The following is a 70,783-nucleotide window of genomic DNA, read 5'->3' as shown; positions in this document are numbered from 1 at the left end:
TATATCACTAGTAATACCCCACACACTCTGCCCCCTATATCGCTAGTAGTATCCACACTCTGCCTCTTATATCGATTAAGCCCATAAAATACAGTCAGTCCACTTTACAGTATATCCTGTGAAGCGCTTTGAGACGTCTCAACAACATAAAGACCTATATCCAATGCAAGGATTATTATTATTAATAAATAGTCTGAATTATAGTCAATTATATCAAATCTGAGCAAATATCATCAGTCGCCACATCGCGTAGAGACACTAATAAATGGAGATTAATGTTAACTGTTTATTTTCTGCAGGGTGAAACCTTGGGCAAGTTTCCTTACTCCACACACCTGATAATAATCCCTCAAGAAAAAAAAACAATAATAAATTGGTCACTTCAATCAACGACTGTTTGTGGGACACTGCTGTACACAATTGGCTGCCGCATTTCACCCACAAATATCCAGTCAATTCACTTTACACTATATTCTGTGAAGCGCTTTGAGACCACAATAAGATTGAGACGTCTGGAAGATGTGAAAAGCGCTATATCAAATGCAAGGATTATTATTATATCACTAATAATGCCCCATAAACTCTGCCCCTATGTTAATAAGTAATAACCAATCGAGCTAGCAATCTGTGGTGGTCTCTAGTCCATTGGATACTCTTAAGCACGGTGATGGGTTTCTGTGTGTGTCAGACACCCGGCTGACCCCAAAAAAATAACTGCCTGCACTCTGACCCCTTATTAGCAAATAATATCCCTGTGCACTCTGACCCCTTTGTTTTAATATAGATCATTCTTATTATTTAATATAGATTTCATAACCCAGCAAAGGAGCCAGCACTGACCCGGGACGTGCTTCTCCCTGTGGACGATGACACACAACTGTCCGTGGCCGAATATCGGAACAAGCTCTATGAGGTGTGAAATCACTTCCACTCTCAACTTCCTGTTGTAACAACTAGTTAGCAAAGAGAACTCAAATGTTATTCTGTTCAGCCCCTCCTCAGTTCCTCTCCCGCCACCGACCTTGGGATCCCAGGCAATAGTATGAAATACTTTCAGACATTCGAAGATATTGTGTAAATGTAAATGGTTTTGTATTGTAAGGTCTTGCATTCTCGACTCTGCGTTAGAAGCTGGATTGGAGCTCCAGGTTGATCTCCAGGGGCAGTGCTGAGGGCCGGGGGAGGTAGAGGGTAGGAGCAGTGCTGTATTATCAGAGGTGCTGTGATGTGGATGGGATATAAAACTGAAGTCCTGTCAGCCTGTTTGGGTGGACTATAAGGACCCCATGGCACTATTCAAAACTACATGGGAGTTTTTGTAGTGTATTGGTTAGAGCACTCGCCTCACAAGCGAGTTTGATTCCCAGGCAGGACAAACCTTAGGCAAGTTTATTATTATTATTTTGCTGGTTTTCTAGATGGCAATCCTGCAGATTATTTCTCTTCAAGGTTCTTTCTGGGACTTTTCTGTGGACTAAATGACTAAATCTGTTTTGCTTACAATAAAAAAGAATAATAAATTGGGCACTCAATCCACGACTGTTTGTAGGACATTGCTGTGTGCATTTTGCTGCTGCGTTTCACCCACAAAATACAGTCAATTCACTTTACAGTATATTTAGTGAAGCACTTTGAGACGTCTCAACAACATGATAAAGTGCTGTTTCAAATGCAAGGATTAATATTAATGTTACTGTCAAGTGGAGCGACTGTTTTGGAGATGACCTCTACTGTGTCTTTCTGTTGTCCTTCAGATGATCCTGCAGAGGAAAACATTTCTCCGTCGCCGGAGACATGTGATGTACAAACAGCCCAGCCTGGAGTTGGCTGGCAGAGACGTGGAGCACAAAGACTCAAAGCCTGTTCTTCCCAGGTCCACAACAGCACCAGCAGCAGTGTCAGCTGCCACAGAGCCTGTTCCAGAGCCGGAGAAACCTCCACAATCCAATGGAGCCTCATATAACCCCATCACACACAGTGTGTCCACGTACACAGGCTTCCAAAGTGAGTAACTGGCAATCCTGTGATTGAATGGTTCCAAGCTCATGGGGAGTCAGGCGGTGCTAGGCTAACCTTGTTTGGGCAAAGAAACTTCATAGAGAAACTTCATGTATGGGCAAAGAAACATCCTGGCTTGTGGGAAGTAATTAACCATAATTTGGTCACTTAATCCACCACTGTTTGTGGGACAATTGGCTGCCGCATTTCGCCCACAAATATACAGTCAATTCATTTTACAGTATATTCTGTGAAGCGCTTTGAGATGTCTTCCACCACCAGCCTCCCCTCCTCTCTATAAAAATAATAATCCTTGCATTTTAATATTATTATATTTTGATATTGATATTACATCTTCTAGATGTCTCAAAGCGCTTCACAGAATATACTGTAAAGTGAATTGACTATATATTTGTGGGCGAAACACAGCAGCCAATTGCGCACAGCAGTCTCCCACAAACAGTCGTGGATTTAAGTGACCAAGTTATTATTGTTTTTTTTCTTGAGGGATTATGAGACGCCGTCCGGCATGGAGGGCGCTATATAAATCCAAGTTGTTGTTGTTATTAACAGGTGTGTGGAGTAAGGAAACTTGCCCAAGGTTTCACCCTGCCGGGACTCAAACCCAGGTCTCTTGCTTGCAAGGCGAGGGCTCCAACCACTGAGCTACAGGACTCTGTCCTCTATTCCTCTCCCTCCTCTACTTCTCCAACCTACCCCTTAATCCCTTTCTCTTCCCCACCATCCTTTCCCTTCTTGTTGATAATATTGTTCCTCTCAATCTACACACTCTCTTGACACTAACCAGAACTACACAATTCCTTCTCCTAGACGATCCGGTTAGTGGAAAGCTAACACACAGCCTCTCAGGTCCCTATCAGCAGAGAAGTTCATCGGGAAACCGGAGAGCGACTCAGCGCCCCCTGCACCATGGGACCGCCGATTTGCCCAGTGCACTCAATGTGAGTACTAATGTTGCAACCATTTGGGAGACACTCCCTTCTCTTTTCGAATTCTGTAGTGGAATCCTTAGTGTCCGCCTGAACAGGCAGATGAGACCTTGGTTAAACATCTCATCCAAAGGACAGCACTTCCAACAATATAAGCACAATCTAAGTGTCAGCTTAGACTATGTTGCACACATGTGACATGTCCTGGTAGCAATCTCACTTCTGAGTCAAGAACAACAAATTGCATTTAAATAGAGCCTTTCACGTAGGGAAGACGTCCCAAGTTAGAAGCCCCACATCCGACTTGGAATTGCATAGTCTAAGCTGACACACCAATGCAGTGCTGGAGGGTGTGTTGCATTGTCGGGGATGCCCTGCTTCGAACGAGACGTTAAACCGAGGGCCTGTTCAGGTGGATGTTAACGATCCTATGGTGCTATTTGAAAAGAGAAGGGAATTTCTCTCGCCCGGACGACAATCCCCCATATAAAATTGGCCACTCACTCCATAGCTGTTTGTGGGACACTGGTGTGTGCAATTGGCTGCCATGTTTCTCCCCCAAAATTTACAGTCACAAATATAAATTTACAGCTATATCAAATGCAAGGATTATTATTATAAAATGAGTCAACATTTTGGGTCCACGACCCTTCGTCAGAAACATTGACTCACTTTCCTTTCTCCATAGATGCTGCCTGACCTGCTGCATGTTCCCAGCGAGCTCTGTTTTTGTTTCAGATTTCCGGCATTGGCAGTATTTTGCATTTTGTTTATATTATTCCTTGCATTTTACATAGCGCCTTAACACGTCATCGAGATGTCTCAAAGCGCTTCACAGAATATATTGTAAAGTGAATTTTACAGGTCCTCTCGCTTGCGAGGCGAGTGCTCTAACCACTAAGCTACAGGACTCCGTGTGTATTTCTGGGACACTGCTGTGCACAGTTGGCTGCCGCCGTTCGCTCACAAAAATACACAGGGAGTCCTGTAGCTTAGTGGTTAGAGCACTCGCCTCGCAAGCGAGAGGACCTGGGTTCAAATCCCAGCAGGGTGAAACATTGGGCAAGTTCCCTTACTCCACACGCCTCAGTTTACCAAGTAAGAACCTGGTTGTTAGTTGATTGGCGGATCATTTTTCCGCCAATCCCTTCAAAAATAAATAAAAATAATAGTAGTTTGCTCACTCAATCTGCAACTGCTGTGCACAGTTTGCTGCCGCGTTTCACCCACAAAACATGCAGTCAATTCACTTCATAGTCTATTCTGCAAAGCACTTTGAGACGTGATATGGACGTGATATCACGTATAGAAGATGTGATATGGCGTTATATCAAGTGCAAGGATTATTATTATACGAAAGGGATCTTTTTTAAAAAAAAAGTATGAGCGTAAAGATACGATCGTTTATATTACTTTCGGCCCAGCCAAATAGAACACAGTTCAATTTGCTGGTCTATACATTCCTGTGTGTCGCTCAGAGCTTTACTTTGTCTCCTGTCTGGGCAAACAGGGCAACACGGTGGCAGACCAGCGTGGCAGCCAGGTGGGTGCTGCTGGCAGAACCCACCAGTACAAATCAATGGTGAGCAACATACTAACGCGCAAAGCAAGCACAGAACAGGGAATGGGGATGAGAGCAGCAGTGACAAGTGCGCAGCTGGTGAGTACTGAATCACCACTCGTGTACATCACAGTTGTTGTATTAGCCTCGAACATTTGTCTCAGAAACTATGCAATTTTTAATTAAAAGTTGTACAGGGGAATTTTTTTTTGCAGTTTTCATCATTTTACGCCAATGTTAATCAATACTGCCATTCAATAACTGGCACAATTTGGGGCCGTTTAGTGTGAATCTGACACTATATGTAACATAGCACGAGGTGGCCGTGTTTTTTCCCTTCTCCAAATGGTAGCTCTAAGCGAGGCCTTGAGTTTAGCAGATTATCAGACACTACAAAATTTACCCAGTTGTGTTTTACGCAGGGTAATGGGAGCAAGAGACTTGAATGAAACCAGGCCAGGGATAAACATAGGAAAGTGTAAGAGAGTTTGTGAACAAGGACAAAAACTTGCATTTACACAGCACCCTTCAGGTGGGGTGGTGTCTAGGAGCACTTAACAGTGGCGGAGATTGACAACAGCTGGGGGAGAGAGCGGAGGTGACCGTAGGTCACAGTCAAAGAGGCAGGTCTCCAGGTACAATCTGAAGACAGCTTTCCCTGGTTTGGGACTGCAGAGAGGACAAGGCGGAGAAATTAAGGCAGCGAGTTCCAAAGTTTCAGGGCATGGTGGTTGAAGGCACAACCAAAGAGAGTGGAGCGGAGGGGCTGAGGGACGTACACAAAGCCGGAGCCAGCTGAGTGAAGGGGGTCGCTGGCGGAGTGGGGTGCAAGCAGGTCGGAGAGGTAGGGAGATGGTAGGGCATGAAATGATGCTAACTGGTAATGAGGGAATGTTCCTGAGAATGTGCTTGTCTAATACATTGCAGAACTCAAGGCCACAGCCCCAACACAGGGAAAGCCGTCCCATCAGGAAGATGTTTCAAACCACTTCGAACATGGCCGGAGCCGGAGATCCCAAAGCCACGTGGGGCAGCTACTCGCAGGCTTACGGGATCATCAGTAAAACAGGCCTGGAGAATCTGCGAAATCTTCACATACAAAGCAACCCATAGACCCTCCCTCCATTTGTGTGACTGCTGATCCAAGCAACAGCCAACAGACACACCGAAAACAAGCAACTTTTGGAACAAATGGAGAGACCTCCTTTGGTGAAACGGTTGGAAAGGGTTCAATCGCCACGTCCATCTCTTTGAATCCAAGTACATTCAGACCTTTAAAGTCAAACCTCAATCCTTCACATCAACGTGATGGTAAATGTCTCTTATTCCCACCAGATGAGCATCAACTCGGAACCCATGTGTGCAAAGATGGGTGTCTCTGACCACAACTTTACAGAGAAGAGAGTATGAAGGAGTTTTGTTTTAATTTGTACATAACACAGAGATGAATGAAATGATTTTTTTAAAAAACAGCTTATTCCTGCACAAGATTAAGTTACTGGAAAGGAATGGCAGACGTGATTTCCAGACTGAACTCGTACCTTCATCTCACAAATTGTCTCATTCAGCCCTTAAGACAAAGTTCTAAGTTATCTTCTCAGAGTGGGGAATAAAGAACCAAGATTCCCACTTAGCCTGACCACTAACTTGCAGACTAAGAGGAGCTCACAAGCTACAGACTTATGTACACATTGATTATGAATGGATCCTATATATTCTCAGCCCATTTGCACCTCCCACATTCAGCAGTGACATAACAGTGTCACTGTTCATTCAACAACTTCTTCATTTATGTAGCACCCCTCACGCAGGTTAGCCTCCCAGAGCATTTTATTATTCAGCGGGTGAGGATTGCTCGCTGTTTGACCTGTCGCCTTTAATCGCCCCAAATCACTTGCCAACACATCATTGAACTTTGAGGCAAAATGCAGGCATTCCTTTCATTTATTTCTGTAACCAATCCACTGCCATCACCAACAGGACTGTTGGTGTACTGAACGTTATGGGTAATTCTTAAAAGGTTCAGCTTTGTTTACCTCCTGATATTGTTGGTCTAATGTGGGATCAGTAAATGATGCAGGAATACTTTATCTGAATATTTTTTTCATTGATTGCAAAGTATCCTGTGAAATATTAATATGGAGCACTCATTATTCACAAGACCGCCATGGCAGATATGGGAACAGTGCAGATAATAGGTCGTCATCACACAAAAATGGGAATTGATTAGAATATTGATCAAAAACTTCCATTTGGCGCTATACAGTCAGTTAACTTTACAGTATATTCTGTGAAGTGCTTTGAGATATCTAGAAGACGTGAAAAGCGCTATATCAAATGCAAGGATAATAATAATAATACTGTGTGACACTGTACCAGTCCTCTTCTCTCGCTCCCTGCCTTTGTTTCTCTCCAACTTCTCATCTGCTTCTCACTGTCTCACTCTGCCTTGGTCTCTGTCTCATTATCTCACACAGCCACTGTACTTGTAACAAATTCTAATAAACCTCATGTTGCTCCTTCAATTGCACTAAATGGATAAATCCAGTTTCAAGTGACCTCACATGAAACTACATTATTTGGCAGGATTGCACATTTACACTTGAGCTGTGGATAGTAATAATAATAATAATAATCCTTGCATTTGATATAGCGCTTTTCACGTCGGAAGGACGTCCCAAAGCGCTTCACAGAACACACTGTAAAGTGAATTGACTGTATATTTGTGGGCGAACGCGGGAGCTAATTGCGCACAGCAATGTCCCACAAACAGTCGTAGATTGAAAATGACTAATTTTATTATTGTTTTTGTTTTTTGGAGGGATTATTATTAGGCTCTGTGTGGAGTAAGGAAACTTGCCCAAGGTTTCGCCCTCTGCCTGGGATTGAACTCATGTCTCTCGCTTGCAAAGCGAGTGCTCTAACCACTGAGCTACAGGACTCCACAAAGTCCTAGTAGACATGTGAATATGCAGCATTTCTTCTGTAGTGTTTCTGTGACGACTTTAATCACTCATTCCACAATATTTTTCAATGTCTCATAATCTGACCTCCCTCTCCAGCCCCAATCGAATCAGTTTTAGAGACTGATCCCCTAAACCCTTGTTACTCCTATTCTGATATCTCACACTCCACTTTAGTTTGCTGAATCTGATTCTCTGGATTAAATGGTGTATGTGATGTTTGCACAGAGCCTTTTATGGAAATTGATTGCAAATTTACTCATTTTCCCAATCGCTTGTCAGATGAGTAACCCTATACTTGGCTAATGGGAAATAGTTGATATTTTGGGACAGTTTTGGGCAGTGCTGCGATGATATTATGATGATCCTATTCATATCCTACATATTCAACACCTGAAACTAAACAACCATTTTGAAATACTTTCAAAGTCTTTCATCTATGTTGCACCTGGGCTTTACTCTCTTATTTAGTTAGTGTTTTCCTCATGTTTGTATTGTTGCTATTCAAAAAGTTTAATTTACATTTACATTGTGTGTAATGCCTTATGTATACATTCATACAATTTTCCCTGATAATAAAAGATGGCAAATTATATTATTGATTATAAATTTCAAGTATCTAGTGGAACATGTGGGATTTGGACTCCCTCAGGCTTTTCGCAAGATGAGACACACAACTCTTGGCTAACATCAGGACATGTGAACACCCTTCGTGTTTCTTTGTACGGTACAGAAGTTAGAAGCAGCAGAATAGAGTCAGCTATCAGCATATCCCTAGTATTAGGTAGAGGGAGTCAGGGTACATCTGAAATCCATCTAGAGCAAGGGGGTATCACCTTCTAACCCACTTGCTGGCTGCACAATACTGATCATGAGCAGAAATGCAATAGGGGCAGGGGAATGAAAGACTAAGTGGCAAGGGTTGGCATCTAGGACAATATAATCCATTCACATTTTCAAGACGGGGAAAGATTGGTTAGGTAAGGGATATGGGGCAAAGGCAGGTAAATGGAGTTGAGGTACAGATCAGCCATGATCTAATAGAATGGTGGAACTGGCTCAAGGGGCTGAATGGCCTACTCCTGTTCCTATAAATCCACTGGACAAAAGGGTCTTAAACTGGAGTGAGGTGGTTTGCAGTGAACACAGGCCAACTCCAGCAGTGAATGTTTTGAATGGAGCTGCAACTAACTAAACAGCGACATCCTACCTCAAAGGGGACGACATCAATAAGTTACTCCCTGACCTATGCAACAAGCAACAAAAAGCCAGCTTTTCATGGGGGAATTGTAGTTTATTAGACAGATCTACAGATCAGAGTAGCTGGATTCATATCGCGCCTCGCTCTTCACTCTGCACAGAGCGACTGTAGGTGTTATCAAGGCCAGGGAGAGCAGCGGAAATCCAGCAGCCACTGCAGCCAGCACCTGGGAAGCAGTAACAGCACCGACACCTGTGGGGAGAGAGAGAGAGAGAGATAAAGGGTCAGGTTGTATGAGACACAGCCCCAGTCTGGCCACAGGGGGGCACTCACTTACCTTCCTCCTCAGGGTTCATCACAGCTGACCTGACTCCATCCTGTACGAACACGATGGGTCCATCAGCTGACACCAGCACACGCTCCTCCTCATCAGCACTTCTGCGCTTCTCTACCAGGAGAAACAGCCATGTTAATGCCCATTAATCTGTAAACAGTTTATGGGGTGAAAGGCCTCCTTTTCATAGGCCCCCTTTTCCTTGCACAGGATTTTGGGCCATCCATCAAATTGGACAGAAAGAAAGAATTTTGATTTGGTCAGGCGGTTGTCTGACACTTGCGGAAACCCATCACCGTGTTTAAGAGCGTCCGAACAAAGCTGAGATTTCCATTCCTCCCACTTACACATGGAAATCCTAGAGATGATTGTTGGAAAGGAATGCACTCCCTTTACCTGGAGGGACACATCCTGCTTACCTAATTCTGGAAAGTGCTACAACAACAAGATTACATTTGCATAGTGCCTTTCACATCGGGAGGACATCCCAAGGCGCTGGACAAAGTACAGCATTTCAGACTCGAGCTGGGGTTGGGGAGGGAAGGGAGGGGAGGGGAAGGGAGGTGGCTGATGGCATGGTCGAAGAGGAGGGTCGTGAGGCGAGACTTGAAGGAGGCTAAGGAGGGGGTGAGGCAGAGTGACTGGGGGATGGAATTCCGAAGGTTGGGGGCAGAGTGGCTGTATGCTCTCCAGCCAATGGTGGGGCGGGTGGGTCAGGGCACGTGGAGCAGGTCATAGCCGGCTGAGCGGAGAGAACAGGCGGGTTGGTAGGGAGTTAGGAGGTCACAGAGGTAAGGTGGGACGCGGCCATGGAGAGCTTTGTTACGTGAGGACCAGGATCTTGAACTGGATCCTCTGAAGGATCGGGAGCCAATGGAGTCGGGCGAGAGTAGAGGAGATGGGGTCACGGAATTTGGTATGGGAGAAGACATGGGCTGCAGAGTTCTGGATTATCTGCAACCTGTGGAGTGAGGAGTTGGGAAGGCTGACAAGCAGGGCATTTGCATAGTCGAGCCTGGAGGTGATGAAGGCATGAACAAGAGTTTCAGTGGCCTGAGGGGTGGGGTGGTGGCGGAGTCGGGCGATGTTACGGAGGTGAGGGAAGGCAGAGTGGGTGATGGCTTGAATGTGGGGGAGAAAAGACAGTTGAATATGGGGGAGAAAAGACAGTCGAACAAGACACCCAGGTTCCTGACTGGCTTAGTAAGTTGTAGTATGCAACAATGGAGGTTGATGTTGCCAGAGACTGAGGTACTGAGGCGCTGACGCGAGCCAATCAGGAGGGCCTCAATCTTGTTCACATTCAACTGTAGAAAATTTGCCCGTAACTTCGTCCAACTCCGCCACTACCTCACCCCTCAGGTCGCTGAAACTCTTGTTCATACCTTCATCACCTCCAGGCTCGACTATGTTAGGCGCAGGTTGGCAAGAGCCTAGGCTTGGGGACCCCAGAGTTTGCAGTGGATCACTACAAGAATATCGATCACTTTGGGAAGTACTGGATCCCAGATTGGGTTGGCTGTTTCAGGAAGAGGAGTTGTTCTTGGCTCCACATTGAACAGAAAGTTCTGCATCAGGGTTGAGGAGGGGAGCAGCATGTCACAGGTGGTGGTGGGGGTGGTAGTGGGGAGGGGTGGAAGAGGAGGGGGAATCAATGTGAAGAGATGGAAACAGCACAGGGGAAAATAAAACAGAAATACTTACTTGGACTGCAAGATTTGGAGCAGGGATCTCCCCTAGAGGTTGAGAAGACCTCAGTATTGCAGTGCAGGGAGGCCTCAAGAGCAACAGAGATGGAGACAGTTCAGCTGCAATTATCAAAGATCTAAATACTTCAAGTGACTTTATCCAACTGTAGAGTCAGAGCCAAGCTGCTGACACTCACCTACCCAGACAGAGGCTTGTCCAAGTTCCAGGCCAGGAAAACAAAAGTCTTCATTACAAAACACTTGGATGAGCCGGGAACCACAGACCAGAAGTAGCATCCACTGAGATGGGAAGGGTTTTGCAGTTGTCACTGGCATAGGGACACTTGGAGTGAGAGACAGCGAGGGGATGAGAGACCACGAGGGGATGAGAGACAGCGACGGGATGAGAGACAGCGAGCGAACTCCCCTGCAATTTCCCAACTTGATCTCAGCTCCACGTTTGTCACTGGCCAGAACGCCAGCTCCCCACCACCCCCAGAGCAGCCCTCCTTACCCATGGACCAGCACATCCCATTGAATCTGGTGTCTGGGCTGCGAGGTGGGAGTGGCCCAGCAGTGATGCAGGAGCAATACAAGGGATGGATTGTTGTGGTTCAGGACACAAATTTCCACAAACACCGGGTCCCAGAGGCGCCTCAAGATGGGGTAGTCTCTCTCCACGTACCACGTCTGGTGTCAAGGGGCAGGTGAGGAGTGGGGAGAAGCCAGGACTTGGAATCATAGTCGAAGCTGACCCTCCAATGCAATGCTGGGGCTGTGTGTTGCATTGTAGGAGGTGCCATCCTTCGGATGAGATGTTAAACCAAGATCCCAACTGCCTATTCAGGTGGATGTTAAAGATCTCAAGGCACGATTTGAAAACGGTAGGGAGTTTTGTCTGGTCTTGGCCAACAATCCCCCCCAAATAAAATTGTTTACACTCAATAGCTGTTTGTGGGACAAAATACAATCGATCCACTTTACAGCATATAATGTGAAGCACTTTGAGATGTCTCAATGACATGATAAGAAGTTATATCAAACTCAAGGATTGTTATTATTATTAATAAGTCAGGGTGTTGCCATGCATTACCTTTGGCGATTCTCAGCTGGAGATACAGAGGACCTTCCTCAGTGGAAGGCAGTAGGGGAGGATGTGTGTAAACTATTGCGGTCACTTGCATGTCAGCCTCCTGACTGCCGTTGTACCTGCACTGGACGTGGAGCCTGGAAACAAAGTGACAGAGACAGTCTTTCAATGCGGGAATGAGCAGCTCCAAGTCCAAGTGTAATAAATCTCAGTCTAACATAGAGGATACATTAACCAACCATCTTGAGAAAGTGTAATTAAATAGCATGGCTTCATGAATGCTGGCCCACACTGACCCAATTATTTCAGAAAAGAGGTAAAGTAGACAAGGTAGAGGATGTGGTGTAAATGGACTTGAAGGCCTTTGATAAAGTGGGAGGAAGAGAATCCTGGCTAAACTCTGGAGTCAGGGAAGAGGTAGAATAGATTGGGAAATGGCTGATAAATAAAGACGAAGAACGGCAGCTTCTTAGACTGGCAAGAAATTTCAAGTGCCAACGCCTACATCAATGGGTTGGCTCAATTCATGACAGTTTGTGGGACATTGCTGTGCGCAATTGGCTGCCGTGTTTCTCTCTATGGATTATTATTATTGGCTAAATAGCCCATTTCCATGTCCTATCGCCATTAGCAATGTAGTTTCGTATAGAGGAGGGAGTCATTGTGCAAACAGGCTGCTCTCATCTGAAGGAGTTATTGATCCTAGGAGCCCATTCAGTATCTGCCTGGCCGCCAACACATCGGTTACATTCACCACATACCCACCTTCCATCTGAAAGACACATTGATCAGTAATGAGCTCGCTGGGCACACACACACCCCTGTGCCCACACCCTTCGGTACATACCCGCTGCTGGGTGCCACATGCGGTGACTGGGAACTGGATTATCACAATATCTGTAAAGGAGCTTTGGGCTCCACATTCCCCTCCTTGCCCGTCTCTCAGATACACTGAGCTCAGGTTCAGGGGAAGGACAGTCACGTCCGGGGTGATCACGATAGGGAATTCACCATTCTTGGTGCAGACTCCAAGAGCAATGAGGTATTAGTGACACAGCAAATGCTAAAAACTCAAGGGATGGACAAAAATACATTCAAACCACTTTACGTATATCCTGTGAAGCATTTTGAGACATGTTGACGACCCAAGGAGCTATATGAAATGCAAGGATTGTCATCAATCGTAATAATAATAATCCTTGCATTTGATAAAGCGCTTTTCACGTCTTCTCGACGTCTCAAAGCGCTTCACAGAATATGCTGTAAAGTGAATTGACCGTATATTTGTGGGTGAAACGCGGCAGCCAATTGCGCACAGCAGCGTCCCACAAACAGTCATGGATTGAAAATGACCCATTTACTATTGTTTTGGAGGGATTATTATCAGGCGTGTGGAGTAAGGAAACTTGCCCGAGGTTTCGCCCTCTGCCTGGAATTGAACCCAGGTGTCTCGCTTGCGAGGCGAGTGCTCTAACCACTGAGCTACAGGACTCCATTGTAATAGGTTCATCAGAGACCAATGCCAGGGTGATAGACTCCAGGACAAGCTCCTCTCCCAGGGAAGAGGCTGAAGACGATTTAATGCCAGGAAGGTATAACAAGTTACATTTGTATAGCGCCTTTCACATTGGGAGGACATCAGGTTTGAATAAAGCAGGGGTTTGGGATCAAGAGGGGTGGAGGGCAGGGATAGAAGGGTAGCTGAAGGTTCGGTTGAAGAGGAGGGTCTTGAGACGTGCCTTGAAAGAAGCAAGGGAGGGAGCAAGGTGAAGGGACTGTGGAATGGAGTTCCAAAGGGTGGGGACAGAGAGGCTGAAACCCCAACCCCAACCAGTCTGGGTGCTATTAAGGGCAGCAAGTCACTCCACATAATGTTTCACAGGTGAAACCAGAACCCACAGCTCTGCTTCTGCAGGGGCTCAAGGAGCCTCGCACACACGACTGTACAGACTGGCTGCTCCAATTGTAAACCCCCTCCCCAAGAGATTCTCAGAGTCCAGTTTGGCCATCGCCTGGCGCCTGTACTCTCCTCACTGGACCTCACACTGGGGCTTTGGGACAGCTGTGAGGAGAGGTGGTTGCTGCTCATTTCAAAGTCACAACAACAACTTGCACTTATACAGCGCCCTTCATGCTGGGTAGGGTTCTGGAGCGCTTGACGGTGATGGAGTCTGACCCCAAGCCAGGGGGGAGAGGGAGTGGGGGGGGAAAGGTTACTGTAAGCACAAGCAAAAGGAAAGTCTTTAGGCAGGATTTGAAAGTGGGGAAGGAGGGGGCAAGGCGAAGGGAGTGACGGAGAGTGTTCCAGAGGTTCGGAGCATAGTGGCTGAAGGCACCGCCACCGATGATGGAGCAGAAGGGGACAAGGGATAAACAGGAGATCGGAGCCAGCCGAGCAGAGGCAGCAGGTGGTGGATTAAGCAGATCAGATAGGTAGGGTGGCGCGAGGGAATGAAGGGATTTCAACAAGCCAGTCACTCAGCCAAGCCGTAGGAATTGCTGGGAGCTGCTATCCTGGTTCTTAAGAGGCCTCACAAGTTGGAGCCAACTATGACAAGACCATGTGGTGGGCTGGGGAGTCTGGTGCCTGAGTATTCCACAATGCCACAGTATTCCCGAGGGAGGGCTCGGCTGATGGCATCAAAGAAACATAGAAGGCTATTTATTATTGGTTTAAATTTATTCCTCGACCCAACCTGAAGCCATGTCTCACCCCAGCCTGTAGCTGCTGATACAAACCATAGGTAATAATTCTTGTCTTTGAAACCAGCTCAAAAAAAAACACACCCCCCACCACCCCCTCCCCTCTCAACAAGGCTCATAACAAGGCAACAGGCTGCCAGGGCGAGGAGATGCTGACTCCACGTGGGAATGAATGAATGGATGAATTGAACTGCACTGCACTGCAGTGGATGTCAATTGGCTTGTGGTTGAGCTCCAGGCTGATTGGGAGCAGCAGATGAGTGCGGTTAAGCGGCTCCACTAGAAAGAGGCGGTTGAGGGGGCTCAGGCTGCGTTGGCTGAGATGTTCTGGGCTGTTACGATGGGGATGCCAATGCCAACTGTTGGGGGCTGGTACTGGAGCTGCTGCTGTTGCTCTCTCCTGTTGCTGGCTGCAGTCTCTTGGGCTCAGGCGCCTGACTTGTGCTCCCTGGAGTTGGGGGAGAGGAAGCCATGTGGGTTCCCAGGCATCAAAGCCACTCAGTGCATCCAGCAGGGCTGCTGTTTCCACAACTCAAAGCGAACGTGCACCTCCCAGGAGTTTGCAGGTAAGCTGCACCTTACCAGAGGAAGCTTCTCTCTTCCCTTCTGCTCCAGGGACTTTTGGAAGCAATTGTCGCAGGTGGGGACTGAACTCCAAGGGACACTCTTATCCCACACCCCGAAGCCTTAAAAACACAGATTTCTACAGATGCAGCAATGCTTCGTGTGTTTGTTTCAAACCTTTAAGGTGATTTGTAATGCCTTTAATTAGTTGTCGATTCAAATGCTGTGAATGTGCCTAAAATTCTGTAACAACTGCCCAAACGATGACTACCAATGACGTTATATATTGCAGAAGGACAATTACTGCTGTAGAATTCCTAGCAGTTCCCACCACTTTATTTGTTTTATAACTATCTGTAAACCCATGAGTTCCACATAAATGCAACTTATGCATTTCCCTGCGATTTGGAGTGTCCATTCTCTTTCCCCCTGGAAGGGAAACTATCTACCCACTATCAATCCAGTCAGGACCACCTTATTGGATAAATGCCTTGGCTTGCAGAGCTAATTGAAGCCACATGGGAAGCAATTCTAACCCCCCCCCCCACCCAGTCACCTATCTGCTCCTCCCAATCCTCCAGATAAGCCAGGCATCTGGTGGGTCAAGAATAGTACAGTTGGGTATACTGTGGACCACATGCCCTTGCCAGACTTGGATCTGATGTGTGAGAGTGCCAGCAGCGAGTGGGTGGGGATGGCCACACTGAGCTCTCTTGAGATGTTCTTGGGGGTTACAAATGGGACCAGTGTGTGTGTGTGGGGGGGCGGTGGGTATGTGTGTGAGGTTCCTTCCTAGAGAAGAGGAGCTGCTGGTGCTGGTCTCACCGTTGAAATGTTATGTGAAGTGACTTGCTGCTGCTCTTAGAAGTGCCCAGACTTTGCAATCTGGTACTTTCATGGCATTAATAATCATTACATTTGATATAGCACCTTATTGTGTCTTCCAGATGTCTCAAAGTGCTTCACTGAATAAACTGTGGGAGGGATTTTAAATGTGATTTTTCTGAAAGCTTCTAATTTTTTTAATATATGAAATATGTTTTCAATCAATAATCATATTTTTAATTGATATAGCATCTTTTATGTTGGGAAGAAGTTCTAAGACGCTAGACAGTAGAGGGTTTGCACCAAAGTGAGGCGTCCGGCGCCTCCGTGGTTAGAGCAATCGCCACGGAGGCGAAAGACCTGGGTTTGATTCTCAGCAGTGCAAAGCGTTGGGCAAGTTTCCTTACTCCACATGTCTGTTTAGCTCGCAGCAAGTAGGAACCCATTTGTTAATTGATTGGCGGATTGCTTTTCTGGGGGTAATAATCCCTTAAAAGAAAATTGAGGCTCAATCCACAACTGTTTGTTAGCCACTGCTGTGCACAATTGGCTGCCACATTTTGCCCACGAAGTATACAGTCAATTCACTTTACAGTATATTCTGAAGTACTTTGAGACTCCTCAAAGAAGTGATAAGGTGCTATATCAAATACAAGCATTATTATTATTGTAAAGTGAATTGACTGTATATTTGGTGGCTGAAATGCCTTGCATTTGATGTGATCAATTGCACACAGCAGTGTCCCACAAATAGTTGTGGATTGAATGAACAAATTATTTTTCTAAGAGATGCTTATCTCCAGGAAAGCAATCTGTCAATCGATTAACAACCAGGTTCCTAGTTACTACTAGGTTGTGTGAAGTAACAACAACAACAACAAGATTCCATTTATAGAGCGCCTTTCACGTCAGGAGGACGTCCCAAGGCGCTGCACAGTTGGGTCATGACCCGAGCAGGGGGGAAATGGTCAGGGTGAGGGAGGGAGGGAGAGAGGAGGGGAAATGGCCAGGGTGAGGGGAGGGGAGGGAGGGAGAGAGGGGGGAAATGGTCAGGGTGAGGGGAGGGAAGGGAGGGAGCGAGGAGGAGGAAGAGAGTCGAGAGGGGAGACGAAGGCACGGTCAAAGAGAAGTAAGGAAACTTGCCCAACATTTTGCCCTGCCTGGAAATTGAATCCCGGTCATTTTGCTTGCGAGGCAAGTGCTTTAATGATAAGCTACAGGACTCCACAAACCTCCACGTTAAATCTCCTGCAGTCTCCAGCTTCTTCCTTGGGAGATGAACCTTGTCTATGGGTCTGCCACCCTTGTATTTGATCTTTACTGTTGATGATGATAGTTGGTCATTGAGAGTCTCAAAGTGCTTTACGTGATGCACTGTAAAGTGGCTTGACTGTAACTTCTGTTCTCTTAGCAATGCAGGTTTAGAGTTTGCTGTGTAACTAAAGCCTCATTGCTCTTACATTCTGCACCAAGAATGGTGAAATCGAGATCACCCCAAATGTGACTGTCGCTCTCCTGAACCTGGGCTCACTGTATCTCATTGAGCTAGACACGGTCTAACAGTGAGCTGGTGATTTCAGTAAGAATGTGTCTGAACTAGGTTTTCACACCTGTTCAAACTCAGTCATTAAGGTTAAAGTGGAGCTGTCACTGCCAGAACCATAAGTAGGATAAGTGGTGCCAAGAGGTGTTTATCTTGAGCTGTTGAGAATGATCAGGGTGTCTTGTCATTGATTAATGAATGATTAATTAATTGGGTTCTGTCTGACACTATTTATTTTCTTTGCATTGCAGAGGGTAATAATCCCTCCCCCCTCAAAAAAATATGGTCACTCAATCCATGACTGTTTGTGGGACACTGCTGGGTGCAATTGGCTGCTGTGTTTTGCCCACAAATATACAGTCAATTCACTTAACAGTATATCCTGTGACGTTCATTGAGATATCTCAACTATGTGATAAGGTGCTATATCAAATGCAAGGATTATTTTTTGGTCTGGAATGGAATATCTGCTCTCTCCCTGGAGGAATGTACCATGCTTACTGAATTCTGGATAGTATTAGGCTTGGGACACCATTAAAGTTTAACCAGCAATAATGCTTTTTGCATTTGATCAAGTGCTTATCACATTGTTGAGATCTCAGAATGTTTCACAGAATATTGTAAATTGGATTGACTGTATATTTTGTGGGTGAAATGTGGCAGACCATTGTGTTCCGCAAACAGTCATGGATTTTTTTGTAAGGGATTATTACCCCCATAAAGCAATCTGCCAATTGACTAATAACCGAGTTCCTACTTACTGGTAGGTAAACAGAGGTGTGGAGTAAGGAAACTTGCCTAAGGTTTTACCCTGTCTGGGAATTGACCCGGGTTCTCTCGCTTGCAAGACAAATTCTCTAATCAATAACATCAGAGCTTGCTGTTGAAAAACCTGCCTGTCAAGCTCTTTGTACTTGTCCTGTAAAGATAGAACAACCTGTATATAATAATAATAATAATAATCCTTGCATTTGATATAGCGCTTTTCACGTCGGGAGGACGTCCCAAAGCGCTTCACAGAACACACTGTAAAGTGAATTGACTGTATATTTGTGGGCGAACGCGGCAGCCAATTGCGCACAGCAATGTCCCACAAACAGTCGTAGATAGAAAATGACCAATTTATTATTGTTTTTGGTTTTGGAGGGATTATTATTAGGCTCTGTGTGGAGTAAGGAAACTTGCCCAAGGTTTCGCCCTGCCTGGAATTGAACTCAGGTCTCTCGCTTGTAAAGCGAGTGCTCTAACCACTGAGCTACAGGACTCCACACCCGTATATCTCCTACCCGTTGGGGCTTTGGTTTACAGGGTTGAGTGACTTCAGTTATGCAAAACGGTTGGGATTGTTCTCCTTGGAACAGAGGTTAAGGAGAGATTTAATAGAGGTGTTCAGAATTATGAGGGGTTGATTGAGTAAATAAGAAGAAACTGTTTCCATTGGCTGATGTGTCTGTAACCAGAGAGCACAGATTTAAGGTAATTAGCAAAAGAACAAGAAGGGAGTTTTTTTTTAATGCAGTGAGTTGATGCGATCTGGAATGCACTGCCTGAAAAGGTGATGGAAGCAGATTCGATAATAACTATGCCATTCCCTTTTGAGATATACTTAAAGAAAAAGTGACAAGGCTATAGGGAAAGAGTGGGCATGAGGCAAATGGCCTCCTTCTGTGCTGTAGTATTCTGTGAATCTTTGAGTAGGAATCCCTAAACCCCAGACCATTTCCCAGTCCTCCAATGAGCCAGGTAGGCTGGTATGTCATTGTAATGACATGTAGTGGAGTCCTGTAGCTCAGTGGTTAGAGCACTTGCTTTGCAAGCAAGACACCTGGGTTCACTTCCAGGCAGGGCGAAACCTTGGGCAAGTTTCCTTACTCCACACGCCTAATAATAATCCCAAAAAACCCAAAACAATAATAAATTGGTCATTTTCAATCTACGACTGTTTGTAGGACATTGCTGTGCGCAATTGGCTGCCGCGTTCGCCCACAAATATACAGTCAATTCACTTTACAGTATATTCTGTGAAGCGCTTTGGGACGTCCTCCCGACGTGAAAAGCGCTATATCAAATGCAAGGATTATTATTATTGTAACTCGATTCTAACGTTCTATTCCCAAGAATGTTGAATTGGAGGCAGTTGAGCTTGGAGGAGGTGCGAATTGCATCTTTCACTCCACTTCTGCCCCCAATCACCAAGGGGGTGCCTTCCCATTAATATTAATTGTATAATTAATTATCATTAATATTATAAAAGTCATTGGAACAGGAGAAACTGAAACAGTGTTATTGCTCTTCAAATGTAATGTGCTGCACTGATTCCATGTTCCATCACCTGTTAGTCTGCACCAAGAATGGGGAATTCCTGATCGTCATCACCAAGGACGTGACTGTCCCTCATCTGAACCTGAGCTCAGTGCATCTGAAAGAGGGACAGGGAAAGGAGTGTGGAGCCAAAAAAATCTCTACAGATGTGGTGATCTTCCAGTTCCCAGTAACCGCGTGTGGCACCCAGCATCGGGTATGTACTGAAAAGTGTGGGCGCAGGGATGTGTGTGCCCAGTGAGCTCATTACTGATTAGTGTGTCTTGTAGATGAAAAGTGGGCATTTGGTGTACGAAACAGACGTGTTGGCTGCCAGGCAGATACTGAACGAACACGAGGGATCAATAACTCGAGACAGCACCTTCAGGTGAGAGCAGCCTGTTTACACTGCCTTGCTACTCACTGCGATTTACTACACTTAGACTTAGAGCTGGTCATTGCCACATCTAAAGACTCTCTCTCTGTCACTTTTTGCCCAGGCTTCACGTCCAGTGCAGGTACAATGGCAGTCAGGAGGCTGACTTGCGAGTGAACCCAATAGTTTACACACATCCTCCCCCATTGCCTGCCACTATGGAGGGTCCTCTGCATCTGCAGCTGAGAATCGCCAAAGGTAATGCATGGCAACACCCTGACTTAAAAATAATAATAATCCTTGCATTTGATATAGTGCCTTATCACATTGAGACATCTAAAGAGCTTCACAGGATGTGCTGTAAAGTGAATCGACTGTATTTTGTGGGTGAAACATGGCAACCAGTTGCACACAGCAATGTCACACAACCAGACGTGGAATGCGTGACCACTTTTTATTTAGGAGATTATTGGCCCAGAAATTAGAGAAATTCTTGCATTCTTTTCAAATAGTGCCATTGGATCTTTAACATCCACCTAAAAGGGCAGATGGGACCTCGTTTTAACATCTCATCTGAAGGACAGTGCACATATACACGCCAATGATGCATTGGGGTGCCAATTTAGACTGATTCCAAATCCCGATTTGGGTTTGAACCTGCTAACTCTGAGGTGAGCGTGCTACCACTGTGCCAGGCTAACTCACAAAATGTAAGATGGTGGAGAGTACCATAAAGGTATTAGACAAGAGCTTCTCTCAGTATCCTGGCTGAGAATCCCCATATTTTTGTGTCAGAATAGCTTGGCTCAGTCAGCAGCCCTCTGGTATCTGAGTGAAGGTTGTGGGTTCAAGCGCCACGTCTGGGACTTTGAGCTCATAGTCCAGGTTGATGCTCCAGTGCAGTGCTAGATGGAGCACTGTATTGTCAGCGATGCCATCCTTCGGAAGAGATGTTGAAGTAAGGACCCATCGGCTTGTTTGTGCAGCTGAGAATCGGCAAAGGTAACGCCCTGATTTCTCCCCTCTCCCAACCTGTCCCTTGACACTCTGCCCTTTTCAGGTCGTGGCTACCAGACGTGGTACGTGGAGAGAGACTACCCTATCTTGAGGCGCCTCCGGGACCCAGTGTTTGTGGAAGTTCGTGTCCTGAACCGCAACGATCCATCCCTTGTGCTGATACTGCATCACTGCTGGGCCACTCCCACCTCAGAGCCCAGACACCAAGTTCAGTGGGATGTGCTGGTCCATGGGTAAGGAGGGCTGCTCTGGGGGTGATGGGGAGCTGGCGTTCTAGCCAGTGACAAACGTGGAGATGAGATCAAGTTCGGGAACCGGAGGGGAGTTCTCTCTCCTCTCTCCCTCTCTTCCTCATCCCCTCGCTGTCTCTCACTCCAGGTGTCCCTATACTGGTGACAACTACAAAACCCTCCCTATCTCAGTGGACGCTACTTCTGGTCTGCGGTTTCCATCTCACCACAAGCGTTTTGTAGTGAAGACTTTCGTTTTCTTGGCCAGGAACTCAGACAAGCCTCTGTCTGGGGAGGTGAGTGTCAGCAACTTGGCTCTGACTGTACACTTAGACTTACAGCTGCTCATTGCCACATCCAACCACCGTCTCTGTAACTCTATTCCCAGTTGGTAAAGTCACTTGAAATGAACTCTCCATCTCTGCTGCTCTCCAGGTCTACCTGCACTGCAGTGCTGAGGTCTGCTCCACCTCCAGGGGAGATGCCTGCTTCACTTCCTGCAGTCCAAGTGAGTGTTTCTCTTTTATTCTCTTTTCTGAGGCCCTGACTGTTCTGGCTCTTCACAACAGTGATTGTTCTCACCCCCCACTCCACCCCTGCCTTGGGATGTCCATACCAAGCAAAACAAGCTGCTGTTACAGCATCTCCATCACAGCATCGTTGCATTTAACTGAACTCCCTGTATTATTGTGTAGTGAGTCCAGCTTCCAAATCAAGATTGAATTGATGTTTGATAGACCCAGATGCAATCTTCTTGTTGCTGCGTGGTGGCTGTTGTGCGACTGCTGCTGCTGGAGTGACTAATGTGACCGTTTCTCTTGGTAGAGAAGCGCAGAAGTGCTGATGAGGGGGAGGGTGTGCTGGTGTCGGCTGATGGACCCATCGTGTTCATACAGGATGGAGTCAAGGCAGCTGTGATGAACCCTGAGGAGGAAGGTAAATGAGTGCCCATCTTGTGGCCAAACCAGGGCTGTGTCTCACACAACCTGACCCTTTATCTCGCTCTCTCTATCCCCCCCACAGGTATTGGTGCTGTTACGGCTTCCCAGGTGCTGCCTGCGGTGGCTGCTGGTTTTTCGCTGCTCTCCCTGGCCATGATAACACTTGCAGTCGCTCTGTGCAGAGTGAAGAGGCCCCGTGAGGTGCGATATGAATCTGGCTCCTCTGATCTGTAGATCTATCTAATAAACTATAGTTGCCCTATGAAAAGCTGGCTTACTGTCTGTCCAAAATATTTTTGATTCTGTTTTTGGTCAGCCGGATGTCTAACACATGCAGAAACCCATCACCGCACTAGCTTGCCATTGATATTGCTGATAGCAATTCAAAATGTGTGTAGTGCAGGTTAGAATAACAGCAAATCATAGGTAACAATTCACTTGTGTGGCACCAATAGCCCTGATGCAATACAATGAAACTCTCCTTGTGTTGGATATAGGTAAATATAATGTTGGTTAAATTAATCCTGGCTTCTCCCCTTACCTCTGGTTCTTTCTCCTTTGTGTACTTCTCTTTACCATCTCTCCAATTTTTCCCCTTAAAATTAATAATACTTTTGATGTAGTATCTTTGAGATGTCTCAAACACTTCACAGAATATACTGTGAACTGATTCAACTATTTTGAGGGTGAAATGTAGCAGCCAATTGTGCACAGAAGTGTCTCAAACAGTTGTGGATTGAATGACCAAATAATTATTTTTTTAGCAATCGTTAACCAACTAATTAGTTTCCTACTTACTGTTAGATAAACAGAAGTGTGTTTGTGGAGTAAGGAAACTTACGTAAGGTTTCACCCTGCCTGGGAATTGAAACTGGGTCCTCATGTGCCAAGCAAGCACTCTAACCACTATGCTACAGGACTCCAAACTCACCTTATCTATCATTCCCCCACCACCACAGCACTTTCCTCCATGATATTTCTATCTTCCCTCTGCCTCATCTTGCTCCATCTCCACTGACTTCTCCTCCCACAATCTCTCCCTCCACAGTAACTTTGCCACTTGTAATGACCAACTCTCTCATCCTTGACACTGTTGCCCCATCACCTCTCACAGTCCTCCTCCCACAAGTCTCCCTTGGTACACCAGCCATCTCCACTCTCTTGTCACACATACCATCTGCTGAACACACCTGTGCTCCAATGTATACAAACTGCAGAGTGCTGGGTAGCTGCAGCTTGTGTACGGTGGAGCTGTGGATTTTAGTGAGCAGGGCATTTGGATAATAAATAATCCTAGCATTTGATATAGCACCATATCACATCCTTGAGATCTCAAAGCACTTAATCTCACCTGGATGTAATGAATGTATGAATAAGGGTGGCAGGAGCTGGGTGAGGGGTGAGATAAAACAGTGTTGAACTATATTTTGTCTCAATAAGAGTTGATTGCCTTGGAAAGATATACAAAGTGGTTTAATAGAGTATTGAATACAGATTGGTAAGATTTGAGACTACAGTTTATGCATCAAGTTCAAATTGCTTAAAAACTGCATAATTGCACCTCAAGATCACCTTTGACAAGTTTCCTGTTTGTCCAAACACCACCCTGCACATTAAGGCTTTGGCTTGCAGGGTTAATAGAACCCAAGTGGGAGGTTTCCTTTCTGCAGGCTAGACCCTGATTACCTCCATACACATACAATAATCACCCAGAGAATAGTTACTAATTGGTCATTGTGATAGACAAGTGTATGCTTGAGCTCTCACTAAGTGGATACCAGGAATTTCCTATGAGCTTCTTGCTGAGCAACACACGAATATTAAATGCACAAAATCTTTGCCATTCTGCTGCCTGCAACTCACATATCCCTGTCTATTGAAGGATGATTATAACAGAAGGTGTGAAAGTGGGGCAGAGAAGGTAAGCAGGGTTTCCTTGGGTAAGCAGGATGTGTCGCTCCAGGGAGAGAATGCATTCCATTCCAACAATCTATCTCTGGAATTTCCTTGTGAGTTGGATGCATGAAATTCTCAGTTTGGTTTGGATTCTCTTAAACATTGTGATGGGTTTCTGCGTGTGTCAGACACCAGACTGACAAAAAAAAGCCTGAGCACCAGCTGTTTCTCAGCTATTGGACAAACACCTGCCTTCACATCATGGGCAGAACTTTATAGGACAACATTACACGTTTCAGTCCTTGACCAGGACTACTTTCCTCCACCAGGTAAGCCTCAACCAGAACTCACTTATATCCTTACCCAAACACCACACCCTCAAACCAATCCTCGCCAGCTTCCACTGGTTCTGTCTGCAAAAGGATCCATGTGTAGTTAAGAGCAGTCATTGAACAGAGTGACAGCATGCCAGCTTTTCATGGGGAAGCCTTAGTTTATTAGACAGATCCACAGATCAGAGGAGCTGAATTCATACCACACCCCTCAGGGCCTCTTCACTTTGCACAGAGCAACTGTCAGTGTTAGCATAGCCAGGGAGAGCAGCGTAAAACCAGCAGCCACTGCAGGCAGCACCATGGAGGCAGCAACAGCACCAACACCTGTGAGGAGGGAGAGAGACATTGTGTGAGACACAGCCCCAGTCTGGCCACAAGAGCAGCGCTCACTTACCTTCCTCCTCAGGGTTCATCACATCTACCCTGACTCCATCCTGTATGAACACGATGGGTCCATCAGCTGATACTAGCACATGCTCCCCTTCATCAGCACTTCTGCGCTTCTCTACCAGGAGAAACAGGCACGTCAGTGCCCATAATAATAATAATCCTTGCATTTGATATAGAACGTTTCATGTCGGGAGGACGTCCCAAAGCGCTTCACAGAACACACTGTAAAGTGAATTGACTGTATATTTGTGGGCGAACGCGGCAGCCAATTGCGCACAGCAATGTCCCACACAGTCGTAGATTGAAAATGACCAATTTGTTATTGTTTTTGGTTTTGGAGGGATTATTATTAGGCTCTGTGTGGAGTAAGGAAACTTGCCCAAGGTTTCGCCCTCTGCCTGGAATTGAACTCAGGTCTCTCACTTGCAAAGCGAGTGCTCTAACCACTGAGCTACAGGACTCCACAGTATTATTATCAGCACTTCTGCGCTTCTCTACCAGGAGAAACAGGCACCTTAGTGCCCATAACAACTTATATTTGCATAGCACATTTCACATTAGGAGGACATCCCAAGGCACTAGACAGTCAGAGATTTGGACCAAAACTGGGGGTTGGGATCAGGAGGGGTGGAGGGTGAGCAATAGTGTGGTTGAAGAGGAGGATCTTGAGACAGGCCTTGAAGGAGGCAAGGGAGGGTGCAGCGAGGCAAAATAACTATAGGATGGAGTTCCAAAAAGGTGAGGGCTGTGAATTGATAGAGATAGGAACCAGCCTTGAGAAGAGTATAAAACTGAAACACTCACATGGACTGCAGGAAGTGAAGCAGGCATCTCCCCTGGAGGTGGAGCAGACCTCAGCACTGCAGTGCAGGTAGACCTGGAGAGCAACAGAGATGGAGACAGTTCAGTTCAAGTGACTTTATCCAACTGGGAATAGAGTTACAGAGACAGTGGTTAGATGTGGCAATGAGCAGCTGTAAGTCTAAGTGTACAGTCGGAGGCCAAGTTGCTGACACACACCTCCCTGGACAGAAGCTTGTGTGGGTTCCTGGCCAAGAAAACAAAAGTCTTCACTACAAAACACTTGTGATGAGCTGGGAACCGCAGACCAGAAGTAGCGACCACTGAGATGGGGAAGGTTTTGTAGCTGTCACCGGTATAGGGACACCTGGAGTGAGAGACAGCGAGGGAATAAGGGATAGAGCAGAGGGAGAAAGAGAACAAGAACTCCCCTCCGGTTCCCGAACTTGATCTCATCTCCACATTTGTCACTGGTCAGAAAGCCAGCTCTCTTGTCTAATACTTTTATGCTACTCTCCACCATCTTACATTCTTATATTTTCTGCGTCAGCCTGGCACAGTGGTAGCACTCTCGCCTCAGAGTTAGCAGGTTCAAACCCAAATCGGGATTTGGAATCAGTCTAAATCGGCACTCCAATACATCTTTGGTGTGTGTGTGTGTGCGCTGTCCTTCGGATGAGACTTAAAACCAAGGTCCCATCTGCAAGAATTTCTCCTAACTTCCGGGCCAACAATTTCCTAATTAAAAAGTGGTCACGCATTTCATGTCTGGTTCTGTGACATTGCTGTGTGCAACTGGTTGCCATGTTTTACCCACAAAATACAGTCGATTCACTTTACAGCACATCCTGTGAAGCTCTTTGAGATGTCTCGATGTGATAAGGCACTATATCAAATGCAAGGATTATTATTATTTTTAAGTCAGGGTGTTGCCATGCATTACCTTTGGCGATTCTCAGCTGCAGATGCAGAGGACCCTCCATAGTGGCAGGCAATGGGGGAGGATGTGTGTAAACTATTGGGTTCACTCGCAAGTCAGCCTCCTGACTGCCATTGTACCTGCACTGGACGTGAAGCCTGGGCAAAAAGTGACAGAGAGAGAGTCTTTAGATGTGGCAATGACCAGCTCTAAGTCTAAGTGTAGTAAATCGCAGTGAGTAGCAAGGCAGTGTAAACAGGCTGCTCTCACCTGAAGGTGCTGTCTCGAGTTATTGATCCCTCGTGTTCGTTCAGTATCTGCCTGGCAGCCAACACGTCTGTTTCGTACACCAAATGCCCACTTTTCATCTACAAGACACACTAATCAGTAATGAGCTCACTGGGCACACACACCCCTGCGCCCACACTTTTCAGTACATACCCGATGCTGGGTGCCACACGCGGTTACTGGGAACTGGAAGATCACCACATCTGTAGAGATGCTTTTGGCTCCACACTCCTTTCCTTGTCCCTCTTTCAGATGCACTGAGCTCAGGTTCAGATGAGGGACAGTCACGTCCTTGGTGATGACGATCAGGAATTCCCCATTCTTGGTGCAGACTAACAGGTGATGGAACATGGAATCAGTGCAGCACATTACATTTGAAGAGCAATAATGTTGTTTCAGTTACTCCTGTTCCAATGACTTTTATAATATTAATGATAATTAATTATATAATTAATATTAATGGGAAGGCATCCCCTTGGTGATTGGGGGCAGAAGTGGAGTGAAAGATGCAATTCGCACCTCCTCCAAGCTCAACTGCCTCCAATTCAACATTCTTGGGAATAGAACATTAGAATCAAGTCATTACTCTGTGGAGTAAGTCAGTCATCCTGTTCCTGTGCCAGGCAGCTCCACAGTCATCCAGGGCTCTGCTGCTGACGTACCAGCCTACCTGGCTCATTGGAGGACTGGGAAATGGTCTGGGGTTTAGGGATTCCTACTCAGAGTCATTTAATACTACAGCACAGAAGGAGGCCATTTGCCTCATTCCCACTCTTTCCCTATAGCCTTGTCACTTTTTCTTTAAGTATATCTCAAAAGTGAATGGCATAGTTATTATCGAATCTGCTTCCATCACCTTTTCAGGCAGTGCATTCCAGATCGCATCAACTCACTGCATTAAAAAAAAACTCCCTTCTTGTTCTTTTGCCAATTATCTTAAATCTGTGTTCTCTGGTTACAGACACGTCAGCCAATGGAAACAGTTTCTTCTTATTTACTCAATCAACCCCTCATAATTCTGAACACCTCTATTAAATCTCTCCTTAACCTCTGTTCCAAGGAGAACAATCCCAACCGTTTTGCATAACTGAAGTCACTCAACCCTGTAAACCAAAGCCCCAACAGGTAGGAGATATACAGGTTGTTCTATCTTTACAGGACAAAGTTCCGAGATCTCAACAATGTGATAAGCACTTCGTCAAATGCAAAGAGCATTATTGCTGGTTAAACTAGGGGATCCCAACTCAGCCTCTTTCTACCAGCGCTGCTTAACTGCACTCATTTCTGCCCAAATCAGCCTCAGGTTCAGCTCGTCTCTCCCCAGGGCCAATTCACAGCCACTGGCATTCCCATCTGGAGAAAACACATTTTTTTAAAAGGAATGATCACTGTTGGGGACTGAACTCAGAGGGATATTTTTGGCTCGCGTGCAGAAACATTCAAAGCAGATTTCTACAGATTAAGCAATACTTCAGGTATTTGTTTCAAGCTTTAGGATGATTGAAATACATAATAATAATAATCCTTGCATTTGATATAGCGCCTTATCACATTGTTAAAATGTCCCCAAATGCTTCACATTTGTAAAGTGAATTGACTGAGTATTTTGTGAATGAAATATGTCAGCCAATTGTGCAGCCTGGATTGAGTGGCAGAAGTTTTTTTAACAACCAGGTTCCTACCCATTGCTGGTAAGCATAGGCATGTGGAATTGAACCTGGGTCCTTTTGCTTGTAAGGCGAGCGTGCTAACCAATACACTAAAGGACTCCACACTAAACACAGACTTCTACAGATGAAGCAATGCTTCATGTATTGGTTTCAAACTTTGACCAATATGATTAAATTAAAATGAAAGCGGGAATCTAACAAGTAATAACCATTACAATGTCTTTAGTTATGAAATCATATTCTGTAAAATTTGCCTAAACAGTGACTACTGATAAAATCTTTATTATTATTATGAAAGGGCTACTTGCTGATGGGGAATTTTGCTGGGAAAATTAATGCTGGGGAATATGTTGACAACTCCCTTGATTGGAGTGGTCGCCTGGAGGATGGTGTGGGGCTTAAATAAATCCACATCCTTCCAACTGCAGGCTGACACCCGGCCTTGAGGTTATTCATGTAGTATTGAGGGGAATCAGTCCCAATTGTAGAATTAGGTAAGCAGAATGAATCAAATCCATAATGGTCCTAGTTGGACAAACAGCGGGAAAGCTTGCCAGATAGTGATATCAATGGCAAGCTTTGCGGTATTAGCTGGGTAGACTCCAGCAGTTACCCCAACACAAACTCTGGGGTCCCCAAGCCTTGGTTCTTGCCAACCTGTGCCTAATACTTTCGGGAATTAGGTAAGCAGGATGCATCCCTCCAGGGAGAGAGAGCGCATTCCATTCCAACAATCTATCTCTGGGATTTCCATGACTAGGTGGAATGCTTAGTTTGGATACTCTTAAACATGGTGATGGGTTTCCACATGTGTCAGACACCTACCTGACCAAAACAAAAAAATACCCCTAATGGGAGACAGTGTGCATTCAATTCCAAACACTAGAATTTCTATGTTTAGGTGGGTTGCATGGAACTGTGATTTAAGTGGCACTTAAGGCATTGCACCTCAGCTTAAGGCATTGTACCTCCTCACCTCAGGCACTGACAGCATCAGCATCCATGGTTGCCTATTCCACCTTGCTAAGCCAGTCTGGAAACTTGGCATCTTGTTTGACCCTCAACTATCCTTTCTACCCCACATCTGCGCCATGACCCGCTCTGCCTTCCCCCACCTCCGCAACATCGCTCGGCTCTGCTTCTGTCTCACACCGCAGGCCGCTGAAACCCTCATACATGCCTTCATTACATCAAGGCTCAACTATACAAACTCATTGCTTGTCGGCCTCCCTAAATCCTCCCTCCATAGGCTGCAGTTCATCAACTCTGCTGCCCATGTCCTCTCCCGCACCTGGCTCCATGACCTTATCAACCCCATCCGTGCCTGACTCCATTGCCTTCCCATCAACAGAGGATACAGTTCAAGATCTTGGTCCTCACCGTCAAAGCCCTTCATGGTCTTGATCCCACCTATTTCTGCGACCTCCCAAACCCCTACTATCCTGCTTGCTCCCTCCGCTCAGCAGTCTCTGGCCTGCTTCACACCCCCCGCCTCACTCGGCCCACTATTGGCGGGCGGGCCTCTTGACACTCTGCCCCCACCCTCTGGAACTCCATTCCACAGTCTCTTTGCCTCGCTCCTTCCCTTGCCTCCTTCAAGACCCATATCAAAATCCTCCTTCGACAGTGCTTTCGATCTCCCTGCTTCTCCCCTGCCCTCCACTTTGCTCGACCCCCAGCTCGGGTCCAAAACTCTGTCTGTCCAGCACCTTGGGACATACTCCTGATGTGAAAGGTGCTATACAAATGTAATTTTGTTGTTGTTGCTTCGTATGCACACATTGTTGGCTCCTTGTGGAGTAGGCTGGCTTCCCTGTTCATGAGGAATGTGAGGGATAGGCTTTGTATGAGATCACAGAATGTCTTTATCTGCCTTTATCACCTCAAGGCTGGACTATGGGAACTCTCTCCTCGCCGGCCTTCCCGGCACCTCCCTCCACAAGCTGCAGGTCATTCAGAACTCTGCAGCTTGTGTACTGTCCCGCACCAGGCTTCGGGACCACATCACTCCCACCCTCGCTCGCCTCCACTGGCTCCCCATCCCCCAGAGGATCGAATTCAAGATTCTCACCCTCACCTACAAGGCCATTCACGGCCTTGCTCCCTCCTACCTCTCCAACCTACTATCCCCCTACCTACCTGCCCGTACCCTCCGTTCCTCTGGCTCCGGTCTGCTCCACATCCCCCGCCCCAACCGTCCTACTATTGGTGGCCGGGCCTTCAGCCTCTCAGCCCCTAGGCTCTGGAACTCTATCCCCCAGTGCCTTCGCCTTGCCTCCTCCCTTTCCTCCTTCAAGGCCGATCTCAAGACCTTTCTCTTTGACCGTGCCTTCAGCTCCCCTCTCGACTCTCTACCCCCTCCTCGCTCCCTCCCTTCCCTCCCCTCACCATTTCCCCCCTGCTCAGGTCCTGACCCAACTGTACAGTGCCTTGGGACGTCCTCCCGACGTGAAAGGCGCTCAATAAATGGAATCTTGTTGTTGTTGTTGTTGTCATATGGCTAAGAGGAAACCCACCTGCATTTTGTTCATCAAGTTCCACAAGGCTTTCAACCCTTATGCCTCAAGAAGCCATCATAATGAAAATGGAAGCCATAGGAATCCATGGTCAAATCTTGTTTGTTATCTGGAATGTGCATTCCAGGTTCAAAATCTGTGCAAGAATCAATGGTGGATTCATTGAACCCAACCCTCATGAAAGAGGGATAAGGCCATTATCACCCACCTTATTTGATGTATTCATCAATGACCTGTTGGATAGCATTGAGGGAGATGGACTTGGCATATCTATTCCAAGCTTTTCTTGGACATGATTGTGTTGCTATTGTTTGTGGATGATATTGTGCTGCTGACGGACTCACCTGGAGAGCTTTTGCACCACACCTGCCATCTTAAACAATGGGCCACCTGGTGAGACATGATGGTGGGTATCCCAAAGTACAGAATCGTGCTTCTACATGGCTCAAGAGAAAACGTCTCAATTGTTGATTCTTTTTGGTACCTGGGGGTTGTGGTGGACAACAACTTTTGCTTGGACACTGTCCTGAGGGACCACGCAGAGAAAGAGCCAAGATCACATTGGTTGGACAGCAAGGTCCCAATGTAGGCAAAGCTTATGGTTCTTTCAGTTTATCTATATATCAATTGCCAGTGTTATGATCTCTTTTGTTCTCTGTATGTCAATGGTGAGTGTTTGTACCTCCCTTGTTCTCCATATTTAATGCTCATTGTTTAGACCTCTCTTATTCTCTCTATATATCATTGATTAGTGTTTAGACTTACATAGGAACAAGAGTAGGACATTCAGCCCTCGAAACGCAAAGTACTGCAGATACTGGAAATCTGAAACAAAAACAGAAGTCGCTGGGAACACTCAGCATGTCATGGCAGCATCTATGGAGAAAGGAGAGTGAGTCAACATTTCAGGTCTACATTCTGACGAAGGGTCATGGACCCAAAACGTTGACTCATTTTCCTTTCTCCATAGATTCAGCCCTCGAGCCTGTTCCACCATTCTATTAGATCATGATTGATCTGTACCTCAACTCCAATTACCTGCCTTTGCCCCATATTCCTTGATACCCTCACCTAACAAAAGTCCGCCCATTCTTGCAAATTTTAATGGATCCAGCATCCACAACCTTTTGGGAGAGAGAGTTCTGGATTTTCTCTCTATATTTCAATAATCTGTTAGGAACCCTTTTTCTCTTCATATAAATGGTAAGTGTTCAGTTCTCTCTGTCTAATCAGGGAACCTAATCAGAATCAGCTGAACGGTAGAGTTTGTGTACAAGTGTGACGTATGTTATGTGGCAGTTGGTATAACGTTAGATAAATTGTTATGGGAAAATGACAATATGCAGTGGGTTGAAGAGTTAAATTGGTTCAGAAGTAAAAAGTGAGTTTATCACAGCTGCAGCTCTCTCATTAATTGTTGATGTAACATCCTGGAATGTATTAATCAAAATCAGCTCACGGTTCCCATACCCAAGGACGGTCCTGGCTTGTTTAAACCAGCCTGTGAATCACTGTCAGGTGGGTGAGGACTTGTGAGGACGTGCAGATGCACACGGACCATCTATCTTGGTGTTACAAAGGGACAATGATAAGAGGTAGAGCTAAGCTAAACTTTGGTCAGTCAGGATTGGTCATCATGGTGTTCGGACTGAGGTGATGAGAGCGAGTGAGTGCATCTCTCGTTTCCCTCGATCTGTGACTCAAGCCACTCGACCTCAATTGTTACAGCAATTTCAGTAATATCAGAAGTAAAAGAGATCAGCAAATGGCATATGTAAAGAGCCTTTCACGTTGGGAGGATATGCCAAGACGTTGGGACAATCAGGGATTTGGACCCGAGTTGGGGATTGGGATTAGGAGGGGTGGAGGGCAGGGAGGGAGGGTAGGGGTGGGAGGATGACCGAAGCTGCACTCACAGACGAGGGTCTTGAGATGGGTCTCGAAAGAGGCAAGGGAGGGAGTGAGGCAAAGGCACTGTGGGATGGAGTTTCAAAGGTGTGGGCACAGATGCTGAAGGCCCGACCACCGGTGCTGGGATCGAGCCAGGCGGGGCGGGGGATATGGAGCAAGCTGGAGCCCGCTGAGTGGACAGGTCTATGTAGAGATAGCAGGTCACAGGTAATAATAATAATAATCCTTACATTTGATATAGCGCTTTTCACGTCTTCTCGACGTCCCAAAGCGCTTCACAGAAGACATTGTAAAGTGAATTGACTGTATATTTGTGGGCGAACGCAGCAGCCAATTGCGCACAGCAGTGTCCCACAAACAGTCGTAGATTGAAAATGACCAATTTATTATTGTTTTGTTTTGGAGGGATTATTATTAGGCTCTGTGTGGAGTAAGGAAACTTGCCCAAGGTTTCGCCCTCTGTCTGGGATTGAACTCAGGTATTTTGCTTGCAAAGCGAGTGCTCTAACCACTGAGCTACAGGACTCCTCCCTCAGGTCGGGAGGAGCAAGGCCATGGAGGGCTTTGAAAGAGAGGACGAGGATTTTGAACTCTATCTTCTGGGGGATGGAGAGCCAGTGGAGCCAGGCATGGGTGTCAGGGTCACAGAGCCTGGTGTGGAAACAATACATGAATACAGCTGAAACAAAACTGCTTGAGACCAGGACTTTTGATTCCTTAAATGAATGCTTGGTATTATTGCGTGGAGTCCTGTAGCTCAGTGGTTAGAGCACTCGCTTTGCAAGTGAGAGACCCGAGTTCAATTCCAGGCAGAGGGCGAAACCTTGGGCAAGTTTCCTTACTCCACACAGAGCCTAATAATAATCCCTCCAAAACCAAAAACAATAATAAATTGGTCATTTTCAATCCATGACTGTTTGTGGGACATTGCTGTGCGCAATGGGCTGCCGCGTTTGCCCACAAATATACAGTCAATTCACTTTACAGTATATTCTGTGAAGCGCTTTGGGATGTCTAGAAGACGTGAAAAGTGCTATATCAAATGCAAGGATCATTATTATTATCAATGTGCCAGATCCAAAGAATGCTCAATAGTTTCAGTGGCAGAGAAACGAGAAAGCAAGATATTTTGAGATTTGAGCCTACTGCTTGTGAACTTCTGAACTTTGATATTGTCACTAGAGTGAGATTGCTGTACGTGAGCATAACAGCCAATATTGTTGGTAGTAACCCTGCTTATTGTAATTTGGTCACTTACTCTGTTGACCCTGTATTTATTTCCCTTTGCTTTGCAGAGGGTAATAATCCCTCCACCAAAAAAAGAATGTGGTCACTCAATCCCATGACTGTTTGTGGGTCACTGCTGTGCGCAATCGGTTGCTGCATCTCACCCACAAGATGTACAGTCAATTCACTTCACAGTATATTTCTGTGAAGCTCTTTAAGACGTCTCAACTACATGATAAGACGCTATATCAAATACAAGGATAATTAATATTTTTATTATGCTTATTGAATTAATGCAACTTTCCTGCCTTATTAAGTAAACAAACTAAGTATAAAATCCATGTGACTATGGTTCCTCTGTTAACCTGACCTAATAAAGTATATAAATTCCGGCAAACCAAATAAGGTTGTCTTTTCAGATTTCAATAAAGTGGTTAACTTTACTACAACAACAACATTACATTTGTATAGCGCCTTTCACATCGGGAGGTTGTCCCAAGGCGCTGGACAATCAGTGTTTCGGACACGGGGTTAGGGAGTGGGGAGGCCAGGGGGAGAAGAACTATGAGCATGGTTGAATAGGAGGGTCTTGAAACGGGTCATGAAAGAGGAAAGGGGGCGCGGGAGCTGGGGAAGAGAGTGGTTGGGAAGGGGTGTGGTGAAAGTTTCTGGTGGACAGGGGGGTGATCGTTGTGGGGGAGAGGAGGGTCATTGAGAGAAGTACTGGTTCCTGGGAGCAGGGGAGTGGGGAGGGAATAAGGTGACTGGACCAATGTGGGCTTGCGTGTAGAATCATTGCATTATTACCAATGCTTCTGAAAAATCGAAAGGATTTCACAACGTTGGTGACACTGTGAGATTCAACACCACTGAAAGGTTCATAGACAATCACCGACCAACTCAGCCAATCATGCTTTGGCCTCAGCTCCCGCAGGATGGAGGCACCTCACAGGATCGTATCTAGTTTTCCTTTGTTGGCTATGTGGCGGTTAATACAGACCTCTACCTAAACTCTAAATTCCTGGTCACACTGATCAATCCTTCGCACCATCTCAGCCTCAACCAGCCTCTCCTTCCATTCCTTCATCGCCGCTTCCAAATCCAGGCCAGTAAGGGAGGTGTAACCCATCAGAGCAATCAGACCGATGCCGAACAGGTCCTTGAGACTGGCACAGAGCGCTTCCACCAAATGCCGGTTCCCCTGGGCGTACTCCACTGCAGTGATCAGGATGGGTTTGGCAAAGACGGCGGAGTTGCCCACGAACCCATCGTAGAGGGTGTGCAAATTCTGGTCGCCTTTAGTGACCTGGAAGTGCGTCAGGAACTCTTCCTTCTGCCTCTCCTGGTATTCTGGGGCCGAATCTAGGATCTGCATGTACTTGCGGAATTGGTTCTTGATGTTCTCCTTGATGGCGAAGTACTGGTGTTTTTCTCAATCTCGCAAAGGAGCCCAGTGATCTTGCCCGTCACCACATCCAGCTGGTTTCTCACCTCGTGGAATTGCTCCTTCATAAACAGCAGCTCCTCACTCTCCACGTTCCTCATTGAGAGCTGGACAACGGCCGAGGCAATGCCAAATATAGGGCTCAAGACTCCCGCTACTGAGGCCATAGCCTCCAAATTCTTCACTAAAGGCAGGACTTTCTTCATGTGCTGCAGATTGTTCACCAGATCTGCTGTATGCTGAGCAATACTCAGTATGCTGATCATGCTGGCTGATTACGTCAAGCTGGTTAGGGGGCAACTGCCTCCAAAACAACAGTATTAAAGTAGGTATACATCTCAGCCTGTGGCTCAGTCACTCTCACTCTCAAGCCTGTGGCTCAGTCACTTTCACTCTTAGCCTGCAGGAGGTGACTGTAAACTCAGTTGCACCTCACTCCACATGCCCATCACCCCAATCCTCACCTGCCTCCACTGTCTACTGTCTCCAGCGGATTGACTCCCTCACATAATAATAATCCTTGCTTTTGATTTAGTGCCTTATCACATAATTGAAACGTCTCAAAGTGCTTCAAGGAACTATACTGTAGAGTGAATTGACTGTATATTTTGTAGGCGAAATGTGACAGCCAATTGTGCACAGCAGTGTCCCACAAATGGATTGAATGACCAAATTATTATTATTTTTTGGAGGGATTATTACCCCCGGAAAACCAATCCACCAATCGACTAACAACCGGGTTCCCATTTACTACGAGGTAAACAGGCGTGTGGAGTAAGGAAATAATATGAAAACAGGAATAGAGAAGGTTAAGTCAAGATTTAATAGAGATGTTCAATATTCTGAGGGGTTTGATCAATAAGGAATAAATGAGGAGAAACTGTTTCCATTGACAGATACGTGTGTAACCAGAAAACACAAATGTAAGATAACTGGTGAAAGAACCAGAGGGGAGACGAGGAAAATTGTTTTTACCCAACGTGAGTTGTTATGATCTGGAATGCACTGCCTGAAAGGGTGGTTGAAACAGATTCAATAATAGCTTTCAAAAGGGAATTGGATAAGTACAGTACTTGAAAAGGAAAAATTGCAGGGCAATGGGGAAAGAGCGGGGGAGTGGGACTAGTTAGATAGCTTTCAAAGAGCTGGTACAGGCATACTAGGCCGAATGGCCTCCTTCTGTGCTGTAAGATTCTATGAATCTAATACATAATAATCATATGTCTTTATTTGTCAAATAATATTCTGCAAAATTTGCCTAAAATTCAGTTTAAAAGTAACTGATGCCTTGGTGACTGCTGATGAAGTCGCCATTATTATTATGGAAGGGCAATTTACTGGTGAGGAATATTGAAATTACTGCTGAGGAATTCCTAGGGACTGTTTAACTTTATATCTTAGAAAAAAATGCCCTGGACAGTGAAGACTATCCCTGCCTCTTGCCCCTATTCCCCCTCCACTTCCCCATATCATGTTAATACTCACTGTGTTCAGGGCAGGCTCCTCTGAGGCACACCTTCTCTGTCTAACATATGGGATGGGTTTCTTCCTGTTTACAGTGCACATTGTAAATACACCGGAGACCAGAGTTCTCTCCTCACTGTCGATTAACCAGTTGCTCAGCAAAGCCTCCGACAGACCAGACTCCCTGAATCGCAAGCTCTACCTAGGTCTTAAAGCCCCAAAAATCAGAAGTCTATCGATGCTGGATCCATTTGAATTTTTAAGACTGAGATAGATACATTTTTGTTAGGTCAGGGTATCGGAATATGGGGCAAAGGTGGGTAAATGGAGTTGAGGTACACATCAGCCATGGTCTTATACAATGGAGGAACAGGCTCAAGGGGCTGTATGGCCTACTGCTGTTACTATGTTCCAATTTTTCCATCCGTTTTACCCATTTCTTTTTCCTTTCCCTTTGTTTCTGTATAATAACAATCATCCCAGCAACTGAGCCTGCATTTTATCCCGTCGTCAAACCTCTCAAAATCCTTCAGGTTTTTTTTAAATATCAAGTGGAGTGACTGTTATTTTGTAGGCAAACCCAGCAGCCAATTTGCACACACGACATCCTGCTCTCATCTGGGACACCAGGAGGGAGATCTTTAACCTTAATAATCCTTGCATTTGGTACAGCACCTTGGAATCCTGCTCCGTTGGGTGGAATCCTGGATGAGAGAAAATTTTCTTCAGTTGAACGTCAACAACACTCTCCTGATTTGCTCCCGACAGCACCTCCTCACCTCTGGCGCTGATAGCATCACCATCCATGGATGCACACTCCACCTTGCTAAGCCAGTCCGGTATCTTGGGATCTTGTTTGACCCTCAACTATCCTTTCTACCCCACATCTGCGCCATGATCCGCTCTGCCTTCTCCCACCTCCGCAACATCGCCCGGCTCCGCCACTGTCTCACACCACAGGCCGCCAAAACCCTCATCCACGCTTTCATTACATCGAGGCTCGACAATGCAAACTCTCTGCTTGTCGGCCTCCCCAACTCCTCCCTCCACAGGCTGCAAATCATCCAGAACTCTGCAGCCCATGTCCTCTCCCGTAACAGGCTCTGTGACCCTTCCTCGCCCAACTCCATTGGTTTCCCATCACACAGAGGACACAGTTCAAAATCCTGGTCCTCACATTCAAGCAGAGAGGCATACGCTAGTGGGGGAAGAGAATTAGAAAACAATAGTATTCAAAAATTGGGTTTGTGGAGTCCTGTAGCGTAGTGGCTAGCATACTCGCCTTACAAGCAAGAAGACCCAGATTTGATTGCTGGGCAGGGCAAAATATTAGGCAAGTTTCCTTAGTCCACATGCCTCTGTTTACCTAGCAGTAAGTAGGAACCAGGTTGTTAGTAGATTGGCAGATTGCTTTATGGAGGTAATAAATTTGGTCACTGAACCACAACTGATTGTCCGACACTGCAGTGTGCAATTGGCTGCCATGTTTTGCTCACAAATACACAGTCAATATATTCTGTGAAGACCTTTGAGACATCTCAAATGATAAGGCGCTATGTCAAATGCAAGCATTATTATCATTATTATAGATTTTTGTAGGGGGAACAAAGTGATATTTAAAAGTATATTTTAACAACATTCCTTAAAGAACAAGTGTTTAAAAAAAGTAATTTCAACACGCTGAAGAATCCAAGATGATAGCCAAAGCTGTACAGTGTATTGTAGAGCTGATCATCTGTGGTGACTGTGATACATTCCCACTGCGGATAGCCTGGAGTTTATGATCATGCAAAATACAAATGGGCTATTGTTCAACAGGAGATACCAAGAAATTTTCCTTTACTCAGAGGATTGTCAATATATTGGAGCAGGTTCCCAAGGAAGGGTGGTTGAGGCCAGGAGAGTTGGGTGGGTAGTCTGGAAGGTTGAGATCAGATACACCAACTTGCATTTACATAGCGCCCTTCACGTGGGGTAGCATCCTGGATGGGCTGAAGGCCCTTCTTCATCCAAACGCATTATTTTGATCTATGAGAGAGGGAGAGAGCGAGATGGAGAAAGAGGGGTCCTAGTACTGACCATTGATATACAGAGAGAACAAAAGAGATCCTAGGAATGTAGGAACAGAAGTAGGCCATTCAGCCCTTCGAGCCTGTTGCACCATTTTATTAGATCATGGCTGATCTGTACCTCAACTCCAAATACTTACCTTTGCCCCATATTATTATCCCTTGATACCCTGACCTAACAACAATCTATCCACCAGAGTCTTGATAACGTGAATGGATCCAGCATCCACAGCATTTTGGGGGAATGATTCTCCCACCAGAGGAATTAGTTTCTACCCTATCGAACCTCTTTATCATTTTAAATACCTCAATCAGATCACCCCCCCAACCTTTTAAACTCAGGGGAATACAGACCAAGGTTGTGCAAACTTTCCTCATAATTTTAACTCTTTTATCCCTGGCATCATTTTAGTGTATCTGCACTGCACCCCCTTCAGGGCCAATATATCTTTCCTAAGTGCAGTGCCCAAAATTGAACGCAGTACTCCAGATGGGGTCTGACCACAGCTCCTAACATCAACTATTGGTTTACAAAGAGAATGAGTGTGCGTGTAAGTGTTACTGTGCATTTGTGGAGCCAGCACAAAATGTGTAATTCAGATCATTCTCTACGTGTACTGGAAGCCAAACAGAGTTCAGCTGCTCACTGTCCATTCCTTTATTACCGAGCTCCCATCGTCCAGCCACTCACTGGAAGGATACAACTTGCATTTGTACAGCTCCTTCACACAGGAGAACATCTCAAAGTGCTTCACAAGTTACAGATCACCTCTTCCTGACCAGCAAACCTTAACAAGGTCCTATTCCCCCTTACAAATTAATGGGAATGAAATAGAGCTTCCCTGGGAGAGTGAGCGAGCACCAACACAGAACCCGATGGAGAAAGTGCAAGTGCAGGGGAATGAGATGAGAGCAGAGAGCTCCAGTGGAGGAGTGAGCATCAGCAAAGACATGACGGGGGGGGGCGGGGGAGATAGCAGGGAATGGAAACAGAGCTCTAGGAATGAAGCGAGCACCAGATTACGAATATAGGACAGGAGAAGGCTATTCAGCCCCTCAAGCCTCCTACATAAGAACATAAGAAATGCTAGACAATAAAAGACCAAAGTCCATCTAGTTTGCCTTCCACCTTCCTGGCGGTCTGTCTACTAGATCATGGCTGATCTTTATCTCAACTCCATTTAAATAGACATGATGGAGGAAGGAGCAGGGAATGGAAGTGAGTGACTGATTTTATTTGGGGGATTATTGGTCAAGACACAGGGAGAAAAACTCCCTTCTCTTTCCCAATAATGCTGTGGGATCTTTGATGTCTGCCTGAGCAGGCAGAGGGGATCTCGTTTAACGTATCATCTGGAAAGACAGAATCTCCTGTCAGCCTGGCTCATTGGTATCTCTCTCGCCTCTGAGTCAGAAAGTTGCGGGTTCAAGTCCCATGTCGGGACTTGGATTATCTCCACATAGTGATCTCTCCCAGCGTTCCAGTCCCAACGCTCCCCAGCCGGTAATCCCGGTGTCTCGGTTCCCGACGTTCCCTGGCCGATCATCCCAGTGTCCCGGTCCCAGCCCTCCCTGGTAGGGCTCATGATCCCGTCTCTCCGGAGTCTATTTAATGTGTTCAAGTCCAGTGAGCGAGCAGGGCGGGATGTGACCTCCCACTCTGCTCCCACATCCAACACATCCACCCTGGAGTCCACCTCACTGCGAGGCAGGATGGAGTCCACAACCCTTAGAAACGCTTTAGGTTCCCGAAAAATCGGGGAATAAACTTTGCATGTTTTCTCTTCTCAGCTTCCAGTGATGCCTGGCTGGCCCCGTCCTGCTGCTGGGTGGACGAGCTGGACTGTGTCTTGTCCTCCTTCTTGTAGAAGACCTCGAACCTGCTGTAGACTCTCTTCTCCTTGCGGATGCTGTCCATCCTCTTGATGAGAATGTCCCTCTCCACCTGGCCTTTGGTCTCCTGTTGGCTCTCCGGGCTGGAGCTCGTTGGCTCTGGGGGTGACTTGGCCGATGGGCTCAGGGGTTGGTGGTCCACAGGGGGACTCAGGGAATTGGCCGGTTCCCCGTGCCCGGGCTGCAGGGCTCTGTGCATCTCCCCTCGGCTCTGGTTGTGGGCAGAGATCTGCTCCAGGATGACTTTGGTGTCATCACGCAAGTTGCTGCTGTATTTCACGTTGCTGGCAAACCGGCTACCAGAGAAACTCTGGCTGGCCTTGACTCCCGCCGCCGGGGTTGGAGATTTCTGAGGTTTCTCCTCTGCACTGGGCGAGGTCACCTCGGCAGCTGTGGCGGTGGTCTTCTCCCCACCGGTGACAAGAGGCGATGGCTGACTCCCACTTGGATTACTTGCCTCCTCCTTGGGCTTTTTCTCACCGGAGAAGTTTAGGAAGTTTTTCATTCTGAAGGAACTCCTGTGCGACAAGTCCAAAACTCCCTGGTCCTTGCTTTTCGCCAACTCGGAGTTCAACCCAGTGTCCAGAGACACGGTCGAGCCGTAGGTATCGGTGGCTGGCTCCACTATGTTGGTGGAGGATGCTCTACTCCGAGACTTGATGGACTCCAAGGAACATTTCAGACTCTCATTGAGATTCGGCTTGGAAACTGGTTCCTGGGCAGAGGACTGCTTGGTTTCGGGCTTGGTTTCAGTTGGAAATCTGTGGTCCTGAGATGGCTTTTCTGGAGCGATAGTGCCATTCTTTTGGGTCGGGCCCAATTCAGCCTTCTTCACTTCCTTTACCGCTGGCTTTTCCTGGTCTAATTTCTGAATGGCGTCTAGAACCTTCTTGCTGAGCTGCAGCTGCTCTTTGTTCCTCACTTTCTCTAAGCTGCTGATGACTAGGTTAGAGGCCTGGTGGGTTTCTGAGGGCTTATTGTTCTGCGTCCTGTTGCTCGGGATTTTCCCTGCAGACACCTCTCCAGTCTGGGGCTTGATGGCCTTGACTCCTCCGTCAACCGGCTTTGGACCGGACGTCTCGGATTTCTCTTGCGTCTCCTGGCCTTGGATCTGCTCCTGGACGCTGGAGAAGCCGCTCTTGCCTCTCGGGCTGTGCTGCTCAATTTTGGAGGAGTTGAAGATGAGAGAGGAGCGGAGCCGGGAGCCTCTCTGCAGCAGCGGGTTGATCTTGCTCCTCATGGACTCTTGTTTCATCAGCGTTGTCTCCTGCTCCTCAGCCCCTTGCTCAGGTGAGCCTGACTGATCAGCAGTGCGGGTGGTTTTCCAGGCCCTCATGTTCTGAAGGTAACTGCTGGATTGGTAGATGAAGTCCCTTTCAAAGGAAGGTCTCATCTTGCCCGGGTTGGGGGGCGCCTCATCCTCGAAGCCCTGGAATACAGAGGAGAAGTGACTTCCTTCCTCCATCCCCTCCTGACTTTCATCCTGGTAGGCACTGAGGTAGGAACCTATCCTCCAACTCCTGAGACCTTGCTTGGTTTGGTGATCATCCCCCTTCTTCAATACCGACTCCTGGAAAATCAGTTTCTGATCGAGGACTGATGTCTGGGTAGGCGATTTCAGGCAGGCATAGGTCTGCCCGATGCTAGGCCTCTTGGGTACGTCCACAGCAAACTGGTCATCATCCATCAGCCTACGGTCACCCGACCCCTGCCTCAGCCTGGAGCGCATCTCAAAGTCCTCCAGGTAAGGATCGGTAATGTCCTCATGCTGGCGTAGTCCTTGATGGTTGGATCTTATTCGGTCAAATAGATCCTGTCCAAAAGGTTTCTTCTCCAGGGACAGGAGTCCATCTCTGGCCCAGTTCCTCTCCAGGGGCAGCATCCTGTCTCCCTCCAATCGCTCGGACCTGGAGTCCATTTCGTCAAAGAGCTCGCCCCGTCGGGACAACTGCAGCTCTCTGGCAGTTGAGTAGCTCTCGTACGTGCCCTCGGCATAGCTCTGTCTCTTGTAGGAGTCCATCTCCATCTTCTTGGACCTCAGGATAGCACGTGACGTGGGGTCGAACTGGAATTTCTGCTGCTCGAAGCGCTGGGCGAACTGGGCCCTGGTGTAGCCCTGGTTGGTGACCCCCTCCATGGTCTGCCTGAATGCCTCATCCCTTCGGAAGGAGCGGAGGGGTCTGTCCGGGTCCACCTCCCCCCAGGAGAAACCCGAGTTTTGGGAATGCTGGTCTTCCTGGTGGTGGAGGAAGCTCAGGGTGGGGCGCTTCCTGTAACGGGGCTCGTAAGGTTGGACCGCATAGTAGCTCTCCATCTTTGGCATTATGCTCTCCACTCCGGGCAGGGGGCTGGACTGGGCGAAGAGGATACGGAATTCTTCATCAAAGATGTTCACCAGCTCGCCCTGGAAGCGGTGCACCATACTGCGGTGGATCTTCTCGAAGGACCACATGAAACTGCGGAGAAGAGGAGGAGGGACCTCAATCAGACATCAGAGAGCTGTCCATTATAATCCACGCTTCTAATAAAGCGCCTTATCACGTCGTTGAGACAACAGCAACTTCCATTTATATAACGGCCCTTAAGCAGGGTATCATCCCAGAGTGCTTAATTAGACATCTCTGGCAGTCAGGCAGACAGATAGACAGAGACAGACAGACAAATATACACACACACACAATACTTTCACCCCAGAGTTGTCTTGAAGAGTTTCACAACTTATATTTAGTCTGGAGACCTAGAGAGAGAGAGAGAGAGAGGGCAGCAGTAGAGGAATGAGCAGAGAAGGACTCACAACCTTTGGTCTCGGAGGTGATTGTGGCCAAGCCGGGCACAAGACCCAGACACAGAGAGTGTGAGGGAGAGAGGGAGAGAAAGGTAGATAGAGTGAGAAATATTTGAAAAGGAAAAATACGAAAATGTGTGTGTGTGTGTGTGTGTGTGCCGGGAGAGAAATGGCAGTGAGCGGAAAGCAACAACAACTTGTATTTATATAGCACCCTGAACATGGGATAGAGACCCGAAAGCACACACACGCATACATGTGCGTACCTGTAGGAGCCGGACAGCACCACGAGGCAGTCGATCAGCACAAAGCGCTCCATCAAGTTGCCGTGGAAGGACATGCCAGACCTGCAGAAGTATGTCTGGCCTTGGACAGTCCGCACCCTCATAAACTGGAGGCAGAACACACAGCGTCAGCACAGATCACACACCTGAGGCTCGAGGGGTTCAGTGGGGCTCGGGGGGTGGGGGGCAAGCAAGAGGGCCTGGGTTCAATTCCTGGGTAAGGCAAAACCGTAGGGAAGCTTCCTTACTCCACACGCCTCTGTTTATCCAGCAGTTAGTAGAAACCTGGTTGTCCGTCGATTGAAGGATAAATGTTGGTCACTCAATCCATGACCTTGTGTGGAGGACAACTGTGAATAACTGGCTGCCACGTTTCGGCCACAATGTCTATCCGCTTTACAGTATACCCTTTGAAGTGCTTTTGAGATATCACAATGATGTGATAAGGCGTAATATCAAATGTAAGGATTATTGGTATTATGAGCTCAGGAGAGTCAGTGGGAGAGCTCTAGGGGAGGGAGGGCATCACAATAAATTATAGAATGAGGATTCTTGAATTTAATGTAAAACCGTTTGATGTCGAAATGTCTGAAAGTGCTTCACAGGATCCACTGTAAAGTGTAGTGACAGTATTTGTAGGCCAATGCAGCAGTCAATTTGGCACAGCAATGTTCCACAAGCAGTCATGGAGTGAAATGATCAATTCTATCTGGGGATTGTTGGCCAGGATACTGGGAGAGAGAAACTCTCTTCTCGAATGGTGCCATGGGATCTTTGACATGCACATGAAGAGGTACAGAGGAGACCTCAGTTTAATCTCTCATCTCATCCCAAGGACGGAGTTTCCGGCAATGCAGGAAAGAAACATTCTAACCTGGAGGTTATTAGAACATGGAACAGTTCAGCACAAGTGGCTATTCAGACCAGAATAACACTCAAAAGGAAATTGCATAAATATTTAAAGAGGGAACAACATTAAAAAATATTGAAAAGGGGGAAAGAGATGAAAGAATGGGATTAGAGTAGAGAGCTCTAGTGGGGGAGCGAGCACCAGCACAGACACGATGGGGAGAGGGAATGAGATTAGAGTAGAGAGCTCCAGGTTTGTGCGATTTCCTAATTAAGAAAATGATTCAGTAAATTGGCCAGAGATAGCTCTTGGGCGGTAAAGCAAGGCTGACGTCAGCAAGATGAAACATTTATGATTGGCTGGTGGGCGGCTCCTTGCCAGGGAGCAGCTAGAGAATTTACTCAAAGATTAGAGAAATATTTGGAAAGGGAAAACATAGGGCACAGGTATGTGGAGCAAAACAGCAGCTCCACACAGCTCCCATCTTTCTGGTCAGCTGGACATTAAAGACCCCACGTGCTCCAATAGTAAAAAATAATCTTCGCATTTGATATAGCGCCTTATCATGTCATCGAGACGTCTCAAGACGCTTCACAGAATATATTGTAAATGTGGACTGTATATTTTGTGGACAAAATGCACAACCAATTGTGCACAGTGGAGTCCTGTAGCTCAGTGGTTAGAGCACTCGCTTTGCAAGCGAGAGACCTGAGTTCAATTCCATCAGAAGGCGAAACCTTGGGCAAGTTTCCTTACTCCACACAGAGCCTAATAATAATCCCTCCAAAACCAAAAACAATAATAAATTGGTCATTTTCAATCTACGACTGTTTGTGGGACATTGCTGTGCGCAATTGGCTGCCGCGTTCGCCCACAAATATACAGTCAATTCACATTACAGTGTGTTCTGTGAAGAGCTTTGGGATGTCCTCCCGACGTGAAAAGCTCTATATCAAATGCAAGGATTATTATTATTATTATTATTGCTCCCGGAAAGGAATTTGCTAATCAATTAACAACCGGGTTCCTACTTACTGCTAGGTACACAGAAAGTAAGGAAACTTGCTTAAGGTTTCGCCCTGCTTGGGAATCAAATCAAACCCGGATCCTCTCGCTTGCGAGGTTAAGTTCTCTAACCATTATGCAACAGGACTCCATCATTTTCATTCCGCTATTGGGAAAGAAAAGGGAGTTTCTCTCTCCTGCGACAGTGTGGAGAAAAAAAGAGAGAGAAATGGGGATGGTGTGAAGAAAAAGAGAGATGGTGTGAAGAGAGAGAGGGAGAGAGAGGAGGATGTGGAGAGAGAGAGGGAGTGTGTAGAGGAGAGAGAGATGTAGAGGGTGTGGAGAGCCAGAGAGAGAGAAAAAGAGGGTGTGGAGAGGGAAGCGGAGGTTATTGAGAGAGAGAGAGAGAGAGAAAAGGGAGAGGGGAAAAAGTGTGGCTAGAGAGAGAGAGATAGAGAGGGGAAAAGAGTGTGGAGAGAGAGTTAGAGAGAGAGCGTGCAGTGAGAGGGGAAAAGAGCATGGAGAGAGAGAGACACAGAGAGAGAGAGAGAAAGATAGTGGCGAGATAGGAAAGGATAAGGGCCCGAGCGATCACATCCATGCTAGGTAAGGCGAATGTTATTGAAGCCTCCTCAACCCTGGGAGGAGAATGAATGAGCTGAGTAGACCCAGAACCTGAGCCATCCCTACATCCACTACACAACCAGGCAGTGTCCATCCACACTTACAGCCACCCAGCTCACCGGTTAGACTGCAAACAGGGAATGAGTCACTGGTGGAAAGGGAGTGGCGTTATAACGATAATCCGTGCATTTGATAGTCCCTTGGGACATGGAAGGCATTATACAAATACAATTTTGTGTTTTAATAACGATAATAATCCTTGCATTTGATATAGCACCTTATCACGTCTTCGAGATGTCTCAAAAGCGCTTCAAAAGAATATAGAAACGCGGCATCCAATTGCACACAGCAATAACCCACAAACAGTCGTGGATTGAGTCGTAAAATTATTACTATTATTTTTTAAGGGACTAAAACCCATGAAAAAGCGATCCACCAATCGACTAACAACCGGGTTCCTACTTACTGCTAGGTAAACAGAGGCATGTTGAGTAAGGAAACTTGCCTAATGTTTCGCCCTGCCCGGGAATCGAACACAGGTCCTCTCGCTTGCGAGGCGAGTGCTCTAACCAATACACTACAGGACACCAGTATGACTGAGATTCTCACCTGGATCACACTGAGATTGACCTGACATTTCTTCACCATGTCCTGGAATTGGTGAGCGTGCAGCTCATCCAGGAGCACGTAGACGGGCACACCTCGATTTGCCACCTGCACCAGCTCCTCAAAGATGTCAATGTCAGTGAACATGTCCATTACAATGGCCACGACCTGTGGGGCAGACAACAGGTAAACAACATACAACAGCAGCAACAACAGATGCCTTCTGTGAAGCTGACTCCAACCTCCAGGGTGCACTGCAAGAGGTAGGACACTGCCTTGCAGCCAAAAGGCATTTGGTCATTATCATCTCTTCAAGGACAGCAAGGTCCATTGTAAGCTGGAGCCCTCCCTCCCCGCAGCCACTTCCCCTGCACAAATCACTACAATGATTCCATCCCACATTCCCTTCTTCATTCCCTGCCTTGCCTCCTTCCAGGAACGTCTCAAGACCCTCCCCTTTGATCGTGCCTTTGGCCACCCTCCTTTCCTCCATCCTCCCTTAACCCAATCCCCCACTCCACGGTCCAACCCCCCACCCACTTGGGTCCAAACCCCTGACTGTCCAGTGCCTTGGGACGTCCTCCCGATGTGAAAGGCGCTGTACAAATCTCATTTTGTATTGTATTGTATCCTTGACTTCACAAGTTTCAGCCCAGAATCTTATTGACTACATAATGCAGACCATGTTACGCTGTTTTATCTTGATGTTGGTTTGGGTTAAAGGTTCCACTTCCGGTGGAACAGTAGAACCAGAGGACACGGCCTGCGATTAAATACAGAACAAATCTGCGGAAATACTACTTCACTGAGCGAGCAGTAAATGCATGGAACAGGCTGCCCAGGGTTCCAGTCCAAGCAGAAAGTGTTGAATCTTTCAAGGAACAAATTAGATAAGATTTCTTCAGGAAATAATATCTCAACAACGACTTACATTTATATAGCGTTCTCCACGACAGGGCGTCCCAGAGCGCTTAACACTGGCGCGAGCCAGGGGGCGGGGGAAGGTGACCGTAGGCACGGTCAAAGAGGAAGGTCTTCAGGTGCAACCTGAAAAGGGGGAAAGAGGGGCGAGGCGAAGGGATTGAGGGAGGGAGTTCCAGAGTTTTGGGCGTTGTATCAAATGCAAGGATTATAAATAGGTCTGGTGTGCGTTCATGGGAAAACACTGCACGCAACACCTACACGGAGCCTAGAGTGGGGGGGTTAACCTGGAGATCGTCACTGGAACACCAGGAGAAACTCTTTCCTCTTTTCCAGCAATGTTGTGGATCTTTGACACCCGCCCCAACAGGACACAGACAGGACCTCGGTTTAACATCTCACCCAAAGGACGGCACCTCCGACACTGGAACACTCCCCCAGCACTGCACTGGAGTGTCAACCTGGACTGAGCTCAAAGTGCTGACAGACTGGCAAGCTACACAGTTTTAGCTGGTTAGACTCCAGCGGTTACCCCAAAGCAACACTCTGGGGTCCCCCAAGCCTTGGTTCTTGCCAACCTGCGCCTAATACTTTCTGGAATTAGGTAAACAGGATGTGTCTCTCCAGGGAGAGAGAGAGAGCGCATTCCATTCCAACAATCTATCTCTGGGATTTCCATGTGTAGGTGGGAGGCATGAAATTCTCAGCTCGGTTTGGATGCTCTTAAGTAGGGACATTGACCCCAGAACCCAAAGGAGCCCCTGGTTGGACCAGGTTCCGTGCCCTGTGACCGGCATCCTCTGCCCCGTGTACCTGATTAGCGGAACGGATCAGCCTGCGTGCCTCCTCTTTGATGCTCAGTGTGTCCGGAGCCGGTGGGTGCACGAAGATGGTGACGTCGGAGGGCTCCCTGTACCTGCCGATGTCAGGCCAGCCCAGGTCCAGGGCGGGGGCGTCGATGTCTGTGTGGACCGGCCAGTAGGTGCCCGATGAGTCCGACTCGTTGTAATCGCTCTGGCTGTGTGGCTCCTCGTCCAGGGCCCTTGCGGGCTTACGCAGGTGTTTATTGATGTGCTCGATCTCACTGGTGCTGAGGAACTCCACCTGCCGCTCATCGGCCAGAAAGTGGTAGTAAGAGTCTATGCCCTGCTCGGCCAGCACGTCGATGGCCAGCCGGTAATACTCCTTGTAGTGCGGGGGCACATAATTGGGGTCGTTCAGCATCTCCCCCAGGGAGGAGCACTGCGAGCGCCGAGCCATAGCCGCGTGGCCAACCACTCCGTCCACACCACACCTGGGCACAGCACACCTGGGCACAGCACACCTGGGTTAGTCAATGCCACATTCCCGCAGGTAAAATGCACACACACACTGGCAAACACACACACACAACTGTTGATAGATTGTTGGTAGGTCAGCGATTTAAGGGATATGGGGAGAAAACGGGAAATTGGAATTGAAAGTATTAGTTGAGGTACAGATCGGCCACGATCTAATTAAATGGCGGAACAGGCTCGAAGGGCTGAATGGCCTCCTCCTGTTCCTATGTAACTGACTAACGCACGTGCACACACACACACACACAGAAACACTGACAAACACACACACACAAATATACACACAACAACTTGCATTTTCAGAGCACCCTTCGCGCAGGGTAGCGTCCCGGAGTGCTGTGCCCACATCTGGGCACATCGCACCCGTGTTAGTCAACACCACACTCGCACAGATACAATGCACACCCACACGCGCACCTGGGGACAGCACTGTTGAGTTAATTCAACTTCACACTCTCACAAGTAACTTACACACAATGACAACAAATTGTATTTGTTTAGCGGCCTTCACGTTCAGAGGACATTCCAAGGTCCTGAAACACACAAATGGTTCACACACACACACACACACACAGGTAAGTCTCTCTCTCTCTCACACACACATACAGGTAAGTCTCTCTCTCACACACACACACACAGGTAAGTCTCTCACACACACACAGGTAACTCTCTCTCACACACACACACAGGTAAGTCTCTCTCTCTCTCACACACACATACAGGTAAGTCTCTCTCTCACACACACACACACAGGTAAGTCTCTCACACACACACACACAGGTAAGTCTCTCACACACACACAGGTAACTCTCTCTCACACACACACACAGGTAAGTCTCTCTCTCTCTCACACACACACACAGGTAAGTCTCTCTCTCTCACACACACACACACAGGTAACTCTCTCTCAAACACACACACACACACACACAGGTAACTCTCTCTCTCTCTCACACACACACACAGGTAAGTCTCTCTCTCACACACACACAGGTAAGTCTCTCACACACACACAGGTAACTCTCTCTCTCACACACACACACAGGTAACTCTCTCTCACACACACACACACACACTAACTCTCTCTCTCACACACACAGGTAAGTCTCTCTCACACACACACACACAGGTAAGTCTCTCACACACACACAGGTAACTCTCACACACACACACACACACACACAGGTAACTCTCTCTCTCACACACACAGGTAAGTCTCTCTCACACACACACACAGGTAAGTCTCTCTCTCACACACACACACACACACACACAGGTAAGTCTCTCTCACACACACACACACACACACAGGTAACACACCTGAGCCGCCGCCCAGTTCTCAGTGAAAGCAGCGAAACCAACACCTTGTTACGGCTCTGCCCTCATCTCAGGTTATACTCCTAACCCCTCTCCCCCACCCACACCCCCCCACCCACACACACCCCCCACACCCCCCCCCCACACACACATACCCCACCCCCACCCCCACACACACCGGGATCGGGGAGTCAGCGCTCCAACACCGGGACGATCCTTGCGATCCACATCCGGAGGGGAGGGGTTGGTGTGGCCACTCCCAGGAGGGTGTGGGTGACAGGACACAGCACCCCGGAAGGCAGGACTACCCCCCCCCCCCCACCCACAGCAAAAAGATTCCATCAAACAGTCAGAGAGATACAGAGAGAGAGAGAGAGAGAGAGAGCGCAGAGTCGGAGAGTTTGACTCTCAGAGATGGGGATTTTGCAGAAAATTCTAGTCTCTGTTCCCCCTCATTTTTTACGCCCCATTTCTGCAAATGTAACACGTCGTTCCCCCCCCAACAAAAATGGGGAAAGAAACCCTCGACCAGGAGACAGCCTTCCAGACTGGGAGCTGACCGCGCGCGGGTGTCCGCCACTCCGCAGAGCCGCGGGGGAACGTGGCCCCCACTCTTCACACCGTCTCCGGCAATCGGAACCGAGATTGCAGTTCCGCCACCTCACAACAACAACAACAACTCGCACTTGCAGCGCGCCCGCCACGCAGGGTAGGGTCTCGGAGTGCTTAACGGTGGCGGAGCCCGACTCCGAGCCGGGGGGGGAGGGGGGAGGGGTGGGGGCGGCGGTCGTAAGCACGGTCGAAGCGGAAGGTAGACGTGGAGTAGTGACGGGAATAATAATCCTCGCATTTGAGATAGATAGAGCCCTTATCACGTCGTTCACACGTCCCAAGGCCCCTTCGCAGAATTGATCGGGAAGTGGATTACTGTGGGCGAAACGCCGCCGTCAATTGCTCACCACAGTGCCCCGCAAACAGTCGTGGATTGAGCGGCCACATTTTTTTTGTGGTGGGGGGGGGCGCGGGGGAGAAGGGTTGTTAACCCTGGAAAGCAATCCGCCAATCGACTAACAACCAAATTCCTAATTACTTAACGGAAGAGTAAGGAAACTTGCCTGCCCGTGAATTGAACCCAGGTCCTCTCGCCTGCAAGGCAAGTGCGCTAACCACTGCCCTACGGGACGCCACAGTGTAGTAAACGTAGGGCTGATGGAGGGATGGAGGGAGGGAGGAAGGCGGAACCAGAGTATCACGTATCTTGCCACCATCACACGGAAATTTCTCAAATTCTGGAATGGAGTACGCTCTCTGCCCAGAGAGGCACACCTTGCTTTTCTAACTCCGGAGAGTATCAGCGCAGGTTGACGAGAGCAAAGGCTTGTTGTGCGTTAGAGTAACCACTGGAGTCTAAGCATCTGAAACCATTGATATCGCTGTCTGGCAAGCTTTCCCGCAGGGTGACCGGTCTGCCCTTCCGAGTCCTGCCAATGAGCCAGGCTGGATATGCCCCATGTCATCAGCAGTGCCCTGGGGTACTGCGGATCTGCCTGGGTCAGAAACCAGACTGGAGACCGCCACAGAAGGTGGGCTCAATTCTGATCTTCAGTTGTCGAGCGTGTTACCTTGGAGTTGCTTTAGCCCTGAGGAGACCCTGCTTACCTTCCAAACAAAGAGGCGTAGTCATTAATGAGCATTTTAAAGCCAGTTTATCATGAGGGCGTGTTAAGTGTCTGAGCTGAATGAAAGTCCTCTGTGAGGCTGGAGCGACCACACCCAGATCTCTGCCCGGTCCTGTCATTCCCTGCTCGGAATTCCAGATCTCTCAACTCACTTCCTGTTCCCCAGCTCCTCCTGCTCCCTGGGCACACAGCGAGCAAGTCTCACTCTGCGTACTCAGCGACTGCACAGTCACCCAGTGAGGGAGCCCCAACTCTTGTGTATGCAAGAGTACACAACAAATTACATTCGTATAGCAGCTTTCTCTCTGGGGTCCCCAAGCCTCGGCTCTTGTCAATCTGTGCCTAAGACTTTCCAGAATTAGGTAAGCAGGATGCATCCCTTCAGGGAGTGAGAGAGAGAGAGAGCGCTGTCCATTCCAACAGTCTATCTCTGGGATTTCCATGTGTAGGTGGGAGGCGTGGAATTCTCAGCTCGGTTTGGATACTCTTAAGCGTGATGGTGGGTTTCCGCACGTGTCAGACACTCGGCTGACCTCCCAAAAAAAGGAAACTCATAGGCTTGGGGCAACAGCTGCTGGAAGGTGCTACCAGGACTCCGAGTTTGTGAACCGTCCAGCATTTGGAATCCACCTTGATTGGTTTGAGAGAGGCGAGAGGTACTGCTCAAAGCTGCACTTCCGACTGGTGGAACCATCGCTCAATGGGAGCGGATGTGTGCCCGAGCGTAGGCAGGAAGGTGGAGGCAATGCTCTCATGCATTTCACACTGAGCTGTGTTGCCCACCGGGAGGCTCTCAGGGAGTTCCTGGTGTGTACCATCCACCTAGTGAGGGCTCAAACCCACATTTGTTGGATGTCAAAAGACCAATTAATGTCTATCTCCTTGGAGCTGAACTGGCTCCAAGGTGACATCTTTGGCAGTGGAATGTTGGAATCGAGCCCTTTGTGGTGGTCTCGATAGTCCGGTTCCTGAGCCAGGTGGGTCTCATTTGCTCCAAGGCACTGCTGATGACAGCACAGCACGTCTGGCAGGACCTGGAAGAGCAGACCAGTCCCTGGCTCAGGGAGTCTTCCCACTCAGCTCCCCTTAACCCTGCAAGCCAAAGCCCTAACCGGTAGGGTGGTCCTGGCTGGACAAGCAGCGGGAAAGTTTGCCAGACAGTGATATCAATGGCAAGCTATGCGGTTTTAGCTGGTCAGACTCCAGCAGTTACCCCAACGCACACTCTGGGGTCTCCAAGCCTTGGCTCTTGCCAACCTGCACCCAATAACAACAACAACAACAACAAGATTCCATTTATAGAGCGCCTTTCACGTCAGGAGGACGTCCCAAGGCGCTGTACAGTTGGGTCAGGACCCGAGCATTGGGGGGAAATGGTCAGGGGGAGGGGAGTGAAGGGAGGGAGCGAGGAAGGGGTAGAGAGTCGAGAGGGGAGCTGAAGGCACGGTCAAAGAGAAAGGTCTTGAGACCGGCCTTGAAGGAGGAAAGGGAGGAGGTGGCGAAGGCACTGGGGGATAGAGTTCCAGAGCCGAGAGGCTGAAGGCCCGGCCACCGATGGTAGGGCGGTTGGGGCGGGGGATGTGGAGCAGACCGGAGCCAGAGGAACGGAGGGTACGGGCAGGTAGGTAGAGGGATAGTAGGTTGGAGAGGTACTCTTTGGAATTAGGTAAACAGGATGTGTCCCTCCAGGGAGAGAGAGCGTATTCCATTACAAGAATCTGTCTCTGGGATTTCCATGTGTAGGTGGGAGACATGGCATTCTCAGTGTGGTTTGGATACTCTTCAGCACGGTGATGGGTTTCTGCATGTGTCAGACATCCGGCTGAGCAAAACAAAATCCAAGCACATGGCAAATTCAAAAGGAAACCTCCCCTTTAGTTATTTTATTGCCTGTCTTAAAATGGGGCTTCTCCCAGTGGACCTTTTGAGCAGTAAAATAATCGATCACTGTTTGCCCTGTGGTAATCTTTGCTAATCTGGCAGACCTTGATCAGATCGTTTTCCTTCTCAGCTCCGGTGAAGAAAAAAGCCCCAGTTTCTCTCATTTCACTTCAGACCTGAATAATCGCCTGTTACCATCGGCACCTGTTCTATAAATAGTTTGCAGGCCAGGCGAACGGCATTCCTCCCCAGTGCTTTCTGCGAGGGACACCCAACCGGCAGCTCATTCTTGTATCATTGCTAAACTGAAACCAGGGTGGAGTCCACAGAGAGGAATGTCATTCAGATATTGTGACACCGCGTTGATGTGTTAACAAGGACTGAGATTAGCCCCACCCTGCCCGGTCTGACCCCGTCACACCCACTTTCAGCCTGATAGTCTCACTCTCAATCAATCCGATTCTCCCAGCCTGACGCTCAGTCACGACAACAACAAATTACATTTGTACGGTACCTTTTACGTCAGGAGGATGATCCAAGGCGCTGGACAGTCAGGGATTTGGACCCGAGCTGGGGGTTGGGATGAGGAGGGGTGGAGGGCAGGGAGGTTAGGGGGAGGAGGTGAACCAAGGCTCGGTCGAAGAGGAGGGTCTTGAGATAGGCCACGAAGGAGGCGAGAGAGGAAGCGAAGTGAAGGGACTGTGGGATGGAGTTCCGACAGGTGGGGGAGAGAGGCTAAAGGTCCAAATGCCAATGGTGGGCTGGCGGCTGGTCTCGGAGCTGACCGGAGCCCGCTGAGCTCGATATGGGACTAGTGGAATCAAGTCTGTTACTAAGCAAGTGGGTGGGACAGGGTGGGTCTAGGACAGTCATTTGTGAAGGGCCTGTTGCTATGGTCACAAGATAGGTCGGATTAGGTGAACTCCAGATTGCTTCACCTGCCAAAAACATCATGAGCTGCAAATGAATATGATTTGAATCTCACGTGCGGGGACTTTGAGCTCAATGCCCAACCAAGAGCACAGCTGGGAGGGACAGTTGGTCAGAGGTAATGTTTTTCTATAATCTATAGAGAGAGAAAGGGTGGGAATCCCAATGAAGGGATGTTGAGGAATAGCCGAGGATCCTTATCTACAGAAAGGAATGGCATTGTTTCTATATTTTACTTTTATGATGATAATAATAATCCTTGCATTTGATATAAAGCCTCAGAACGTTGTTCATAGAAAATACCTTAAAGTGACTAGGCTGTTTATTTTATGGGTGAAATGTGGCAGCCAATTACGCACAACATTGTCCCACAAACAGTCCTCGATTGAGTATCCACATTTTTCTCTCAGAGAATATTAGGGTCTGCCAATCAACTAACAACCGGGTTCCTACTTACTGCTAGGTAACTAACGTGTGGAGTAAAGAAACTTGCCTAAGGTTTTGCTTTGACCAGGAATTAACAACAACAACTTGGATTTATATAGCGCCCTCCACACCGGACGGCATCACAGAGCGCTTCACAGTAACGGATCCCGGGGCCGAGCGAAGGGGAGGGGGAGGAAGGTGACCAAAGGCGCGGTTGAAAAGAAACGTCTTCGGCCGAGGTCCCTTTAAACCCCCATTAAACCCAGGTCCTTTCGCTTGCGAGGTGAGTGCTCTAACTAATCCGATACAGGACTCCGTTTGTTGTAAAGTGTGGTAACTGTATATTTTACCCCAGGAAAGCAATCAGCCAATCGACTTGCAACCGGGTTCCTATTTACTGTATACAGTCAATTCACTTTACAGTGTATTCTGTGAAGCGCTTTGGGACGTCCTCCCGACGTGAAAAGCGCTATATCAAATGCGAGGATTATTATTATTATTATTACTGCTAAGTAAACAGAGGCGTGTGGAGTAAGGAAAATTGCTTAAGATTTTGCCCCTCCCAGGAATAGAACCCAGGTCCTCTCACTTGTGAGCACTCTAACCAATCTGCTACTGGACTCCATTTAGAATAATCCTTATTGAGACATCTCACAGGGTTTACTGTAAAGTGCAGTGACTGTGTTTCTGTAGGCGAATGGGGCAACCAATTTGCGCACAGCAAAACCCCGCAATCAGTCATTATTTGGGATAGGATTGTTGGCCAGGACACAGGGAGAGAGAAATTCCCTCCCTCCGAGACCCTCATCCACGCTTTTATTACGTCCCAGCTTGACTACGCCAACTGCCTGCTCGCTGAACTCCCCAACTCTTCCCTTCACAAGCTGAAGATTATTCAGAACTCTGCAACTCGTGTCCTCTCCTGCACCAGGCTCTGGGAACCTATCAGTCCCGTTCCTGCCGGGGCTTCACTGGCTCCCCATACCTCAGAGAATCAAGTATAAAACCCTTATTCTCACTTACAAAGCTCTCTACGGTCTTGCTCCCCACCACCTCTCCGACTCATAACCTCATATCAGCCTGTCCGGTCCCTCTGCTCGGTGGACACTGGACTGCTTCAGGTCCCCCACATCTCCCGGCCCACCATTGGCAGTCAGACATTCAGTATCTCTGCCCCCACACTCTGGAACTCTATCAACAACAACAACAACAAGATTCCATTTATAAAGCGCCTTTCACGTCAGGAGGACGTCCCAAGGCGCTATCCCGCAATCCCTCAGCCTCACTCTCTCTCTTGCCTCATTCAAGTTCTGTCTGAAGACCTTCCTCTTCGACCGTGCGTCCGGCCACCCTCCCACCCCCACCCTGCCCCCCCCCCCTCCCCTTCTGACCCCAACTCCCAGCTCGGGTCCAAATCCCCTGACTGTCCAGCTCCCTGTGACATCTTTCCGATGTGAAGGGCGCTATACGAGTGTAATTTAATAATAATAAAATAAAATTACTATTAATTTGTTGCTGTCGTTCATCTCGTTGAAATGTGCAGTGGGATCTTTAATGTCCAACCGAACAGGCGCAGACGGGACCTTGGTTTGGAGGAGTTTTAAAGTCCCTGACATGGGTTGTGCAAACGAGGGGTGAATGGGTTAAACTCTTGACAGGAAGCACTCCCTCCCAGTTTAAAGGCTGAGAGTAATTGACAGACCAGCAACAGTGAGTCACTTGCAACCTTTGATCTTTGGAATGCTATCTGAGTGAGTTGCTGGAGAGAAGATCCCTCAGGTTATTCCTGATCAGTTGATGCTCAGCGTCATCAGTGAACAACACCTCACGCCAGCTGCAAGTGGTGTTTGTTTTTGGTCAGCCGGGTGTCTGACACACGCAGAAACCCATCTCCGTGCTTAAGAGGATCCAAACCAAACTGAGAATTCCCTGCCTCCCACCTACACACGGAAATCCCAGAGATAGATTGTCGGAATGGAATGCCCTCTCTCTCCCTGGAAGGATGCATCCTGCTCACCCAATTCTGGAGATTATTAGGCGCAGGTTGGCAAGAGCCAAGGCTTGGGGACCCCATAGCGTGTGTCTTAACCAGTTAAAACGGCATAGCTTGCCATTCATAGCACTGTCTGGCAAGCTTTTTCGCTGCTTGTCCAGCTGGGACCACCCTACCCATTAGGGCTTTGGCTTGCAGGGTTAACAATCCCGAGGGTAATAAATAATTCCTTCAAATATAAATAAATTGGTCACTCAATCCAAGACTGTTTGTGGGACCCTGCTGTGTGCAATTGGCTGCAGTATTTCACCCACAAAATGTACAGTCAATTACTGTATATTCTGTGAAGCGCTTTGAGATGTCTCAAAGTCGTGATAAGGTGCTATATCAAATGTAAGGATTTTTATTATTGTTATTAACAGTTGCTGAGTGGGATGACTCCCTGCCCCCATTGACTGGTCTGCCCTTCCAGGTCCAGCCGATGAGCCAGACTCTGGCTGCAGCCTACACCGTGCACACATGTGCGAGTGTTTACATACACATATATACGCAAATACACATACATACGCGCGCACACATTTACACATGTGGACATGCATGCATACACATATGCATGAATATACATATATATACACGCGCACACACTCACACACACAAAGGGAATAATTGGGTCAGTAGGGTTGAAGGAAGGAGGTCACAGAGGCATGGATGGATGAGACTGTGGAGGGATTTAACTGATAGGATGAGGGTGATAGGCGTTAAACCGAGGCCCCATCTGCCTAATCAGAAAGAGAATAGAGTTTGTTCTGGTATCCTGGCTGACAATCCACCAATAAACTCTACAGTTCATGTCCTCTCCTGTCCCAGGCTCCATGAACCTATCACCCCCATTAGTGACAACACGGGTTAGAGATAGAGTAAAGCTCCCTCCATACTGTCCTGTCCATATTCTCAGGTCAGGGTTAGAGACACAGTAAAGCTCCCTCTGCACAACAGAGTAAAGCTCCATTAATTCAGAATTGGCTGAGGGAAAGGAGCAGAGGGTCTTTGTTAGGAGAGCAGAGGTCACAATGGGGGAGAGGTATTAATCAGAGTGCCTCTGGGGTCTGTAATGGGAGCCCTCCTGTTCCTCATTTATACTAATGACCTAGATTTGCAGCCCCAGTGTAAAAATTTTTGTTTTTGCAGGTGACACCAAGTTGGGGGTAAATGTGGAATCAGAGGAGGTAGCAAAGGTCTAACAAAGAGCTGGAAAGAGTATGTATATATGACAACTGGTATGACAACTGGCAAATGCAGATTAATGCAAAGTACTACACACAGGAATTAAGAAGAAGAAACACAAGCACTCTATGGATGGGAGAGCACTATGGGAGCGACAAGGTTGATCCCCAGTATTAAGAGTTACGAGCTATGAGCACCCACAACAACAACAACTTGCATTTATATAGCACCCCTCACCGAGAGTAGCGTCGCAGAGAGCTTGGCAGAGGCAGAGCCCGACACCGAGCTGGAGGGAGGGGGGGAGGTGACTGTAAATACAGTCAAAGAATAAGGTCTTCAGCTGCGACCTGAAGATGGGGAAGGAGGGAGCAAGGTGGAGGGGTTGAGAGAGAATGTTCTAGAGTTTGGGAACATAATGGCTGAAAGTGTGGGCACCAATGATGGAATGGAGGGCATGAGTGACAAGCAGAAGGCCAGAGCCAGTCCAGTGGAGGCAGTAGGTAGTAGGTGGGGAATAAGTCGGAGAGGTAGGGAGGTGCCAGGGCATGAAGGGATTTGAAGACAAGTGTGAGGATCTTAAAGTCAAGCAACCCCGAGACAAGTGAAGGGCTTTCAGTCTTGAGAGAAGAGGACACAGAGGGGATCATATAAAATCAGACTGAAAAAATAAACCCAGCTCAATCTTTAGGGTGCACCGAGACGGTAGAACAAGAGGACGTAGGTTTGGAGTTTCAAAGGGCAATTTCAGGAGAGACATAAAAAGGGGGGAATAATCCCTTAAAAAAAATTTGGTCACTCAATCCGCACAATTGCCTGCCATGTTTTGCCCACAAAATATACAGTCTCTACACTTTACAGTACATTCTCTGAAGTGCTTCGAGACGTGTCGAAGACGTGATAAGGCGTTCTATCAAATGCAAGTTTTTTTAAATTATTATTATAGACATAAACCAGGAAGTTTTCGTGACCCTAGGACCCCACCCTCACCTGGCTACACTAGCTCCCCATCCCCAGAGGATAGAGTTCAAAATCCTCGTCCTCGCCTTCAAAGCCCTCCGTGGCTTTGCACCTCTCTACCTCTGTGACCTGCTGACCCCATATCAACCCGTCCGCTCCCTCCACTCAGCTGGCTTCGGCCTGCTTCGTGTCCCCTGCACTGTCCTCCCTACTATTGGCGGACGGGTCTTCAGCCTCTCTGCCCCCACCCCACAGTCCCTTTGCCCTCACTTGCATCCTTCAACAGGGCCTTCCATCACCCTCTTACCCCCACCCTGGCTGCTCTCCACCCCTCCTAATCCCAACCCCCAGTTCAGGTGCTAATCTTTGACTGTCGAGCACCTTGGGATATCCTCCCGATGTGAAAGTGAATTTGTTGTTAATTAACAACTGGAACAGATTGCCAGGAAGGGTGGCTGAGGCCAGGATTCTGGACTCATTTAAAAGCAGCTCGGTGCTGTGATGGGGCGAGGATGGGGGAAAGAGATGAGTTGGGCCAAATGGTCTTCATTTGAACCAATTTTGTGATCGTGTGATAACCGCAACCAGGATGCTGGACTCGGGTAAAAAACAGGTTCCTAATAACCTGTTCCGTTCATTAATTACCCTCTGAATAGAAATACTTTATGCTGTCTGTCCTAAAATTGCACGTTACACTCTGAACCTATGTGCTTTGTTCTACTCTCTTGGTGTATCTGAGTGTGTGTGTTGCGTGTGCGAGAGACAGTGTAGTGAGGAAGAACAGAAATGAGGGAGGGAGGGAGGGAGGGAGGGAGTGTGGGCGGAAGCTGGAGGGAGATGTGTGTCTGACTGTTCAGTGTGGTGTGGTTATGGGGACCCTGGGCTAGGGTGAGCAGTCATCAAGTCAATGTTGACAGACTGGGAACGAGTTGAACAAGATCAAAGGCTGTCTTTAACGCTGATGGAAAAACTAGCATAACAGCATCGCAGCAACTCGCCCTGCGGCCCTGCGGCCGTGAGCGCAACACGCCCCAACATGAACACCGTTCACATGTACCATCCTGCGCACGCTAATCAGCACACGCTCCACGGAGTACAATATGGCACACGCCACGTAGCACATGCTGCACAGAGTTACTGTACAATCCTGCACATGTTAAACAGCACACACCAAACAGCATTGTACAATATGACACACACTACATGGCACATGCGATACAGAGTTACTCTACACTCTCTCTCAGGCAGAAGGTTGTGGGTTCAAGCACCATATCGGGGACTTGGAGCTCACAGTCTAGTCTGATAGTGCAGTGCAGTGCCGGGGGAGTGCTGGATTGTCGCAGGCACCGTCCTTCGGCTCAGACGTTAATCCGAGGCCCCGTCCGTGTCTTGTTCGGGCGGACGTTAAATAACCCACGACACGATTCAAAACCCGAAGAGAGTTCCTCTCTCCCGGTGTCCTGACCAACAATTCCCCAGATAAAATTGGTCACTGGCTTCCTGCCCGTTGGTGTGACATTCCTGTGTGCAAATTGTCGGTCGCGTTCACCCAGAAAATACACAGTCATTACAAAGCGAAAGGGTTTTGAAGCATCCCCGCGACTTGAAAGCCATTACGTGAAAGGCAAGGATTACTGTAATACAGAACACGCCACACAGCTTCCCTGTCCGATCTTGCGCAAGGTTTCTCACATATAAATCAATCATTGAATAAATATTTGTTGTGGATCTATGAAAAGACCAAGGGGTTGGGATTACAGTAGAGAGCTCCAACACAGACACGTTGGGGAAAGAGCTCCAGTGGGGGGGTGGGGAGGGGTGGGGGGAGCTTTCAGGTAACTTTTTTCAGGTCAGAATGATTTCAGACTCTCATTAACACAGGTTTCCAGTTGGAAAATCATCACCAGAAACCCAACCCAGAGCTCAGGAGAATGGAATTTACACCCAGACGTGTTGTGGGAGACACTATTTGAAAAGCAGAACGTGTGATAGCTTTTGAAAGAGAGACTGGAAAAAGAAAAGATGATTAAAAAGCAGAATCTGGGTGGGGGGGAGGAGGGGGTATGAGGGTGAGGGAGGGAGTGAGGGAGGGAGGAAGGGGTTGAGACCAGATATAGGCACAATGAAAGGAATGCCCCAATAAATAAAAGTACTGTAACACACAATAATGACCTCTCACACAGAACCAGAAAGTTTAGTTTGAGACTTGTTGCACCTCACCTGTTGCTCTCTCTCTCTCTCTCTCTCTCTCAGTCAGTCCAGACCCTCCTCTGCTGACCTGCACAGCAGGCAGGGCAGTGCCAGGCAGGGTAGTACCAGGCAGGACAGTGCCAGGCAGGGCAGTGCCAGGCAGGACAGTGCCAGGCAGGGCAGTGCCAGGTAGGACAGTACCAGGCAGGGCAGTGCCAGGCAGGGCAGTGCCAGGCAGGACAGTGCCAGGCAGGGCAGTGCCAGGCAGGACAGTGCCAGGCAGGGCAGTGCCAGGCAGGGCAGTGCCAGGCAGGACAGTGCCAGGCAGGGCAGTGCCAGGCAGGACAGTACCAGGCAGGCCAGGGGGGGGGGCAAGGGGGAGCTCAGGTGGAGCTCACTGTCCTGCAGCTGCTCTCAGCCACTCAACACATCTACTGCCGCTCCCCAAACTGCAGTGAAGCCAACCAGCCCCTCCTGCCTGCTCAGGCAGCCAGGCAAACTGGTACCCGCCCAGGCAATATGCACTCACACCAACAGAGAGAGAGAGAGAGAGAGAGTGGCAATGCTGCCCCACACACACACACACAGAAAAAAAGAAGTTGGCAATGCAGGGAATCAGATTAGAGAGCTCCACTGGAGAAGCTCTCAGGTAAGACTGGCAATGCAACTCACACACAGAGAGGCTGGCAATACCCCCCCCCCCCCCCACACACAGAGAGAGGCTGGCAATGCTGCCCACACACAGAGAGGCTGGCAATGCTCCCCCCACACAGAGAGGCTGGCAATGCTCCCCCCACACAGAGAGGCTGGCAATGCTCCCCCCACACAGAGAGGCTGGCAATGCTCCCCCCACACAGAGAGGCTGGCAATGCTCCCCCCACACAGAGAGGCTGGCAATGCTGCCCACACACAGAGAGGCTGGCAATGCAACTCACACACAGAGAGGCTGGCAATGCTCCCCCCACACAGAGAGGCTGGCAATGCTCCCCCCACACAGAGAGGCTGGCAATGCTCCCCCCACACAGAGAGGCTGGCAATGCCCCCCCCCCCACACAGAGAGGCTGGCAATGCTCCCCACAGAGAGGCTGGCAATGCTCCCCACACAGAGAGGCTGGCAATGCTCCCCCCACACAGAGAGGCTGGCAATGCTCCCCCCACACAGAGAGGCTGGCAATGCTCCCCACAGAGAGGCTGGCAATGCTCCCCCCACACAGAGAGGCTGGCAATGCTCCCCCCACACAGAGAGGCTGGCAATACCCCCCACAGAGAGGCTGGCAATGCTGCCCACAGAGAGGCTGGCAATGCTGCCCACAGAGAGGCTGGCAATACTCCCCACAGAGAGGCTGGCAATACTGCCCACAGAGAGGCTGGCAATACTCCCCACAGAGAGGCTGGCAATGCTCCCCCACAGAGAGGCTGGCAATAGCCCCCACAGAGAGGCTGGCAATGCTCCCCACAGAGAGGCTGGCAATGCTGCCCACAGAGAGGCTGGCAATGCTGCCCACAGAGAGGCTGGCAATGCTCCCCCACAGAGAGGCTGGCAATGCTCCCCACAGAGAGGCTGGCAATACCCCCCACAGAGAGGCTGGCAATACCCCCCACAGAGAGGCTGGCAATACTCCCCACAGAGAGGCTGGCAATACCCCCCCCCACACAGAGAGGCTGGCAATGCTCCCCACAGAGAGGCTGGCAATACTCCCGACAGAGAGGCTGGCAATGTTCCCGCACAGAGAGGCTGGCAATGCTGCCCACAGAGAGGCTGGCAATACTCCCCACAGAGAGGCTGGCAATACTCCCCACAGAGAGGCTGGCAATGCTCCCCACAGAGAGGCTGGCAGTACTCCCCACAGAGAGGCTGGCAGTACTCCCCACAGAAAGGCTGGCAATACTCCCCACAGACTGGAAATACTCCACTCTCCCCTCGCTCTGCCCCTACACCACACACTCTCCCTCCTCTCCAACCTTCTATCTCATTCACCTTTTAAAACAGTTGATGGACTTAATAATCGTTGCATTTGATGTAGCGCCTCATCACGTCGTCGAGACGTCTCAAAGCGCTTCACAGAATATACTGTAAAGGAATTGACTGTATATTTGTGGGCGAAACGCGGCAGCCAATTGCGCACAGCAGCGTCCCACAAACAGTCGTGGATTGAAGTGACCAATTCATTATTATTATTTTTGTGAAGGTATCTTACTGCGAGGTGAAGAGAGGCGTGTGGAGTAAGGAAATTTGCCTATGGTTTCTCCCTGCCCGGGAATCAAACCGGGGTCCTCTCGCTTGCGAGGCGAGTGCTCTAACCACTACGCTACAGGACTCCTACAGGTTAACTGGATATTTATAGGCTGTTTCCCTTTGGTTGTGAATCTGAAATAAAATCTCTTTGGATGTCAATATAAGATAACCAGAAGTAGATCTAAAAAGGAAATTGCGTGGTGGCGTGGGGAACCTCTTAACGCAGAGGGTGGTGAGAAAGTGGCACTCGCTGCCCGAAGCTGTGGTAGAAGGAAAAATAACATGAGCGGGCTGTATTTGAGGAAATCTGATGCAAAGATGCGGCAACTACAATAACTCGCATTTATATAGCATCCTTCACGCAGGGTAGTAGCACAGGAAGCTTAGCAGTGGCCAAGCCTGCGGCCGAGCTTGGGGGGTGGTGGTGGGGGGGGGGGGGTGGAGATCGAAAAGGAAGCTCTTAATGCTCGACCTGAAGATCTGAAAGGAGGAGGCAAGGCGGAGGGGTTGGGGGAGAGAGTTCCAGAATTTCACAGCGTAGTCGGGCGTAAGTGTGGGCGTAAGTGTGGGCGGCTGAATGGAACGGAGGGAACAAGCGACGAGCAGAGGGCCAGAGCCGGCCGAGCGGAGGCAATGGGTGGTGGCTTGGGGAATAAACAGGTTGGAGAGAAAGGGAATAGAGTAGTAAAATAGAGGGGTACAGGAGAGGGGAATGGAGGGGTACTGGAGAGGGGAATAGAGGGGTGCAGGAGAGGGGAATAGAGGGGTACAGGAGAGGTGAATAGAGGGGTACAGGAGGGGAATAAAGGGGTACAGGAGAAGGGAATAAAGGGGTATAGAAGACGAGAATAGAGGGGTACAGGAGAGGGGAATAAAGGGGTACTGGAAAACTGAATATAGGGGTACAGGAAAGGGGAATAGAGGGGTACAAGAGAGGGGAATAGGAGAGGGGAATAGAGGGGTACAGGAGAACAGAATATAGGGGTACAGGAGACGGGAATGGAGGGATACAGGAGAAGAGAATAGGAGAGGGGAATAGGAGGCTTGTGTGCTGCATAGGGTAAGACTAGTAGGGCTGAATGGCCTGTTTCTGTGGTGTGTAATCTTATGTCTGTCTCTCCAGTTTCTGACGGAGAATCCCATAATCCCACCTCGCCCTCTGAGTAGAGACAGTTTTTCGAGGTTTCAATTTGCTCACTCTTTGTGATGATCTGAAACCTGTCTCTTTGATGACGGACTCGCTGACCAGTGAAAATCATCCATCACTATTTTACCCCTGATTTTTCATAGCCTCTGGATATAAAGGGCAGGATTTGAAAGACCGAATCAGAGGATTCAATTCGGATTTGACCCCCCACCCCCCACCTCCCACCCCAGTCGAGTTGGTGGGTGGGGGGGGGGGGGGGGGGGGTCGCTGGACTGCTGAGAGGAGTTTAGAAACTCGAGGGTAGTGGGGGGAAGGGTGACCCCGCATTTGTTTTCATTCCTGGTTACAGTATAATACTGACGTCCTGTTGCTGGGTGTGTTTGATGCAGTGAGCAGTGTGGGTAACATGTAAATGCCTGTCTATAAGCAGATGCCACAGCCGGGGTGGGGGCGGGGGGGGGGGGGAGGGGATCTGCTCACACAGATTCTCACACTGTGACTCACTCAGGTGAGCTCCTTCCTGCCTGCGTTTGAGTCATGAGTTTTCATCAGCTCTCAAAATCCTCGTCCTCACCTTCAAAGCCCTCCACGGCCTTGCTCCTCTGCAGCTCGTGTCCTCTCCCGCACCAGGCTCCGTGACCCTATCACCCCCTCCTTTCCCTGGCTCCACTGGCTTTCCAAAGGGTAGAGTTCAGAGTCTTCATCCTCGCCTTCAAAGCCCTCCACAAGCCTTGCTCCTCTCCACCTCTGTGACCTGCAAACTCCGTACCGACCTGTCTGCTCCCTCCACTCAGCGGGCTCCATCGGTGGTCGGGCCTTCAGTCTCTCTTTGGAACTCCATCCCACAGTCCCTTCATGTCACTCCCTCCCTTGCTTCCTTCAAGGTCAGTCTCAAGACCTTTCCCTTCGACCTTGCCTTTGATCACCCTGCTACCCCTCCACCCCTCCTGATCCCAACACCTAGCTCGGGTCCAAATCGCTGAAGTCCCTCGACATGAAGGATGCTTTACACATGTAAGTTGTTGTTGTTGATGAGTCTCTCCTGTGGAACAAATCCCCCACTCCCGCCACATCATCCAAGAGAGGGAGCGTGCAGTTTTGGAGCTATATTAAGTAGGGAAACCATTCAGTCCATCAAGCCTGTTCCTGCGATTCATCAGATCTTAGCAGATATTTTTATCCCCACTGTTTTGTTACACCCATCTACTACCCAAGTCTCTGTCTATCTCTCTTTTAAACATCACTATTGATTCTGCCTCTCAGCTTGGGCAAAGTGTTCCACATCTTCATAAATAATAATCCTTGCATTTGATATGATAAATAATAATAATATTCCTTGAATTTGATCTAGTGCTTTTCACGTCTTCTAGCCGTCTCAAAGCGCTTCACAGAATATACTGTAAAGTGAATCGACTATATTTGTGGGCGAAACACAGCAACCAGTTGAGCACAGCAGCGTCCCACAAACAGTCGTGGATTGAGTGATCTAATTATTATCATTTTTTTTAGGGATTATTATCCACAGAAAAGCAATTCTCCAATCGACTAATAACTGGGTTCCTACTTACCGCCAGGTAAACAGAGGGGTGTAGAATAAAGAAACTTGCCCAACATATAGCACTTTATAACATCATTATAACAATCCTTGCATTTGATATAGCGCTTTTCACGTCGGGAGGACGTCCCAAAGCGCTTCACAGAACACACTGTAAAGTGAATTGACTGTATATTTGTGGGCGAACGCGGCAGCCAATTGCACACAGCAATGTCCCACAAACAGTCGTGGATTGGAAATGACCAATTTATTATCGTTTTGTTTTTTGTTTTTGGAGGGATTATTATTAGGCGTGTGGAGTAAGTAAGGAAACTTGCCCAAGGTTTCGCCCTCTGCCTGGAATTGAACTCAGGTCTCTCGCTTGCAAAGCGAGCGCTCTAACCACTGAGCTACAGGACTCCATCATTGAGACATCTCAAAGCCTTTCACAGAATATATTGAAAAGTGGATCAACTGTGTATTTTGTCGGCAAAACGCAGCAGCAAATTACACACAGCAGTGTCCCACAAACAATCATGGATTGAGTGTCCAAATGTTTTTTGGGGGGAGTGATTAATCCCCCAAGAAAAGTGATCAGCCAATTGACTAACAACTGGGTTCCTACTCACTACTAGGTAAATACAGGGGTGTGAAGTTAGCAAACTTGTTTATTCACCCTCAAAGATTGGTATATCCTTCCTAAAACTGGGGACCCCAAACTGAACACAATACAGACAATATCTGACTAATGCTCAATATAACTGGAGCAGCATCTACTTACTTTTATATTCCAGACCTCTTGTAGTAAAGGCCATAATCCCATTACCTTTATTGATTGCTTTCTGCCTCTGCAAATTAGACATATTCCCAAACACGATTCTTCCATTCTATGAGGATCACACTTTCCAATGTTGAACTCCATCTGCCATAGGTCCACCCAATTGTTGTGATCTTCGATGGCCCTTTGCTAATTACCACACCTCCTGGTTTAGTGCCATCAAACCCGCGTGATTCTACCTGATCTGTGTATATTTGCCGAGATCCTCAGATATTCTGTTCCTGATGATTTCAGTAATTTGCTGCCTGGGGCAATGCCATTGGGACATTCCCATTGGGGTACCGTATTTGGGACATCCTACAGGACATTCTTTTTTGGGACATTCCTCTTTGGGACATTCCTCCTTGAGATATTCCCGTTGGGACATCCTCTTTGGGGCCTCTTTCAGAACACTCTCTCTTGAGCGCTATTATTGGTTGATGTCTGGGGTCAGGTCCATGTAGTTCCAGTGTGTTGCTAAGCAACACAATCCGTGACAGTTACAAACAGAGAGAATGAAGTGGAGCCAGGCCTGAGCATGGTAAAGGCAGAGACACCACGCCCCGAGTGTGCGTGCGTGTGAGAGAGAGAGAGTGTGTGTCTACGAGTAAGTGTGCTTGTATGAGTGTGAGTGTGGGTGTACTTGTGAGTGTGAGCAAGTGTGTCTGTGAGTCATGTGTGTCTGTGAGTGACGGTCAGAGCACACATTGTATGAGTGAGAGAAACAGTCTGAGCGTGACACGCTGACAGTGAGATCGTATCACACGCACCGGACCTTCCTATGCACAGAGACTCTTCCCACCCCCCAACCATACGCACGCACACAGATACCCACAGCCACTGCTATGTCTACTCGTGCCTCTCCTTTTCCTCATCTACCTGTCCCTTGTGTGAAGAAGCATTTCCTCACGCAGAGGGTTGTGGAGATGAGGAACACTCTGCCACAAAAAGATGAAGAGGTGGAATCAGTTTGTGATACTTAAAAGAAAGACAGAGACTTGAAGGAAAGATGGATTGAAGAGGATAGTGCTCTGGGACCTCGCTACCTTTCTGACCCGCTTTCTGCCCAGTCCACTACCCGCTGCCTCCGCTCAACTGGCTCTGACCTCCTGCTTGTCCCTCATTCCCTCCACTCCACCATCAGCGGCCGTGCTTTCAGCCACTATGCCCCAAAGCTTTGGAATTCTCTCCCTCAAACCCTCCATCTTGCCTTCTGCTTCCTCTTCAACTATGCTTACTTGGCGTCGGGCTCCATCACTGTTAATGCCCCATGTGAAGGGTACTATATAAACCCATATGCACACAAATGCCACCCAAAGCTACCCTTCTGACACCCCCCTCAACCTTAGGCACTGACCGTATCGACCTTTGTCGCTCACTCCACTTTACAGAGCCTGTGCGGAACATCAACTCCCCTTCAAACCTTTCATCTGACCAAGTCTACTCTGCTCCACCTCCACAACAAGACCTGTCTCTGCCAATACCTCCCCATCCCCCAACGCAGCCCAAAACCTTCCATACCTCCAGACTCCACTTCTTCAATGCCAAGCTTTACCCAGCTCCACACCTCACTAAGTCCCCATCATCCAGAGTTCCAGCCTGTGTCCTCTCACATCCCAGCCTTTGTGAAACCATCACACCCCCATTCTCACACAGCTCCCCAACTCCTGAGGATCAACTTTAAGATCCATAAGGTTGAGCTGTGCTGCTCATCAGGAACCTCGTAGGGAGTTCTTGGAACCTGCCATCTACCTAGTGAGGGCTCAAATCCACACTTGTCCGAGGTCAAAGAACTCGTGGCTTGGGAGGGAGGCAAGACTGGCCCAGCCTAGCTCACCCACAAAACTTGGAAGGGCAGACTGGTCACACGATGCAGAGATTCTTCCCATTCAGCTCCTACTAACACTGCAAGCCAAAGCCCTAGCGGGTAAGGTGATCCCAGCTGGACAAGGAGCGGGAAAGCTTGCCAGACAACAATGTTTTCAATGGCAAGCTCTGCGGTTTTAGCTGGTTAAACTCCAGCAGTTACCTCAATGCACACTTTGAGTCCCCAAGCCTTGGCTCTTGTCAAGTCACACCTAAGTGGGAGTAACAGTACAGATTGGGAATGAGAGTGACTGAGCCACAGGCTGAGATTGAGAGTGACTGAGCCACGTGGGCTGAGTGTGAGGGTGCCTGAGGTACAGTCTGAGAGTGTTTCAGCCTGGTTCGGTTTGTGTCAGTCTAGCTCAATTGGTAACACTGTTGCCTCTGAGTGAGAAGGTTGTGGGGTTCAAGCCCCACATTAGGACTCTGTACTCACAGTCTAGGCTGATGCTTCAATGTTGTGCTGGGAAAGCTTTGCATTTTCAGAAGTGTTGTCCTTCTGATAGGATGAGGTTCTATTTGCGTCTAGTCAGGTACCAACTTCAGCGTGGATTCCTAGCTGTCCAGTGGCTTGGGACGTCCTCCTCACGTGAAAGGCGCTATACAAATTTAATTTGTTGTTGTCATTGTTGATGATTAAAAAGAAGGGTAAGAGCTTTGAGACATCTTGACGGCATGACAAGACGAAGTATCAAATGTAAGGATTATTGGTGGGCGGACTTTCAGCTTTTCTGCCCCCACCCTCTGGAACTCCATCCCCGAAACACTCCGCATTGCCCCCTCACTTGCCTCCTTCAAGGCCCGTCTCAAGACCTTCCTCTTTGACCGAGCCTTCAGCCACTGTAACACCCCCACTCCCCCTATCCTCCACCCACCTTGATTCTGGGACTTATTTAAAATCAGCTTGATGCTGTGATGGAGGGGCGGTGGGGAGGGGGGAAATGGTAGGGTGGATCATCTGGAGGAATGAGATCAGATAGCCAGAAAGGCTTCCTCATTTCTAGATCAATCTTGTGAACTTTTCATTTGATTTCTAATTGTATTATTATTTTTTATTATTTCTAAT

General features: G+C 48.1%; 4 protein-coding genes and 2 non-coding genes across 8 annotated transcripts in view; 3 read left to right on the top strand and 3 right to left on the bottom strand.

The window, feature by feature from the left end:
- mapk15 (mitogen-activated protein kinase 15) overlaps positions 1-6,820 on the top strand; it is a 14,339-nt gene extending 7,519 nt beyond the window's left edge. Inside the window, exons 10-14 of the mRNA XM_007895043.2 lie at positions 808-913; positions 1,755-2,004; positions 2,830-2,960; positions 4,459-4,608; positions 5,437-6,820. Of these exons, the coding sequence (XP_007893234.1) occupies positions 808-913; positions 1,755-2,004; positions 2,830-2,960; positions 4,459-4,608; positions 5,437-5,622 (823 nt within the window). The 3' untranslated portion in view covers positions 5,623-6,820. The remainder of the gene's footprint in view (positions 1-807; positions 914-1,754; positions 2,005-2,829; positions 2,961-4,458; positions 4,609-5,436) is intronic.
- Positions 3,930-4,002, top strand: trnaa-cgc. The gene has a single exon. It is a non-coding gene; the product is annotated as a tRNA-Ala (tRNA).
- An 8,008-nt stretch (positions 6,821-14,828) lies between the features above and the next one.
- Positions 14,829-22,519, top strand: LOC103179666 (zona pellucida sperm-binding protein 4-like). The gene is made up of 9 exons (XM_007895044.2): positions 14,829-15,054; positions 19,760-19,938; positions 20,012-20,109; positions 20,222-20,355; positions 21,158-21,347; positions 21,493-21,640; positions 21,780-21,852; positions 22,170-22,280; positions 22,368-22,519. The coding sequence occupies exons 1-9, from the start codon at positions 14,829-14,831 to the stop codon at positions 22,517-22,519; spliced, it is 1,311 nt and encodes a 436-aa protein (XP_007893235.2).
- trnav-uac lies at positions 18,614-18,685 on the bottom strand. Its single transcript has one exon. It is a non-coding gene; the product is annotated as a tRNA-Val (tRNA).
- An 11,980-nt stretch (positions 22,520-34,499) lies between the features above and the next one.
- LOC103179669 (protein rapunzel-like) lies at positions 34,500-36,018 on the bottom strand. The gene is given in 2 exon segments (XM_007895048.2): positions 34,500-35,666; positions 35,669-36,018. Coding segments are annotated over 2 exon segments (702 nt in total). The 5' UTR covers positions 35,949-36,018; the 3' UTR covers positions 34,500-35,244.
- Positions 36,019-40,477: 4,459 nt separating this feature from the next.
- fam83hb (family with sequence similarity 83 member Hb) lies at positions 40,478-62,176 on the bottom strand. 3 transcript variants are annotated; one of them, XM_007895047.2, is made up of 5 exons: positions 62,148-62,176; positions 48,997-49,492; positions 47,266-47,430; positions 44,160-44,284; positions 40,478-43,564 (listed from the first exon to the last, which is right to left on the bottom strand). In XM_007895047.2, the coding sequence occupies exons 2-5, from the start codon at positions 49,441-49,443 to the stop codon at positions 40,945-40,947; spliced, it is 3,357 nt and encodes a 1,118-aa protein (XP_007893238.1). In that variant the 5' UTR covers positions 49,444-49,492; positions 62,148-62,176; the 3' UTR covers positions 40,478-40,944. The 3 variants fall into 3 exon arrangements, with proteins under 3 accessions (XP_007893238.1, XP_007893237.1, XP_007893236.1); XM_007895046.2 differs by lacking the exon at positions 62,148-62,176 and adding an exon at positions 51,016-51,057; XM_007895045.2 differs by lacking the exon at positions 62,148-62,176 and adding an exon at positions 50,841-50,952.
- Positions 62,177-70,783: the final 8,607 nt, after the last annotated feature.

The sequence above is a fragment of the Callorhinchus milii genome, unplaced genomic scaffold (genome assembly GCF_018977255.1).
Source record: "Callorhinchus milii isolate IMCB2004 unplaced genomic scaffold, IMCB_Cmil_1.0 Scaffold2, whole genome shotgun sequence".
Classification (NCBI taxonomy): domain Eukaryota; kingdom Metazoa; phylum Chordata; class Chondrichthyes; order Chimaeriformes; family Callorhinchidae; genus Callorhinchus; species Callorhinchus milii.
Note: the sequence above shows the minus strand (reverse complement) of the source record. Positions and strands in the feature narration are given on the sequence as shown.

Coding starts and splice junctions, on each gene's coding strand:
- fam83hb (XM_007895047.2), bottom strand. CDS start 49,443: ATGGCTCGGCGCTCGCAGTGCTCCTCCCTGGGGGAGATGCTGAACGAC. Junction 44,285..47,265: donor TCAATCTCAGTGTGATCCAG/GTGAGAATCTCA, acceptor TTCTGCCTCCAG/TTTATGAGGGTGCGGACTGT. Junction 43,565..44,159: donor GTGCTGTCCGGCTCCTACAG/GTACGCACATGT, acceptor TCTTCTCCGCAG/TTTCATGTGGTCCTTCGAGA.
- LOC103179666 (XM_007895044.2), top strand. CDS start 14,829: ATGGGGATGCCAATGCCAACTGTTGGGGGCTGGTACTGGAGCTGCTGC. Junction 15,055..19,759: donor CACCTCCCAGGAGTTTGCAG/GTAAGCTGCACC, acceptor ATCACCTGTTAG/TCTGCACCAAGAATGGGGAA. Junction 21,348..21,492: donor TGGGATGTGCTGGTCCATGG/GTAAGGAGGGCT, acceptor CTCTCACTCCAG/GTGTCCCTATACTGGTGACA.